Consider the following 67,352-nt stretch of genomic DNA (forward strand, 5'->3'; position numbering starts at 1 on the left):
TTAAAAAAAAAACATTTTTATCTTTTAATTTTGTGTTTTTATATAAACTCCATTTTAAAGATTTTAAATAAAAATAAAATTATGTTTAAAATAGAAATGTAAGAATTAAAAACTTTTTAAAATTTTTACACTTTTTTTTAATTAAATCAATTAATTTTTTTCATATATATATATATTGTTGCATTTTCCATTTTTGGAGCATCCATTGTTTTAAAAAATAATTATGGAAAATAATTTTTTAGAATAGTTTTTAAAAATTATTTTAAAAATTTTGTATAACAAAAGTCCGTTTGAAAATATAAATATTTTTAATATTTTTAAATATGTTTAAAAATAATTTTTATATTTAGTGTTTAATTTTTAATCATTTTACATATTTGTATAATTATTTATTAAAATAGCTTTTATAAAACAAGTGAAAACAATATAAAACATATTATATGAAAACACCATGTTTTCAATTCTTAAAAATAGAAAATAGAAAACAATTTTGGTTATTACACATGTTTTATATGTTTTTTGTTTTGGATAATAAAAAATTATTTTAAAAAATAGTTGCAATCAAACCCTTATATTTTATTTTTAAAAATTACTTTAATATATATTAGTTAGAGTGACAATATATTAGTATGAATTTAACTTAGAAATTATAATTATAATTTTTATGTATTTTAAAATTTTATTTGCCACTAATTAATAGAATTTATTTTGAATTAGTAAGTAGATGTTTGGTAAATCAACTTAATTTAAATCATTTAATAACTTAATTTAAGTCATTAAAAAAACACCATGATTTCTATTACCACTTCATGACTTCAATTGTTACTTGACTTTCTTTACTTTAATTATAATTTATAAATTTGATAATTTAAACTAATTTTTAAGTTAATTTTATTAAATAACCTTTATAGTAAATTTTAAGTCAATAACTTAAATATAATTTAACTTAAAGTCAACTTAAGTCATTATCTAATAAGTATTAAATTTTATCAAACAACCTTAGTATTTGACAAAATTTAGAAAATACTTTCACTTATAGTATTGAAAAATCACTAACATTCCGTGTTCCAATTAAGTAATATTGCTAATAATTCTTATTAACACTTCATAAATGATCATTATATTTTTAATATATTATTAAAAAAAATATTATCAAAATTTCCAGTTTTTTTATATATAAGAACTTGTATGACACTTGAATGATTAGAAATAATTAGAAGTGAGATTAAGAGTCCGTTTGGCGAAAATTTTAGGAAGTGTTTCAAACATTTTTAACACTTAAAAATTTGTATAATTCAAATGTTAGAAAGATTAGAAACGTTTTTTAAAATCACTATCAAATGTATTCTAAAATTGTATGTTTTTTTTTTTTTTTAATAACATTAGGTATTTAGGAATTTGACAAAATTTTAAATTATTTAAAAATATTTAAAGAATCACATATGATTTTGGGATTAGTACTTCATAAAAAAGAAAAAAGAAAAAAGAAAAAAGGAGATTCATACACCCATGAATGCAAATTCAAATTTGAATACGAGATTGTAATGTAGTACACCAAATTGCCAGCCCAAAAATTGAACCCACATTTCACTAAAAAACAAAGAAAGTTTGTTAATTGTTGAATTGGATGAATTTAGTGACTTGAAATTGAACTATTTTGGACACCTCCAATTAAGCCCAAGTTTGAAAATTGTGCTATCCATGTGGTCAATTTTAGTGTGTTGTAGCTATGATGTAACATGTCGAATGTGACTCAGGTGTGATGTGGAATTGGCCCCATTGCCTGCATATTTCTTCCATTACTTGCCACCTTCTCCTACATCTACAGTTTTCGTTCAAGAAACACAACACCCCCCCACCCCCACTTGCCTAACTTTTGGAAGTATGTGGCTTTTCTTTTTATCTTATTGGCCTATGGGCAACTCCTTTGAAAATGACCCAACAAACATCTATACAACTACTTGTCAAAGGAAAATTATTATTTAAAAGAAAAAAAAAATTCTTTTGTTTTTCAAAATCTCTCTTCAATAGTTCAATGAAAGTGATTAGAGATATTTTTTAATATAGTAAAAAAAAAATTTACTATGTTTTATCATTTTATTAATTTTTATGGTCTTAATTTTTCTTTTTTGACAAAATTCTCTTTTAAGAATTAGTTTATAAAACATATTTCACAAAAATTAAAATCAAATATTTTTATTCTTTTTCTATTTGGACATCACTGTGTATGTTGACTCCAAAAATATAAAAAATACCCCCAAAAAAAGGGGAAAACACCATGAGAAACACATTTTCAATAATGAGAAATTAAAGTGTTTTAAGTCATCATTGTGAAACCCTACTTTCTAATTGTTTTAATTTGTTTCATTTGTCAAGTGATTTTCTAAGTTTGTTATATACAACATTCGAGTCAAATAATGTTGGAGGCTCACTGTAGATAATAGAGGTCTAAATCTTCCTTAGTTGTTATTGGTGCATGGCCTCCATTTTTCTTCCTTTTAAGTCCCTTCATCTACTAATTTCACAAGGTGTTCTTCTTCTTCTTCTTTCTTACATGCCTTCCCAACTTCTCCTCCTCCATTTTCCAACAACACCCATGAAGTTTCCCACCCACTCCCAAGAAAAACGTGCACTTTCCCTAGAAAATCAACCTTGGCTCTCCCTTAAGTATGGAACGATATCATGGATAGAGAGAATGTGAGCTTCTTCCAAAATATCTACTCTCTCCCTCTCTTTATTTCTTTCTCTCATCTTGCCTCCTAAGCGTAAGTAATTAGGATGGCTAGGGGAGATTTGTTGATTAGGCTATTTGTTAGCCTTTGCTTAATATTTGGTCATGGAGAAAGCTCGTACTCAGGTGTTGGTAATTATGCTGATCGGATGTTGCAAATGGCTTCTATAAAAACGTCGTTTCTTAAACGTGATGTCATCTCTCCTTCTCGTAGTCATACCATTCAACCGGTAATTACTAAAACTTTGAAAGTTTTAAAAGTTTTTTATCAACTATTATAATTAGAGTTATAATTCAAGCAGATTGAATCGGGTTTATAGTCGATCCGAACCCGATATTATTTAAATATTAAATTAGATTTGGGTTAAACTCGAGCTAAAAAGTTTTATATTTATTGATTTCGTGATGATTAGATTTCATCAAGTTCACGTGAGCATCACGCGACTGACTATGGTGCGGACCCCACTGGAAGATCAGACAGCACAGAAGCCCTCCAGCAAGCCATCTATGAAGCCTTTGGATCCCCCATTGATGGCCACTTGATGCAAGGCATTCCTAATCTGGGAGGCGTGGAGCTTCATCTGGATGGAGGAACTTACATGATCAGCCGTCCATTGCGCTTACCGGACATCAGCGGTGGTAACTTTATGGTACACCCTCCAACATGCTATCCTTAAATTTTTAATCATTGACAGATACATGGTCGGGTGTTCTAATCAAGGAGGTTTGCTATCATTCGACAGATTCACGGCGGATCACTCCGAGCCTCTAGTGATTTCCTAACTGACCGTCATTTGATCGAACTCTGGTCATCATCCAAATCCTTATCGTACGAGTACATCACACTCAAAGACCTCATGTTGGACTCAAATTTTAGGGGAGGTGGCATTGCGATAGTCAATTCAGTAAGAACAACCGTAGATAATTGCTACATTTCGCATTTTACGACCAATGGCATACTCATCCAAGGTGGCCATGAAACCTACGTTAGAAGCTCCTTCATTGGCCAGCATATCACCGTCGGCGGTGACCCTCGAGAGAAGGACTTCTCAGGCATCGGAATCAACATCGTCGGTAATGACAATGCTGTTACCGACGTCGTCGTTTTCTCGGCAGCCATTGGAGTACTGATACAAGGTCAAGCCAATGTGCTCACCGGAGTTCATTGCTACAATAAGGCCACTAGTTTGGGCGGTGTCGGAATTTATCTCAAGTCCCCTGGCTTCACTCAAAACCGAATCCTCAACTGTTACTTAGACTTCACCGGAGTAGCCATGGATGACCCCGTCCAAGTACAAATCAGCAACTCATTTTTTCTAGGGAACGCCTATATATTAATAAGGTCCTTGAAGGGTATCGTCGAAGGTGTAAGCATCGTTCATAATATGTTTTCCGGTGATTATACGGGGGTCCCGATAGTCCAGTTGGACCAATCAAATGAACCTTTCACCTTGATCGATCAAGTCATTGTTGATCACAACAACGTACGGGGTATGAGGCTTAGATCAACGGTGGCTAGGGGTTCCATCTGGGGGAATGGGACAACATGGACCGCTGATTTCTCCAAGGTCCTCTTGTTCCCTAACCTAATTAAGAATGTACAGTACACATTACAAGCCGGGAAATTATTTCCTAAACATGTGTTAAGGAGTTTATCAGGTAATGCTGTGACAGTGGAATCCGATGTTCCTGTATCAGCAACCCTACACGTGGTGGTGGATCAAAGCAGGGATGGGTACATATGATCTGATCGGATGGCTGCGGTTGGCTCATGGAGCAGACAAAGGAGGACTTGGGATTTTGAAATTCTCGGTCCAATATGGTGTGAATTTTTTGTCATTTTCTTAATTCTTCAATGTTGTATAACAGTTGTCCAAAGATGAAATGTTAGTCTTGATTAGAATAATTTCTATTTTTAAAAATTTAATCATAAATAAAATTAAAAATATTTGTTAAATGGGTTTGTTTCAAATTAATGAATAAAATTCAGGATCTTCATAATCTTTTCAAAACAAATTAATGAAAATAATATTTTCAAAACCATTTTTCAAAAATCAATTTTTGACAAAAAAAAAAATCAAATATATATATATATAATGTTCTTAACCTATTCCATATGCTTTTAATAAATTTTCATAAATACCTAAAACATTCCAAAACATTTTAAATATTTTGTAAAAATTTATCCTATTTTCCAAATAAATTCTATAAAAAAATATAATTGAATTACAAATTTGTTAAACTTGTTTTTGAAATTAGAAAAAGATTCTCATTTTTTTTATTTATTACCTTTTTCTAAAAATAATTAAGAGTCTTTGGTAATTGTTTTCAAAAATAGTTTTGAAAAATAAGAGCCTATTTGGTTGCTATTTTTGAAAATTGTTTTGAAAAACATTTTTTTGAACTGTTTTTAAAAACGGTTTTTTGTGTTTTCAAGAAAAAAAATTGTGTTTGGGAATTGAATTTTGGAAAACAATTTTTGTTCTAAAAAAAAGTTTGGTTGAATTAATAAAAAAAAAATTTTATAACAAATAAAACAAAAACATGTTTGAAAGTTGTTTTTTTTAATTAATAAATTTTTTTTAATTAACTTGATATTATAAATATATAAATAATTTTTATATGCATAATTCATTTAAATTAAAAAAAAAATCTCATTTTGAAATTTTTACACCTGTTATAATTTTCTTAAACAAATTATGATTTTATAACTATGTGTAAGTATATTAATTTCAATAATTTAAAGAAAACGAAAGGTCTTGTGGGGTGGGGGTGTAGTTGTTGGGTGGGGCTCACCTTCATGGGAACATAAAAAGCAGTTAAGGAAATACAAAAAGAAGGAAATGAAAACACTAAAAACAATTTATTATTTGAATAATGAAAAAATAATGAAAATATCTTTTTATTGGTCTAAAAAAAATAGTTTTTGAGAACACGGAAAACACAAAAAAAAAAAAAACAAAAATACATCCCCTTTCCCAAATATATTTTTAGTGTTTTTTTGTTTTCAATAACAGAAAACAATTCTTGAAAACAACAATCAAACAAACCCTAATTTTTTAAAACTGTTTTCTAACATTTTTTAAAGCAAAACTCTATTTGATAACCCAAAATATTTTTAACCTATTTTTAATATTTTTAAATACTATTTGAAAATCATTTTTATTTCTAACATTTTATTTTTAATCATTCAACATATTTATATAATCGTTTTTTAAAATAACCACAAGAAAATAATAGAAAATAACTGAAAGATATATTTTTTTTAAACACTTTATTTTCTATTCTTAAGTACAGAAAAACAGAAAATAATTTTTAATTATCAAACATGTTTCTCTGATTTTTTATTTTATTTTATTTTATTATGGAGAACAAAAAACGTTGTAAAAAACAATTCCCGAACAAGCTCAAAGATACTTGATGGTGATGATCTTATTAATTCAACATTAATCTAATGAAAAATCATCATTAAATTTAAAAAAAAATTACCAATGTATTTAATCTCCTAATTAGAAGTATCCATAGCCATACGATATGATACAATATTTGATGTGACCATTTTTTTATATTATACTCCACTCATCACGCCTGCATATACAAACTATCATCTTTTTCTCTTCTGTTGACTGCTATATACTTTGATAATATCTTTTTTTTTTTTTTTACATGAAATTATTTAGTATTCAATTATGAAATTAATTTAATTAAGCATTAAAAATATTTATTCATTTAAATCAATTAAAAATTAGGAGTAAATATTTACTTTATTCAAAAGTCAAATTTATTTTACTTAGAATTATTTTTTATTATTTTCTTGCTTGATTTTTTTCTCTTAACTAAGTCAAATTATAATATCTTTAGAAGTACCAAACTTTCAATTATTATCCATTTTAATTTTTTTTATTTAATTTAAAGATATTTTCCATCCTAAATATACCCTAATAGATGAAGCTTCTTTATCTTAAAGTCTTAGGTGGTGTTTGTTTTTTGGCTGAATAGAAAAAGCCAAATATTTTGGCTTTTTCTATTCAGCTAAAAGTACCTTATTGATACTAACCAACATAATTAAAGTGAACTTATTATCAATAAGTTTAGTTTAATGATGTTGGTTGATTTTTTTTATTATTTTTTATTATTTTCTTGCTTGATTTTTTTCTCTTAACTAAGTCAAATTATAATATCTTTAGAAGTACCCAACTTTCAATTATTATCCATTTTAATTTTTTTTATTTAATTTAAAGATATTTTCCATCCTAAATATACCCTAATAGATGAAGCTTCTTTATCTTAAAGTCTTAGGTGGTGTTTGTTTTTTGGCTGAATAGAAAAAGCCAAATATTTTGGCTTTTTCTATTCAGCTAAAAGTACCTTATTGATACTAACCAACATAATTAAAGTGAACTTATTATCAATAAGTTTAGTTTAATGATGTTGGTTGATGTCAATGAGTTACTTTTAGCTGAATAAAAAAAGTTAAAATATTTGGGCTTTTCTATTAAGCCAAAAAACAAACACAACCCAGTTGTTCTCATGATTAGAAATTTCTTATCATCACAACCAAACACCCTCATATCCATTAATTTTGCTACCCCATATGAGCTTCAAACTTTTCAAAGGGAACTACATTTCTTAGAGGATAAGATCCACAACAAGTGTTAGTTCACTTATCTGTGTTTTGTTATTATTAAAACATATACTTAGGAGAACACTTAGGCTAATAAGATGTCACAACCTTAGTTCTATATGTTAGCAGCGAGGATTAAAATGTCGAAAATCATGAAAACATCGGTGATTGAATTTTTCAAAAATATCAAGGGAAATTCAAATAAAAATATCAATGAAATGAAAATTAACAAAAAAAAAATCTAAAGTTATCGGGAGCAACTTCAAAAGATGATAGAATAAATAAAAATAGCACATATTAAAGTTTTTTTATTAAAAAAAATGTATATGTATAAATTATTGTTACAAAATAACAAAAATAAATAATAAGAAACAATAGACAAGAAAAATCATGGGCAGAGGATAAGAAAATCCACTATATTAAAAATTAATACAATAATTTATATATGAGAGAGTGATAAATTAAGTAGGTTCATACTACAAGGGCAAGCCCTCACACCTCCCAATGGGGTTTGAAGTCCTCACACCTCCCAATGGGGTTTGTGGTAGTAGCGGAGGGATCAAACTAATCTAATAATTATAATAATATTTGTGATATTCAATAACAATATGCATAATTTGACTATTTAATGCAGATCCATATTGTAAGGGCAAGTCCCCGCACCCCCAATGGGGTTTGTGGTGATAGTGGAGGGATCGAATCGATTTAACGATTATAATAATATTTGTGATATTCCTTAACAATATGCATAATTTGAATATTTTAAAAGATATTTACAATTTTATTTATAAATTTAATTATTATACAACAAATGTAAAGAAAGATTCATTAAAAATTATTATGATGGTTTTTATATTTTTAACAATTATTAATTAAATTTTTTATTATATATATATATATATATAGAATAATTTCAAATATAATCAACTTAATTATCTCTCCATGTTAACATCATAATAGATTCAAAGAAAATAATTTAATCTTATGAACTACCCCATCTATCACAAGTCTTCAAACTCCTTTTTAATGTCATAACTTCACCTTCCATTGGACAATTATATACTAACAACACATTATTAAATTTCAATAATTATGGATATTATGATGGAAGGAAGATGGCCATACACCTCTTACTCATCTATACCCACAAGTCACAAAACCTTCTAGAGGAGTTATGAAATGGATGTAAGAAAGCAAAGAGATAACGACAAAGACACATGGTGGCAACTAGAAGAGTTAAGTGGGTAGAGGCCATTTAAAATCTTTGATTCATGTTTCATTATTATTGGATGATGAAAGGGATAATAAATCTCATGCCATTCATAGGTTTTTGGCACTATCTTCCCCTATTCCTATTCTTTCATATCATTATTCCACTATTGAAGTTTTCACATACACAACTAACTAATTATGAAAATTAATAGATTTTATTTTTAGTGAATGGAATTAATTCATTAATTGATAATTTATTTGAAACTCCCATTAGAATTTCGGATTTAGTTACAAGTTGAAGTTGTGAAGTTTTAATTTTTTTTTTCTAAAAAAAACAAATGGGGGTCGGAATTTTTTTATACTTAGATTTCATTTTTTAATATCTCAACTGTACTTGCAACAACTAATATCGAGTAAATTAGGGTATCATCGATAATAAGTTTCGAACTTGAAACTTATAACATTTTTCAATATTTAATACGATTAAAAGTTGACATTACGGAGATAAAATTAACATTATTGATGAACCATAACAAACAAAAAGAAAGAAAATAAAAACGTAAATTAAACTAAATTTAGAATAATCTTAAAGGAAAAATCAAAACAAAAAATGTAAAAAATTTCACAAGGATTATAAGCACATGATCATTGATTTGCAACAGCAAACGCCAGCTGTAAGCAAAAATATGAAGTAAAATAGAGGGAAAACGATAGACTGCAACACATGATCAAAGAAATTGAGAGAATCTACTCAGAGAGACAGTTGAGAGTTGAAACTAAATTGTATAATGTGGAAGCTGAAGGTGGCCGAAGGGGACGATCCCTGGCTCAGGACTTTGAACGGCCACGTCGGCCGGCAGGTCTGGGAGTTCGACCCCCACCTCGGCACCCAAGAGGAGCGCAACCAGGTCGATGAAGCTCGCCGGAGCTTCGCCGACCTCCGGTTCGAGAAGAAGCACAGCTCCGATCTGCTGATGCGGATGCAGGCACGGAATCTTCTATATTTTGTTTTGTTGGTTACTGAATTAACTTTTTTTTTTTTTTTTCTCGGAAAGTGTTTTCCCGAGAAAAAAATCGGGTGCATTGGAAAATTGGTTGTTGAATTGTGACTTTTTTTGGGTCTGTTTTTTGGGGATTCGACCCGGAAAAAGGGCGAGTTTGGAAATAGTAAAAATGGATGGTTTTTTTTCTTTTTTTTTTGGGGAAATATTTAAAATTTGTTTAATAAAGAAATGGAAAATATGTCAAGTTTTGGGATTCTGATCCTATTTGATTGGGTTGGTAACTTGAAGTTTTGTATGACGAATTTTCAGAGAATTTTTCTTTTGAATCATAAAATGTATAGACTGAAACCCTCCACATGGAGTTAATGGTCTAGATATAAGTATATAAATTTAGATAAATTACTAATATGTTCCCAATTTTTTCTCAAACATTTGTGGACTTAGAATTAGAAACTGATTGTATGTATTTCTTTTTCTTTTGTTTTTGGATGTTTTGAAATGAAATGCTGCAAATTTAGATTGAAAGGCTGCAAAAAGATCTCTCCTTATCAGTAGCATAGGTGATGATCTTGTTAGGTGCTTTTTAACATACGTCCTTTTGATTGGTTATAAAGAAAATGGAGGTGATGACACACATAACAAAGTTGCAAGACATTAGGCATAGGAAGAGATTTTGGAATTGTGTTGATCTTGAGATGCAACCAATTATAGGGCTAAAACACCAAAGAGGGTTTGGAGGACGGTGCATTTGTGCTTATTCTTGTGCATTTGGATGGAGAGGAATTGTTTTGATTACTTGGAGAGGTTTAAGTCGGGGTTGAAATATTATATTCTGAAACTTTTGTTTCTTGGTTGAGGGAACCTCTGGGGGATGGGAATTAATCTCTTTTAAGATTTTATTGATAGCTTGGATATGGGCTTGGGATTTTCTTTTCCTAGTTGCTTTGGTTTCTAGGTGTTCCTTGTATCCCTCCTATGTACCGGGGTTGTGCCACCTCCTTTTGCTTTGCATATTTTAATGGGATTGTTTTTATCATTTTTATTTTTTATATATATATATTTGTAACGCTTTTAAAACTAAAAAACAGTGGTTATAAAAATAATTTGGGATTTATAGTAGTTGAAAAAATATTTCCAAATTTGTGGCAACATTCCAATCGGAAGTTGTCTATTGAAGAGACAACTTAATTGTAGTTACATCATATTGAAATTGTCCTTTCAAAAAACAATTTGAATGTAAATTTACAAAGACAAGTTTCTATTTGACTACTCACAAACTGCCATATTGTATTTTTTATATCTTCTTTGCTTATTCAGAAAAAAATGAAAAACCTATGGACAATTTTATGGGTAGAAGATATCTTTAAGGCCTGTATTTGTCAATTTTCTGTTTCATTTTTTAGATTTTAGTATTAAACTAGGAATTGTATTTGCATTATTCTACATCTGACACATTGATGACGCATTAAGAGATGACTTGGCTTTCTAGACTGTTGTTGATCACAATCATTTGTTCCCTTTGCCCCTTGGGTGGGACGCTGTTCATGTGAAGGGTATAAGAACTAAATTTATCTTGTAAGGCATGACTAATATTATTTTACTATTACTTCAACTTTTATTTTCATGCAAGAGTAGTGAAGGATGCTATTGACAGTCACTAGCATCTCTTTGTTAATATATTTACAAGTTGCAAGGTAGTAGGTTGCTTACTGGATATTGAAAACGACAAATATGTTTTTATGTATGTATATATTAGTTCTCTGTATTTTCTTTGGAGTATTTTTATATATTGGTTAGTCATGAGAAAATTTATAGGCAATTGGATGGTAAGAGGTTTTTAGATGGGTGGGAGAAGTTGCAAAGTAGTGGGTTGTGTATGTGGTTTTTGAAAAGGACATCACTATTCCTTTTTGTTTTCATTTCTCTTTCTATTGTTCATGAATATTTGCTACATATAATATGGCTTGGAATTGTAGGAAAATATAGGTGATCAGACTGGGAGAGAAAAATGAGTGCTTCAATTATTTTTTTTTTTATTAATGCAATATAGTAGCTCTAATAAACAGTGGCTGTATATTTGCCCATTCAATCTTGTTTGATTCTAACCTGCCCAAGCTATATTCAATGGTTACTCCACTAATTAATTGCCTAACACATCTAGCACATGTTGGATAGAGTTGGAACAGTTATAGCTAAATTTTGACTGGTATTAGAAGGGGATCTCAGAATCAAAGTCTAGTTTGGCACAGGGTTGGATTAGGTTCAATCTGTCCCAGACCTGCCCTACAGCCATACTACTCTAACTAAATCCTTAATTCTCTGTTTATCACAGTGGATGATAAAACCATTTACTCTGATGACAAATAATTCCCTGGAATATGTTTTCCAGAGACATGATTATTTTTCCAAAGCTTCATAATAAGTTCTCCATCAACATAGATAGAAAATTTAGTACTTGAATTAGAGCTATTTTGATCTTAGTCCATCCTATGTTTATTGTGTGTGTATGTCTTTAATTGGTAGAGAGACTACAATCTTTTCATATTTACAGCCAGAAGCATTCTCTTCAATGATTCTTAGAACTTCAGGAAGAAACAAGAACTGAACCTATTGTTATTTTTTTACTGTTTTTATTGTTATTACCTACTATTATGTCATGATCATGGTCATCAGTATGTTAGGTTTTTAGTTGCTTATAGAACATTCATTTGTTTTGGGGTTTAGAGTGCTTTTGCATTGATGCTAATTAATGGAGATGTCTTTTGCAAAGCTTTCAAATGGGTTTTTGAGTGCATATGATGCTAAATGAGAGATGTCTAAGAAATCAGGTTTGTTTATGATGCTGATCTCCAAATTAACTTGATATGCCAAAATATTCCTGTGCAAGAAATGCTAGATTGTATACTTTGTAAAAAATAGCTCAAAAACTGGAGAGATGTAGACTTCTTTTATTTTCAAAGCAGGGAAACTTTATACTGCATATCATTGCTGAGATTGTGAGAAAATATAGGAAGAGAAATGAAAAATAAGTTGTATGGTTGGTTTTAGAAGTTACCATGTTCAAGTCAAAAACATGTTGGATATTGACAATTCTATGGCAGACCTTGGGCATGCTTTGAACATTCTGTACATGTTTTTCAATATTTTTAAATATTTTGTTTTGAAAATAATTTGAACACTCAGATGACACATGTTGGACAGTGCAGACATGAGGAGCTTCCTGATATGGTTATCCTTTACTTCAAATTAAAGTATAATTGTAAACAAACAAATTATATTATTTTGTAATTCATATATGTATTGTAAAATGGGCCATTTTTGGAGATAGAAGTGAGATATGCTAATGTTATTAGTTGGACAAACCATAAGATATACCATTGTGTTCTCTTTCACTCACTCTCTCCCTCTCTCTCTTTATATATATTGAGATAGAGTTAGATATTTAAAGAATTTGAGGTCTCTGAAGTCTTTTTTCCTTGTCCTTGTCTTATATAAAATAAGATAGAAACTTGTTATATGTATTTTAGGGACAACTTAAAAATGGGAAAAAGGGAAATTATCATTAGACATAGTGAGCTAAGAAAAGAGCCGAAGTTCAACTTTCTGATTTAAAAAAAAAATCAAGGATTTAAGTTTGTAATTTCATTACATTTCTTATTTATATTTGCATGCTGACTTATTATATTTCTAACCTTTTCTTTCTGAAATATAGTTTGCAAGGGAGAACCCATGTGTCGCAAACTTGCCACAAATCAAAGTTCAAGATTTGAAAGAAGTGACGGAGGAGGTGGTAACGACTACCTTACGAAGGGGCTTAAATTTCTATTCAACTATTCAGGCACATGATGGTCATTGGCCAGGGGATTATGGGGGTCCTATGTTTCTACTACCTGGTTTGGTAAGAGCTGACTTTTTGAATGGCACATGTTCCTCCATTTGTCAATTAACCAATGCTATTTGTCAGGGTTGAATCTGGTGAGAACCCTTTTTATTTTTATTTTTTCATCTGATAATCTCATTTCATCTCTATTGAACTTTATGCAAGTCTTATCAGAACCCAATGGAGAAGGCCAAATATAATTTTTTTCTATGTATGATTTATTCATGTGTCTCAATTTCCATTTTATCTAATCCTTATTTCCTCATTGAATAAGTGACAATTGGGTGACAAAATTGCAACAGGTCATTACTTTATATATTACAGGAGCTCTGAATGTTGTCTTATCAATAGAACATCAACGTGAGATGTGCAGATACCTTTTCAATCATCAGGCAAGATTATTTTCCTATATTTTGGCACTCTTAAAGTATTATGGTCTTTTGTTGCTGTTAAACTACCACTTGCACATGAACTTTAGCTTTTGGGTCAAACGATAGTCTAACATAATATTAGAGTTCTGGTTCCATGATCTGATACCATGTTAAGCTTTTGTAGAAGTGTAGTTTAACTGTCACTTCTCTTTCATTTTATAGGATTCGGGACTCTGATGACAGAGATATTAACATAAATTATTGTGTCGTCATAATTTTCTTTTGATATCATTTTGAGACGAGTACTTCCTCAACATTATTCTTCCTACATACTCATGTAAAGTGCTATTATTTTGATGGGAAGCTAAAAAATTCAACCAAATCAAGCCTTTTACCATTTACTTGGCTAGCTTTGGCATTGCTAGTGAAGAAACAAAAGCAATTAAAGGGATAGCACGTTTTGTTGCAGAATGAAGATGGAGGTTGGGGGCTACACATTGAGGGCCCGAGCACCATGTTTGGTACTGTGCTAAGCTATGTTACTCTAAGATTGCTTGGTGAAGGACGTTTTGGTGCAGAAGGAGTAATGGAAAAGGGGCGAAAATGGATCTTGGACCATGGGGGTGCAACTGCAATAACTTCTTGGGGGAAAATGTGGCTTTCTGTATGAATTCAAAACTTTTGGCTTGAGCTAAAATATTAATTGTTTTGCAACTATGAATTGACATTTGATCTGCTTCTGATGGCCACAGGTACTTGGAGCATATGAATGGTCTGGGAATAATCCACTCCCACCAGAAGTGTGGCTATGTCCTTACATTCTTCCAATTCATCCAGGTTTCTCTCTCTCTCATTGTGTGTGTGTGTAAATATAAATATAAATATAAATATAAATATGAATATGAATATAAGTCTCCTGCAAGGAGGTGTAAAGGATCATGGTTAGCTGCAGAAGAAGTTATTAATCATATCAACTTGATGCATAACAAAGATCCTAACCAGTGGGGAAAGTCAAATGGCTAGAAATATAAGTGGAGATGATTGTAACGCATAATGAAGGATTGGAGAATTAAAATTGCTTTTGGACAACTAGGACAAGAATCTTATGTTAGAGGAAAGCTGTAGTATCTAATTTTATTCTTCATGTTAGAGAAATAGAAGCAAACTATGGAGCAAGGAGGTTTCTTTAAATAGAATCCTAGACTTTGAAGGGCTAGTTTAATTATTTTTTTAAAATATTTTCCGCGCATTTGGTAATTTTATTTATAGTTTTGGGGATTTTCCCCTAAAGTGTCCTCTTTATTCCTTAATTCATTACCATCAAAGCTTTAACTGATTGTTTAATTACTTTGCTCGGGTTTTTTTCTCCCCTGTTAACAGAATTGGGTTCTGTTTCCACTTTATTAAAGACTTTAATTTTATTCTCCTTGACAAACAAGTTACCAATAAATTAGGCAGCTTTTCAGGTTGATTTTATCTCTCTGCAAGCAGGATTTTATTTGTCGGTGGTAAACTTTCAAATTTTTATCTATAGGACGGATGTGGTGTCATTGCCGAATGGTGTATTTGCCCATGTCGTACATATATGGAAAGAGGTTTGTTGGTCCAATTACACCCACAATTATTTCTTTGAGAAAGGAGCTGTACATAGTCCCTTATCAAGAAGTAGATTGGAATCAAGCCCGCAATCAATGTGCCAAGGTTGGTTAGCATATTTTCTCCTTCCGAACTCATGCTTTTAACTTTTAACATCCCCTTATGATGCTATTTTAGCTCTTGTACTGTGCTTCTGATCAGTATCCTTGCATATGGATCATCTACAAGTTTATCCCCTGAAAGTTTATCCTATTAGTTGCTGATAGATTTTACGTTAACCATCACTGGGATTTCTACAAGTTTCTCTCCATTCTGAAGCATACTGGTATCTGTAAGAAGATCAAGGAGTATCTTCATTGTGAAGTAATTTTCCCCATGTCTTGATCTCACCTCTCCGATTCCAAGGAGATACATTGATTGGATCTATGTGAGAAAGCTAGTAGATGTTTTTCTGACCTTGAAAATTTTATTTTGTGTTGTCAGCAAGTATGATAGTCACAGAAGTAGTGGTTCTACTATGGGCCTGTGTTGTACTGTCTAACTGAAACTCTATTGCTGAAAGTACAAAAATGCAACACCAAAGTGCTCCAATTGTGCTTTGGTGGATTGCTTTTAGCCCATACCCCATGCATAACTCTCCCTTCACTAAGGATGAAAGGGTGGTGGTGCCATATATATATATATTTTTTTTTGATAGGAAACGACAAAGGGAAAATAACACATATACAAGCAAGAGTTGCTTAGTCATGTTGACATCTTGATCTAATTGTGGAGTTCTTTTTTGTTTTGTTTTGTTTTTTTGTTTTTTGTCATTGTCTATTTTAACTCCATGTGAAGTTCACTACATTCAATCTTATTTTTAAAATTTATTTATTTATTTATTTATTTTTTACTCCAATAGAGATAATATTTTTAGATTGAAGCTTCTATGGTTCCTTGATCAAGTCTCTCTTGTGCAAAAAAATTATTCTTTATGGTGGCTTTGATTAACATGTGTTTGGCCCATTTGAAATGTGTTTGGCATGATCAGACATAGTGGGAATTTTTGTAGTTGTCTACAATGGAGGGAATTTTTGTAGTAATGGATGAGAAAGCCATCTTAATAATGTTTCTCAAATCATTGGGCCTATTATAATAGGTTAGCTTCTAATCCTTTTGTGGCTTTTGGTGATAGGGTTTTCCTAAAATGGAAGATGTTGTGTTGCTGAGAACTTACAACCAAACAAAAACAAAAGGTTGAAGACAATCTTGATAAGATTTGAGATGGATTCATAATTTAAATGCTCTATGTATAAATCAATATACAAGTGACGTCAAGGGCAAGTAATTCAATGCAAGTACTATATAACAATTATTCTGTGTTTAAGCATGGAGTGCCGATGGAAGAAGTATAAAAAATGTTATTTGAAAGAAGTCTTATGCAATAAGAAGTCTTTCTAGAGGATTCAAAAGGAAAATTAAAACTCATTTTGAAGGATCTACAAAAGGAAAAAAATGGAAAAAGAGAAAAGGTAATCACAACATAAATTTGGTTTGTATAATGTTATCAATAACATCTATGAATATTATTGATAATATCAGCATTTTATCAGTATGTAATTCAATGTGTTTATTGGCAGTTTGGTTAGTTAAGTGTAGATGTTAAAATAATATCGATACTTTGCAGATATTAATTAAGATTTCGGACATATTGTTAACACCATGATTTTCATTTGTCATTGAAAAAGATCTCCAAAGTAAGGTTATGTTCCTGCATTTGGGAATTTGATGGAAATTTACAATGCAGCACATATGAATCTTTTTATATATAAATTTAATGTATTTCCTGTTGAGTTGTGGATTGCACTGATACTTTATGAATAATAACTGTAGGGGTTGCTCATCTTTTTCTCTAAGCTTACTGTTGAGTAGCCAAGGGCCTAAGAGAAGGTTTTTGGCCGTTGTGAAAAGTGTTGAAATAATGCCAAAGTTAGGACTTTAATTTAGGAATAAAAAAGGAGAGATCATTTAGGATATTTCCTTATGATTTAGTTTCCTAATTTTAGGAGAGAATTAAGCTAGATTGATTTTTTCTTATTCAGTCATTTGTGTATATATATGTGTATGGTGTGTACCGATAAAAATCAATAAAGGAGTTCAGAAATTCTTCATGGTATCAGAGCCAGTTTTCTGAAACCCTAATCCCTTCTGGCCACCTCTTATTCAGGCCATCACTCATTCCGGCCAAATCTCTCTGGCCATATCTCAATCCGATCATCTCTCTCTCTCTCTCTCTCTCTCTCTCATTCCGGTCATCAGTCCCTGTTCTCAGAGCCAAGGGAGAAAACGCTTTCCGATCAGTCGAATCGTCGTCAGAAAACACTCACCGCCGGCAAAATTTTCCGGCGACGGTTTTTTCTACACCGCAAGGAGCGCCTGGAGGAGATCTCCAATTTGTCCCAAAGCACCGGAACCAGAAACCCATCCACGCGCCGCCCACGCGCGTTTTTCCGGCCGGCGACTGCATCTCACGCGCCGGCGCGTGAGGGCACGTGAGCCACTTTCCGGCGACGCGCTTCCTCCTCCAGGCTCGCCTGACGCCGACCAGCAACCCTTCCTACCTGTTTGTGCAATCCGAGCCCTGCACGTGCCTCTTTTGGGGTTCTTTTGCTTCCGCGGGCCCTCTGATCAGATTTTCCGGCGTCCTCCGGCTATTTTTTCTCAACTCCAGTCCCTGCACGTGCCTTGGGAAGTGTTCTTCTACCTTTCCGGTCCATGACAAAATACGGAATGGCATCATCACAAGTATCCAACGTCACGTCACCAGAATCAGGGGGCAGATCTGAAATTCCAAACCTTGGTGGCAATGATTCCTCTCCTATTCTCATCACAGGACACAAATTAAATGGCCATAACTATTTACAGTGGTCACAATCTGTGTTGCTGTTCATTTGCGGTAAAGGAAAGGATGAGTACCTCACTGGAGAAGCAGTCATGCCAGAAACTACAGAACCGGGTTTCAGGAAGTGGAAGATTGAAAACAGCATGATCATGTCATGGCTTATCAATTCCATGAACAATGACATAGGCGAAAATTTCTTGTTGTTTGGGACTGCAAAGGACATATGGGATGCAGCCAAAGAAACTTACTCAAGTTCTGAAAATACTTCAGAACTGTTTCAGGTTGAATCAGCTCTACATGACTTCCGCCAAGGAGAGCAGTCAGTTACTCAGTATTACAACACACTCACAAGGTATTGGCAGCAACTTGACTTATTTGAGACTCACTCATGGAAATGTTCGGATGATGCAGCAACATACAGGCAAATTGTGGAACAAAAGAGACTGTTCAAGTTCTTTCTAGGACTAAACAGGGAATTGGATGATGTTAGAGGCCGAATCATGGGCATTAAACCCCTGCCAAGTCTCAGGGAGGCTTTTTCAGAGGTTAGGCGTGAAGAAAGTAGAAAGAAAGTGATGATGGGATCAAAAGAGCAACCTGCCCCAACATTGGATGCCTCTGCCCTTGCTGCTCGGTCATTTAATAGTAGTGGTGGAGATCGTCAGAAACGGGATAGGCCTTGGTGTGATTATTGTAAGAAACCAGGCCATTATAAGGAGACTTGCTGGAAGCTTCATGGCAAACCGGCTGATTGGAAACCAAAGCCACGGGTTGACAGAGATGGCAGAGCACACGTGGCTGCCAACTCTGAGAGCACATCTGTTCCCGAGCCGAGTCCATTCAACAAAGAGCAGATGGAGATGCTACAGAAATTATTAAGCCAAGTTGGCAGTGGCAGTACTACCGGTGTAGCCTTCACTGCTAATCGAGGAGGAATGAGGCCGTGGATAGTAGACACAGGTGCTTCTGATCACATGACAGGAGATGCTGCCATTCTTCAAAATTACAAGCCAAGTAATGGTCATTCATCCGTCCATATTGCTGATGGTTCAAAGTCAAAAATTGCCGGGACAGGTTCTATAAAACTTACTAAAGACTTATATCTTGACTCTGTCCTCCATGTTCCAAACTTGGACTGTAATCTTTTGTCCATTAGCAAATTGGCTCGTGATCTCCAATGTGTTACTAAATTCTATCCAAACTTGTGTGTTTTTCAGGACTTGAAATCGGGGAAGATGATTGGCAGTGCTGAACTGTGTTCCGGGCTCTACCTCCTTTCATGTGGCCAATTCTCAAACCAAGTCTCTCAAGCAAGTTGCGTACAGTCTCAGAGTATGTCAGAGTCTTTCAATTCTGTGTCAAATTCTAAGGTCAATAAAGATAGTGAGATTATAATGTTACACTATCGCCTTGGTCATCCTAGCTTTGTTTACCTTGCAAAATTGTTTCCCAAATTATTTATCAATAAAAATCCAGCTTCTTATCACTGTGAAATTTGTCAGTTTGCAAAGCATACTCGAACAGTATATCCTCAAATCCCATACAAACCTTCGACTGTTTTCTCTCTAGTACATAGTGATGTGTGGGGTCCCTCCCGGATAAAAAATATTTCTGGCACTCGATGGTTTGTGACATTCGTTGATGATCATACTCGGGTAACATGGGTTTTCCTTATGAAAGAAAAGTCAGAGGTCGGGCACATTTTTCAAACCTTCAATCTTATGGTTCAAAATCAATTCAATTCCAAAATACAAGTCCTCAAGTCAGATAATGCAAAGGAATACTTTACTAGTAGTCTCAGTACTTATCTTCAAAATCATGGCATTATCCACATAAGTTCTTGCGTTGACACCCCACAACAAAATGGGGTGGCTGAACGCAAGAATAGACATCTCTTGGAGGTTGCCCGGTGCCTTATGTTTTCCTCTAATGTTCCAAACTATTTCTGGGGGGAAGCTATTCTCACAACTACCTATTTGATTAACCGTATGCCATCCAGAGTGCTTACCTTTCAATCCCCACGTCAACTTTTCTTAAAACAGTTTCCTCACACCCATGCCGTCTCTTCTGATTTACCACTCAAAGTATTTGGTTGCACAGCATTCGTTCATGTGTATCCTCAAAATCGTAGCAAATTTGCTCCTCGAGCAAATAAGTGCATTTTTCTAGGGTATTCTCCAACCAAAAAAGGGTACAAATGCTATTCTCCAACCAACAAAAGATTTTACACCACCATGGACGTCTCTTTCTTTGAACATGTCTTTTTCTATCCCAAATCTCATGTTCAGGGGGAGAGCATGAATGAACATCAAGTTTGGGAGTCTTTTCTTGAGGGTGTACCTTCTTTTCACTTAGAGTCACCAAATCCTTCCCAATTCGCGCCCACTGAGTTGTCCACACCCATGCCGCCATCAGTTCAGCCAGCCCAGCACACAAATGTTCCTTCTCCTTCTCCCGTGACCATCCAGTCTCCCATGCCTATTCAACCTATAGCCCCACAACTTGCTAATGAGAACTTACAAGTTTACATCAGGAGGAGGAAAAGACAGGAATTAGAGCACGGATCACAGTCAACATGTGGCCAATATATTGACTCCAATTCAAGTCTTCCTGAAGAGAACATAGGTGAGGATAGGGATGGAGAGGTGTTAATTCCCAGCATTGATGATTCTACTTTGCCAATTGCATTGAGGAAGGGTGTTAGGAGATGTACAGATCATCCAATTGGGAATTATGTTACGTATGAAGGGTTATCACCATCTTACAGAGCATTTGCTACTTCTCTTGATGATACTCAGGTTCCCAACACAATACAAGAGGCATTAAAAATTTCAGAATGGAAGAAGGCAGTATAAGATGAGATTGATGCACTTGAGAAGAATGGGACGTGGACTATCACAGATTTACCGGTTGGGAAGAGGCCTGTGGGGTGCAAGTGGATTTTCACCATAAAATACAAAGCAGATGGATCAGTAGAAAGATTCAAGGCTCGTTTGGTAGCTAGAGGGTTTACACAATCCTATGGGATAGACTATCAGGAAACTTTTGCTCCTGTTGCAAAACTGAACACTATCAGGATCCTTCTCTCATTGGCTGTCAATCAAGATTGGTGCTTGCAACAACTGGACATAAAAAATGCGTTTCTAAATGGGGACCTAGAAGAAGAAGTCTACATGGAAATACCACCTGGTTTCGAAGAAAGTATGGCAAAGAATCAGGTTTGCAAACTCCAAAAATCCTTGTACGGCCTTAAACAATCTCCTCGAGCCTGGTTTGATAGATTCACAAAAGCAGTCCTGAAGCTGGGCTACAAACAAGGTCAGGCTGATCATACTCTATTTGTCAAGAAGTCTCATGCCGGGAAATTGGCCATATTGATAGTCTATGTCGATGATATTATTCTATCTGGGAATGATATGGGGGAGTTACAGAATTTGAAGAAGTATTTGTCAGAAGAGTTTGAAGTTAAAGACCTTGGAAATTTGAAATATTTCCTTGGTATGGAAGTGGCTAGATCAAGGAAGGGAATCGTAGTCTCTCAAAGAAAATACATACTCGATCTTCTTAAGGAGACCGGTATGCTTGGATGCAAACCAATTGATACTCCTATGGATAGTCAGAAGAAACTTGGTATCGAGAAAGAAAGTACACCGGTAGACAGGGGGAGATATCAGCGGCTTGTCGGGCGCTTGATTTATCTCTCACACACTCGGCCAGATATTGGCTTTGCAGTGAGTGCTGTAAGTCAATTCATGCACAGCCCCACTGAGGAACACATGGAAGCAGTCTACAGGATTCTTAGATATTTAAAAATGACACCAGGGAAAGGCCTATTCTTCAGAAAGACAGAGAACCGTGACACTGAAGTATACTCAGATGCGGATTGGGCAGGAAACATCATTGACAGGCGGTCCACTTCCGGATATTGTTCTTTTGTCTGGGGAAATCTTGTTACCTGGAGGAGTAAGAAGCAATCAGTTGTAGCCAGAAGTAGTGCAGAAGCTGAGTACAGAGCTCTTGCACAGGGAATCTGTGAAGGGATTTGGATAAAAAGGGTTCTTAGTGAACTGGGACAAACGAGTTCATCTCCAATTCTGATGATGTGTGATAATCAGGCAGCTATAAGCATAGCAAAGAACCCCGTGCATCATGACAGGACCAAGCATGTTGAGATTGACAGACACTTTATCACAGAGAAGGTGACTAGTGAGACGGTCAAATTGAACTATGTTCCTACCAAGCACCAAACCGCAGACATCCTCACCAAAGCTTTACCTAGGCCTAACTTCGAAGACTTAACTTGCAAGCTGGGATTATATGATATATATTCTCCAGCTTGAGGGGGAGTGTTGAAATAATGCCAAAGTTAGGACTTTAATTTAGGAATAAAAAAGGAGAGATCATTTAGGATATTTCCTTATGATTTAGTTTCCTAATTTTAGGAGAGAATTAAGCTAGATTGATTTTTTCTTATTCAGTCATTTGTGTATATATATGTGTATGGTGTGTACCGATAAAAATCAATAAAGGAGTTCAGAAATTCTTCAAAAAGAAATAGGTTCTCTTGCAAAGATGAGCCAATCTTTTGAAACTAATTCACCTAATGAAGAATGGGAGTCTATTGTATACAATTTACAACTAAATTCTGGTTTTTGATGTGGTTCAACTGTTATATTTCCTTAAAATTCTAAATCAAGTCAACCAGCAATATGCATTTCGATTTTCAATCATTTTTTTTTCCTCAGAATTTATTTGATTTGCAGTTTCATGATGATGACATCATTCTAATAAAGCATTTAAGAAAGAAATTTATGAAGAAGATCAGTTGCATCTTTCTTATGCTTTAGGCTCCCAGTTGATTTTGATATTTGTCTTTACAATTATTGGCAGGAAGATCTATACTATCCACATTCACTGGTTCAGGATATTCTATGGGCATCTCTTCATAAGGTGCTTGAGCCTATTCTGGGGCATTGGCCTGGAAACAAGTTGAGAGAGAAGGCTTTATGCACTGTAATGCAGCATGTACACTATGAAGATGAGAATACACGGTATATATGCATAGGGCCTGTGAACAAGGTACATGTGAAGTATAGAAAGGTCCTTTGAACTGCAATAAATGTAGTGATTACTAAGTTCAATAAATGTACTGATTACTATTAATTAAGAACTAAACCAGTTAGCTTCTTTAGTTCTACCACTCTACTCAGGTGCTCTTGATCTAATTGTCTGTTCTTTTCTGTTCCTTGAAGGTCTTGATTTCCTGTTATCTGATTTGTACAGGTGTTAAATATGCTTTGCTGCTGGATTGAAGATCCAAACTCAGAGGCCTTTAAGTTGCATATTCCCAGAATTTTTGATTATTTGTGGATTGCTGAAGACGGCATGAAAATGCAGGTCCATAAGTAGTATTAGTCTCTTTCTAGTTTATCTCAGAGTGCCATTTCCATTTTATATGTTATGGAGAATTGTGATATTACTATTTCTGGTGGATGTAGCCATTTATAGTGTCTATATCCATTCATAGTGGCGTGTTGTAAAGGCAGATTATGTATTTTATTCCTTGGAAATTATTGAATTTTATTATCCATCTGTTATACATAATAAGTTTACTGCAGGGTTATAATGGAAGTCAATTATGGGATACTTGTTTTGCTGTTCAAGCAATTATTTCAACAAACCTAGGTGGAGAGTATGGTCTGACTTTAAGGAAAGCACACGAATTCATAAAAAATTCTCAGGTTCATGTTGCTATTGAAGTTTGATCTCATAAATCACCTATGTATATTAGCAGTTTTCCATAATGATTTTACTTAACTATTCCTACTTTGTTTTCAAGGTCTTAGAAGATTGTCCTGGAGATCTGAAATTTTGGTATCGTCACATTTCCAAAGGTGCTTGGCCATTCTCAACTGCTGATCATGGATGGCCGATCTCTGATTGTACAGCAGAAGGATTGAAGGTAACAACTGAACTAACTCAAAATGCTTGTTATACGGACATTTTTATTGTTTATTTCTCTTGTGCAGGCTGTTCTATTATTATCTAAACTTTCATTGGAAACAGTTGGGGAACCGTTAGATATGGAGCAATTGTTTGATGCTGTAAATGTTATCCTTTCATTACAGGTATGGACATATTGAGTGGGTACAGGTATGGGTGTTAGAACTGACTTGGAACAATGAGTGTTTTTGCATTTTAAAAATTAGGATTTTTGGAAAGTGCAGAATATGGTCTATATTCGTGGCAGTGGACAAATAAATTTATATGCGTAGTTTGGAGTAAGCAACATTCCATTGATTGAATTACATCCTTTAATTATGGAAAAAAACTTTATAAACCTTCTTGTTCATTTGAATATTTTAAATAGTTACACATTCATACATAGTTCATGTAGAAGACTTAATTGCTGATGCACAAAGTTTATAAACTGATAGTCTTTACTCGTTATAAATCCTTCTGTAAGGATTTTTGGGTAGGGTATCAGTTACTGAGAAATCATTGGTTTTCTCCTATTCCATCTCTCTAGAAATGATTGATGCCATTGAATGATAATCTGATAAAACTCATGGTTGATTATGCATCTGGCTTGTACGTTTAGCTTTGAAATTCTTTAGACTTCATCCCATATATATGCGTTTGTTTGCAAACAAAAAGTGGTTATAATAGAAATGGTATTTTGATCTTTAAGAAAAATTTTTGCTTCCTAGTGGACTGGTTTTAGACAACCAATTCTAAAAGCTTAAGCTTACAAGATTTGGGCCTACAATGTATATTATGCACTTCAACATCCTTCTTCACATGCGGCTCCATACCTGCACCTAGAGAGACACGTAGGCACACACATGCCCACACAGGTCTATAGATTAACAAACTACAAACAACCTCCTTTGAGCTTAATAATAAAGTGGGGACATAGACATGTGGTTAGGTTCGAATATGTGCCCTCTTATCAAACAAGGCTTTGATACCATGTTGGACAATCAATTTTTCTAAAAGCTTAAGTTTGTAGGATTTAGGCTCACAATGTATATCATGCACTCCAAAAGCTAGATTTTAAACATAATGAATTCAGAATCACATACCTAGCTTTCTTTTATTTGCCAAAAGAAATGAAGTTGAAGAGAGAGGATAAGCAGTCCTCACAAAAAGGGTTTCTTTCTTTCTTATTTTTTATTTTTTTGGGTAAGCACATGGTCGATATATATAAAAAGAAGCTACAAAAGAGCCATAACAAGGGTATACCGGAGTATACAGGGAGAATGCAAAGGGAACCAAGCAAAAGATCAGAAAAAAGGGCACTGAACATTCCCTCAATCTATAAAATCCATCATAGACATAGATGCCTCTTCTGTACAAAGCCTTACAAATTCTGAAAAACTGCACATAAAAAAGGATTTGAGCGATTTTCAACTACCTTCCAATTTCACTCCTGCCAAATTGTCAAAAAAAGATGCAAAAGGGCAGCCAACACCCTCTCTTACGTCCCTTTCTGACATAGAGTCCATTCCAACTTAACAACATTGGTGTTATTGAAGAGTGGATCATCCAATCTATCCCAAACCACAAAAGGTATTATTTTGACCTGTTCTTCTCCGTGCATTTTTTTAAAATTTATTAGTGCCTTAAAAGTTCTAGGCCACAAAATTATTCCAAAAAGTACATAACTCTATATCAGACTTTATAATACTTGTATACTGCAAATTTATGCTTGTTGGCTGAGACTTGTTTTTGAATCTTGCAAGCATACCTAGAATGGGATTCTCAACTCAAGTTTTGTGTTGAAGATTTTTACAAGTGTGTGCTTTGGGAACCACTTATAATTCCTTGTTCAGCCTGTTCTCCCGTCTTTTCTGATTATCAATATTTAAGATTCCCTGCTGTCTGACTTCAGGCAAGTGTTGTACTGATTTTATAGATTTTTCCTTGGAGTCTCAACAGAATGCAGATGGTGGTTTTGCAACATACGAATTGACAAGATCTTACCGATGGGTGGAGGTAACTTTGATAAATACTGATGCCATTTTATTATTTTCACCTGAAGTTGCCCCATGAATGTGGCATATACAGTCCATGTCACATTCCCTCCCAATAAGTAGGAAATTGGGTTCCAAAATGAATGTCCACATTAAAAGCATCCATGTGAAACATTTCACTGAGTATGCTAGATTTCTGACTCCCTTTTTGTGATTTCTGGTAATGAATTCAGTGTTCTATAAATTCTGTTTTTTGCTCATTCTCAATCATTCTTCCTTTTAGCAATGAATCTGCTTTTCCATCTTACTGATGACTATTGAACCAGGGTAGAAAAAATTTCACAAACTATGTGGACCTTAAAGATAAAGAAAGTTCCATATACCATAACTAGGGAACAACATTATGTAAACTATTGTGACCTTAGTTCTCATGGAGAAGCCTTCTCCACAGTTGATTCTCTAAATAAAATGAGTTATCATCTAGTTTTATTATTGAAAAGAAGGTGAGATGGGCTTGTTATTGAAATCCAAAGATAGATGGAATAGGATTTTTTTTTTCTTTCCCTCCTTTTCCTATCTTTTTTTCCTTTCTTTCTTCTTTTCTTGAAGGCAAAGTTGCACTTGAAACAACGTCTTGATTTGCTTATTGATTGAGGAAGGTCACAGCTGCTCCATCGCTACTTGATAATATGTGTGGGATTGGAACCATTAAGTGATATGTCATACTCCGGAATCTGCTATAATTTGGACAGACTTGCTTAAGTAAGTTAGGTCCTTTTTGGATTGGTTTTTGGTGAATCAAAAGTTCTTCTTTAAGTCCAGAAAAGAGCTTATATGTGTTTGGATAATTTTAATAAAGCTGCTTCTAACTTTAGGAGCTTAACAGAAAGCAATGGCAATGTCACTTCTTATAAAGCCATTCTTTTAAGCTTATATTGTACGCTATATTTTTTTTGATAAGTAAATAAATTTCATTAAAAAAGAGACGCTAAAATAGCGACTCTAAGTATACAATACCTATACACCCGCCTTCAAAGAGGCCAAAAGACAAAGAGAACCGAATACCACAAACCTACTTAGAACCCAACCAGTCAAAAAATTAGCTATAGTTAGAGGGTAATCGTCTATGAACAACTTAGCCTTAGCCCAGAAAGTAAGAATAAAAGAGTGTTTCAGTCTTTGAATTGACAACGATTCATCCTTGAAAGCCAATCTATTCCTCTTCTTCCAAACCGTCCAAAAAATGTGAAGAGGAGCAACTCTCCACGCTTTCTTGCGATTTTTGCCGAGGAAAAACCATTCCAACTTAGAAGGGTCTTTCTAACTGAAAAAGGCAAAACCCAAGACACCCCAAATAAAGCAAAAAGAAGATCCCATAATGCCTTTGTTCTTGAACAATGAAGAAGAAGATGGTTTATGTTCTCCTCTTTATGAAGACACATAAAGCATCTATTTGCCAAGGCCCATCTCTTTTCTGGACCATATCCAATGTTAAGGCCTTGCCCCACGTAGCCTCCCATGCAAAGAAGCTATTGTACGCTATTTTATTTTTAATGAAACTTTCATGATTCCAAGATTGCCATCTTAAAATCACGGGTTCAGCATCTCGCTAAAGCTAAAGCAAGAAACTATCCCAATGAGGCCTTAGATACTATATGTCATAAGCTTCATTTGAAAAATAGAATGTCTTCTTTCCAATATTGAAGGAGAATGGATAAAGATTATATTTGAACTGCGAATTTACGTTAATTAGAAGCTTGGGAGCTAAATAGCATCTGGCACTCCTAGGAGGGCATCGCAATGAAAGGAGTCCAAAGGAACTAAAGATAAATTGAGATAGAACCTAGGATGGCGTCGCAATAATGAGAGTCCAATGGAACTAAAGATAAAGTGAGATAGAACCCAGGATGACGTCACAAAGACGGAAATCCAAAGGAACTAATTGAGCAATGATCTTGTTGAGGCTTGTGATAGAACTAACCATTTTAGAAAATTGAAAGTGTATGTGAAAACTACAGTTTTCAACTTTTCTTTTTCTTAATTTCTTTGCATGTTTGCACATTTACAATGTTCCGAATATTTGTTATGCTGAAGCTGAAGAACTAAACCTCATGTGGGCATACAGCACCATTATTCTCCTTATTTCCATCAACACATGATCTTATCTTTGCTTGATTAGATAAATTTGTGGCGCTATCAAGGCCCTCCACATCTTAAATTGCAGTTTATTATAATTGTGTTGGGAATAAATTTGAACTATTTGTTCTATCTTTCAGTTAATCAATCCTGCTGAAACTTTTGGTGACATTGTCATTGATTATCCGTAAGATTTTGAGCATTCTTCAGTTTCTGATGTTTATGTATAATTCTAGTTTGTTTCCACCTATCTGGAAAAAAAAAGAAAAAAAGAAAAAAAAAGGAGGTGGGTTGTTGGGGGAAAGGGGTAGGTGGTGTTGTGGGTTGTCTTTTAGTTTGATTTGATGGAGAAAATCTTATATGCTGTTACTGGGTGGCACTGCAGATATGCGGAATGTACCTCAGCTGCAATTCAAGCATTGACATCGTTCAAGAAATTATATCCTGAGCATAGGAGGCATGAAATAGAAAATTGTATTTCTAAGGCTGCAAAGTTCATTGAAGACATACAGGCTCCTGATGGCTCTTGGTTTGTTTTAATTAATTATTTTTGCATCTCTGCACAAGCCCTTGAAATTGTTCTTTTGCTATAGCTGCATGCTCTCGCTATTTTGTTATATCAATCTCTCAGCTTAATGTAAGCAGTATCTAATATTTGTAGGGGTTATTGGGCAGTCATTATGTGTGTGCAATTGATTTTGAGTATTTTTGACAGGTATGGATCGTGGGGAGTCTGTTTCACTTATGGTGGGTGGTTTGGAATAAAGGGATTGATAGCTGCTGGAAACACATACAGTAATTGCCCCTGCATTCGTAAGGCTTGTGATTATCTGTTGTCCAAGGAGCTTGGTTCAGGTGGTTGGGGGGAGAGTTATCTGTCATGCCAGAACAAGGTTTCGATTTCCATTCTGTGTGGAATTTCTTTACTTTATTGTTCTAGTATGCTTCATGATGTTTGTTCTTAATAAATGCTGCTTATAAATCTGCAAAGTTGAGCTTTTATGAAGATTGCTATCTTCTTCGTGGTAGCTCACCATAGAATTTATTGTAGAGCACCGTAGTGCACCTTTTCTTTTGACTTAAGGAGAGTTTTTTCCCATAGACCTTACTTGCGGTTAATAGCACTATGAACCTTGATTTATCATGTAACTTGACACAAGTTCATTAGGTTCATTAAGATGTGTTTGGCTGCATTCTGTACGTCATCTATCTTGATACTATTTATAATAATTCATATCTTTTGCCTTGTATGGTTGATTATTCTAATACCTCTTTAAACAGGTGTACACAAATCTCCCAGGAGATAAGCCACATAATGTCAATACTGCTTGGGCTATGTTGGCTCTCATTGATGCTGGACAGGTAAAGTTGGAGACTGGTGGTGCTATTTGATGCTAATTTCGTGTCCTCAAGGTTTTTTATAATGTGTTGTTAATTAAAACTTCCTATACCATTTTTCTCTGTTTCTCCATATCTGGTATGTTTGTTCTTTGTTGGTGAAAAGAAAAGAATCAATCTATGGTAGGACATTCTAATAAGTTGGGGTTTTAGTTAGGAGTCTGTGGTATTATGATAATTTCAGTGGGAGAGGGCCTAAAATATTTAAATTATTTGATTTAGCTCTTGGGCTATGCTTTAGGGATACCTCCCTGCAAGATCCGATACCTTCCCTATGGTTGCTTAGGTCACCATGGTGTCATTTTTTGAAAAGTCCTATTGGAAAGGATTGTCCTTTGCTTGGTAACCAAATGCTTAAAAATGATTATCAGTGAGGGAACCATAGTTGTCAAAATAATGAATGGAAACAACATCTTGGAAAATTGCAGAGAATTAATTTCTAGATGGACAAAAACAAAATCTCATCAAAGTTTGTTATCTCATACAATGAAATTGTGCTTCTATTGTACTGCCCACATCACAAGTAACAGGTCATTGTTCTGGAGAGGCTTTGTTACCTGCAAAGAAGATTCCTTCCTCTTAAGAGATTGAGGTTGCGTGCTTCCAATAGAGGATTATCTTTAGGAGGAAGTTTCTGGAAAACTGGTGTTTGTTTCTTTCTGAGAGATAGAGATGTGGTTTGTAACCATGGAGCTTATCCATTGATGGCTGAGATTACGAGCAGTGAAGTCTAAAAAGCTGAGATTACGAGCAGTGAAGTCTAAAAAGGGGCTGTAAATGAAAAACCAATACTCAAGAAATATGAAGAATTGAGAAGGAAAAAAAGAAAAGAAAAGAAATAAAAAGAAGGAAAACTACTAGCATCACACTAGTTGTAAGGTTCCAGGAATTGCTCCTAGGGTCTTTGGGCAGCAGATCTAGGGTTAAGATTACATTACAAAATTTTTAAGGTCTACAAGTTGCTGAAATTTTTGTTACATTGACTGCCCTAAGAAAGGGGCTTACAAGCCTAGTTATAGACCATCAACGTGACAAATCCTAGTTGAATAAGTCCTAGAGACCTAATCCCACAAAATTTTAGAACTGAACTGCTGGGTGAGCCCTTGTTTGACCCGTTTATAGAAATAGTGGGGATTAAGGTTGAGGGCCTGGGGTATAACCAGGGTTGAGGCCAACGGTTGATGCTGAATGTTAATTACCTCCAATACATACTAAACACATTATTGGATTTATGCATATTTGCATTTCGCTTAGTGAGTCATCACCTTAAAGTTGTGTTTGGAATATTTATATTTAAAGTTGGCTTCTGCATTTGGTGTTTTGTGCACTGAGGCGGGCATTTGGATTTTTTTTCTTTTTGTTCACTGATACAGATTTTGTTGTGATTTCACCTATAGATGCATACATTTGTTCTGAAGAAATAGTTGCACCAAAAAGAAAGTAGCAGTTATTCTTTCATTAGACATTCTTTGCTCTCTTATGGCCTTATCTCTTTAGTTTCTCTTTCTTTTGCTTGCATGTTCATAGAATGTACCATAATCATCCAGACTAGGTAAGTTCTTTTTCTATTTTTTGTCGCTCTAGATTGTTATCTTGAAGCACTTGTATGTTCTTCCAGATTTACACCATAAACGTTCTTCAATCATTCTAGTGAAACCTGAGATATTGTGAAAGTTCCCATAAATTGATGAAATTCATTTTGTTTATGAGGCAACTGACTGAAAAATGAGTTCCCTATCAGAAGGTACCTTTGGGAGATATGCAAGCATGGGAAATTACCATATTCCATAGGTACCTCCTTTTTTTCAGGAATATGGGGGGTTTCTCCGCCCCCTTTGTTTAGTATGAACAGAGGCATATCCATTACCATATCATATCCATTACCATATCATTAGTGTTTTACTCCAAAATCATTCATATTTTTTTTTTCTGTTTCTTCCAAAAAATCACTTCCATTGCAACAAATCCAGCCTTAGTGCTCTCTCTCTCTATCTATCTATCTAATTTTATTGCTCTGGATCATAAGATAGGTGTAGGAGAAACTTTGATTGGTTGAAATACAAGCTCACATGCACTCATATATACTTTTATGTCAGTGTACGAGTTTAGATATATGTGTGTATTGAATTAATAGCTACCTGAAGCATTTTAATTACTGTTTTATACGTCAATTCTGCTTTTCCATGACTGGACATGGTTTCAGGGCTTTTGTGAATTCTTATTTAGTTGTTTTAACTTTAGATGATTCTTTGCATTGCTTTTTATTTTTTCTTATTCTTTTCCTTTTGAAAGGCTGAGAGAGATGCAAACCCACTACACCGTGCTGCAAGGGTATTAATAAATTCCCAAATGAAGAATGGAGATTTCCCCCAGGAGGTAACTCTTATAACATCTGTTTTTTTTTCTTGTAACTTCTATTTTTTCCCCCTCACCTTATAGAGTCAAACATCCTCTTGAATATGCCTTATTTCAATTTCCATTTTCCCCCCTCCACCATGCCTTATTTATTTTATTTTTAATTTTTTCTTTTGTGTGCAAAAACTACAATTAGGTGGCTGGCTAATCGCTGGTTCCCTCCATAAGAAACCAAAATGATTGAGAACGTGAAAACCAGTATTAGCAGAGACAAATTAGGAAATTAAGGGCTTATTTGTAGTGATTTATGCTCCATGCTTCTTCCCTGATTTTCAAAATTTTCCCTTTATTTTCTGTAATTTATCTGCACACACCAAATGCATTTTCTCTGGCATTCTTTTCTCTTTTTCACGATTTCTACAACAGGAAACAAGGTTATAAAAACTGCATCCAAGCAGGCCTTTGTCATGCTGTTAAAGTTTCTTGGTAAAAGTTAATGGAATAACTTGACGATTGATGGTGGTACTTAAGAGACATTGTTACAGATTATCAGGCTTATGGGCATTTAATTGATCCTTTGTAGCTCTTGAAAACATATACCTTAAAGTTTTCTTTTTGACAATTCTTCTCAAAAGTGAAAGTCTTATTATGAGAATCTTCAGGAAAACCCCAAGAAGCTCCAAAACATTGCTTAGAATTGGAATAAGAAAGTTGATTTGCAACCCAAAAATATTTTAGTAATTTGTTTCAATTATATACATTACATGTCTGGTTAGAAAATGAGCATGCATGCTGATTCCCATTGTAACAACTTTACTGACTCCCATGCCTGAATTGGTTTAATAGCTTGAACATTTCTTCATACAGGAAATCATGGGAGTCTTCAACAAGAACTGTATGATCAGCTATTCTACATATCGGAACATTTTCCCTATATGGGCTCTTGGAGAATACCAGTCTCGGGTACTTCATTCTTCCTGAAAATGTAATTATAACGTTCCAAAGAATGAGATGCTTGTCTACTGAGTGTAGCCCTTGTCATGTTTATAGCGAATAAGGATCCTGGCTGGGACTTTTCTGCTTGTGTTGCTTGAATTTTCTGGGAAAAGAAATATTATTGGGTTTAAGATAATATGTGGCTACAGGGTCCAAGATAATCTCTAAGAAACCTAAGCTTATCTTGATTTTGATCTCCATGGAAAGGCATGTACGCTAGGGAGGCCTTAGCCATTAAAATTTATGTAATGGACAATCGTGTAAAGGGTTGTGTGTGTAGTTTGAGTTAAAAGAATTTCACAGGTCTAGGATGTAAAAATCATAGTTAAAAGGAATTCATTACATCTATGATGATGAAAACTTTTCTTTCCAATCCCCTTCTTGATAGATATTGTCTGTTTTGAATTTTGGATTTGAAAATGTGTTTATATAGTGAAGCGGAATTCCATATATATAGTATCAAAAAGTTCTCTTTCTAGTCAATGTGGGACCTCATATTAAGCAGAATTGAGGGTATTGCTGAGCAATGTTAACATTGATGATAATTCAATGCTTAAAAAATGGGTGTGTATGCAAGTTTTGCATAGGTATAGTGCACCAAGACTTAACATTAGGCCACAAGGCATAGTTGATGGGTAACAAATGAATACTTTCATATTATCCCTTGTCCTTCTTGAGGGATGAAGGAGGTTGTGAGGATAGATTAATTGAAAGATGATTATTATTTTAAAAATAAAAATCAGGCCTACGTTTCAAGGTTAAGAAGAGATAGAAATAAAACATCTCGAGCCGATGCTCAAGTACATTATACTAATGTAACCTTTCTCATACTCTCAAGTAATGCAAAACATTCATGTGGTAAAAGTTAATTTTTTTTTCTAAGTTACAAAAAAAGATGAAAAAAAAAGGCATAAAAACTTTTGGATGTATATTAAAATTAGGGTTTATGAGGAAGAAGGCGAATTACGAGGTTCTGTGCAGGCGAAGGCGTTGGGTCCACTACAATCTTCTCATTTGGAGTGAGCTTCTCCCACTTGAACCTCTTCACCAAATGATGCATGAACACAAGTAATCTCCAAACGACCATACTCTTTTCCAGGGAACATTCGAGGTCCTCCTCCAAACGGTACAAATGTGTATGGTGTAGGCTCTCTCCCTTACAAACCTTGATGGATTGAACTTTTTGGGGTTTGGGAAGTATTTAAGTTATGTTTGGTTCCAAGAAGTACTAAGAAAATAAAAAAATAATAAGAAAAATGATTTTCTCATATTTGGTTTCATTATGAAAAATATGAAAGAAAATAAAATATAATTACAATTAATTAAAAATTTTATATAAAAAATAATTTATTAACTTTATAAGTATTTTTTATTTTTCTTCACTTTTTTTTTTCTTTACACTTTTCTTTTATATTTTCTTTCTCTTATATTTTCCCTTACTTGGGAACCAAATATGATAAAGAAGTAAACGTGGGAATAAACAAATAGCAAGACTCAACCACAACTCATTTGATATCATATTAAGTTGTTGATTAATATTTAGGTTATGTTTGGTTCAAAAGTATTGAGGAAAAAAAATGTTACGAAAAATGATTTTCTAAAAATTGAGAGAATTGTTTTCAGATGAGATGGACTTAAAAATTGGCCCAATATCTTATATCACTTACATTTAAGCCTAAGACCTAAGTAAATTGTGAAAATTGAGTGAATGATATTATCTTTCAATAATATCTAAAATGCCTTTAACCTATTTCTTTTTATTTTCTCTTTCCTTTTCTATTTCCAGTACTCTGTTTTCATTTCCTTTTCTTTTCTTCCAATCTACATTTTTATTTTATGCCCATCTCTCATAATTATACTCCCATTTTCATTCCATTATTATATCATTAACAACCGTTCTAATTGTTATTAATTTTTGCTAAAATCATTAAGTTCAAATCAAGAAACTTAAGATAAATCAAGTAACTCTCCTTATTCATCAAAAACTTATTAAAACTATAAATATTTCATATGATTTTATATTTTCCTTTCCAATTGTCACTTCCTAGATTCAAGCTCTTCTTCCAATTTCATTTAAGAATTATAAGTGACTATTTGTTTTCCTCTTCTATTCCCCTTTAAATAAAAGCAATAATGTTTATTTATTTATTTATTTTTTTAAGATATTGAATCCTCTTACTTTTATTATAAGCAAGGATAAAAATTTTGGAATCGATAAATCGACGATTAAATTTTGGAAAAAAACACTTGATACCACTTGAAAAACTACTAAACGTCTAATAGGGAAAAGGGCATGAATGAGTGATTTAAAAATTTAAATAAAAATTTATATATTATATCAAACTTTATCTCAAGATATATCAAGATGTCCCAAATGGATGAAAATAATATAATTGTTAATATCCAAAATATACCATAAAGGAAATTGGTTATAGGTATAAGAATCATACCCTCCAAGATAACCGACCTAGCAACCTCAATAATCAACTAACCAACCAATAAAATTTTTATCAATATCATCAACCAGGATATAAGTAGTAATAAAAAGATATGCAGTAAAGTATAAGATTTTTACATGGAAAACTTCCACAAATTGTGGAAATAAAAAACCACGAGATTTAAAACCTACCAATCTAAATCCACTATTCGAAATCAAATTACATGGATTTATTTGACCACTTTACCTTAAAAACTTACTTTTTAGCACCTACAACTTGATCCACATCCCTGACCAACGACTCCTTGTTGCTCCTTAGTAAATCTTTCGACCACTTTGAAGGGATTAAGGTCTTCAACTAAATAGTCAAAGAATTGTTTGTCCCCTAAAGGTATATACAGAGTGATCCATTGAGGAGCTATCCACATCTACAAGGTAATATGCCTCATTTCATCAAGTTTTGCTTACCTCTACAAAGGGTTCCAAACAATTGGTACGAGGTTGATCTACGTGCTACCATCTGGATCGAATTCACTTGCAAGTTTCGGAGGATCTTGGTGCATGGCTCTATTCATCAGCACTATAAAAATGCAACAACTTTAGCGATGACACCTTTTCCTACAGCCAAGAAAATTGAAAATAAGGATTCATATTCCTGATTTTTGTCATCACTTGAAAAAATGCAAGTTGTCAAACAGATATCTTGCAACCTGAACGGTTTCTCCAGACTGGGAAGGGAAATCGAAACCCGTTGAGCAATGCTTCAGCTCTTCAGGATTTTTCATCCAAGCTCGGTGTGCATCGCTCACTTTTATTTTATATTTGAACATCTGATAAAATGATAAAGATGGAAAATGATACAGAAAAGTGTATAAATAGGAAAATCTTAATGAAGGAAAAAAAAAAGAGGATAAACTAATGCTATGAAGAATAAATTAAACAAACAAATGAAAGAGAAAGTGTTCTTCAGGGGACAAACCTCATAAAGCGGGATGTTTGGTATCTCCAATTCTTTGGGGCAAACCAGATATGGTTTTGAACTTTAGGATGTCAGGAATCCAGTGCTTTAAATTGATTTCAATTCAGAGTTGAAACTAGGGAGATATGGTTAATTGAAGCAAAACTACGCAAAGGGCATATAATTACGAGATTAAGTTCAGACCAAATTGTTTTTGGTTATTTGAGCTTAATTTTTGGGCCTCTTTTTGATCTCTATAGTTTATATCCTTCCTATCAATAATATTATCTGTGGAAGGATGTTAAATGAATTTCCGATTTTAAAATAAGTTTATGATTCAAAAATAAAATTTAAAATTTATAATTTTAAATTAAGATTATGATTTTGATTAAAATTTATGATTTGAAACTAATTTTCCATTTTTTAAATAATTTTATGATTTTAAAATAAAATTTTGATTTTAAAATAATATATAAATTATTATTTTAATTTTTGTAACTATTTTTAATTTTAATAATATATTATTTATATAATTATGACATCATCAATTCGATTATAGTTTGACTGTCAGTCTGATGAATAAACCATGAATTGATAACTTTTATAATTCAACGATCGGTGAAAGTATTGGTGTTAAGGGACATAACAACTTTGAAGGGTACGTTGGTCTCTCTAAAGTTTATATCCTTCTTATCAATTGACAATTATATGATTTTGAAGGATGTTTGACCCATTATGAACAAGTGGACTCCCTTAAGCACAATTCTCCTCCAAAAAAAATCTAGCGTTGCCGTCTACTCCATGTTCATATCTCCTTAGAACAACCGTAGAAAAATGAACACCCATCATAACTGGTGGCAACAATCATAGCATTGCCGTCAATTATTTCCTTTTTTTTTTCTTCGCAAAACTGGAATTTTATGACTTGTCCACCATCTAAATTAATTTTTTTTTGCTTTGATTGCGACTTTAATTTAATTTTTTTTGCTTTGATTGCGACTTTAATTGGACGTACGTGTTGGGAAAAATTGGTGAAAAGTCACTTAAACATGACTACACACCATGCGTTAGTCAATACAATTTAAATGCTATATAACTAATTGATGTATCTATCAGGGACCGTCCCTGGACTCCCAAAATAATTTTCTAAAAATGTATAAATTTATGTTACAAGATTCATAATTGAATTTAGAAATCAATTTATATATATAGAGATTGACTTGGTGATTGACTTGGTGTTGTGCTTCTATATGAATGAGCGATTCCCTCCTGGAACTCGCCATTCCAAGTTTCTGAAGTTTCTCTCTTCTCTGCCCACCCAGCACCCATCTCTCTGTCCTTGGTCTGTATCATTTTAACTTAATTTTACTGCAAAGAAAAGCTTGTCTTACCTTTCTGGTGATTGCATGATCAGCAGGTGTTTTCGGAAGGGAGACACATATTTGTAAACTTAGAGATATATCTCGTCAGTTTGGTGAGTTAGAAAATGTGGAGGCTGAAGGTTGCAGATGGAGGCAATGATCCCTACATGTACAGCACCAACAACTTCGTGGGAAGACAGATATGGGAGTTTGATCCTGATTATGGAACCCCAGAAGAGCGAGCTGAGGTCGAAGCAGCTCGTGAAAATTTCCGGAAAAATCGGTTTCCTGTTAAGCCCAGCAGTGATCTTCTCTGGCGAATGCAGGTGATCCCATCTGTGTCAAAATATGCACTAGATGAGTTATCCTACTTCTTTAATTAGTTAATTTAATACACTGAAGAATAACATAATGAGAAAGGGCCAAGTGGGCATAGGGTGAACACCTTGAGCTTAGATTAATTACTTAGTCTTGTTCTAGCTTACGTCTTCAACTTCTTATACGTACTAGATGAGTGCATATATATAAACAACATGTGAAATGAAGTAGTATATGGAAAAATTGAGAAAGGAAATTGAAAAGATAGATGTTAAAGTCTTTTAATAGATGGAAAGAGAGAAGGAAAACATGAATTTTGGAGTTATGCTTTGTGCAGAGGGTTTGGGTTAACTTCATGCTGTACCCTAAACCCAAATCCAGCCCAGCCCAACTGAATTGGACAGATCTAAAGCCCATTGGGCAGAGAGGGCTTCTGTGACAACCCATATATATAGAAAATTTAGTACTTGAATTAGAGCTGTTTTGATCTTAGTCCATCCTATATTTATTGTGCGTGTATGTCTTTAATTGGTAGAGAGACTACAATCTTTTCATATTTAAAGCCAGAAGCATTCTCTTCAATGATTCTTCGAACTTCAGGAAGAAACAAGAACCGAACCTATTGTTGTTTTTTTACTGTTTTTATTGTTATTACCTACTATTATGTCATGATCATGGTCATCAGTATGTTAGGTTTTTAGTTGCTTATAGAACATTCATTTGTTTTGAGGTTTGGAGTGCTTTTGCATTGATGCTAATTAATGAAGATGTCTTTTGCAAAGCTTTCAAATGGGTTTCTGAGTGCATATGATGCTAAAAGAGAGATGTTTTAGAAATCGAGCTTAGTTATGATGCTAATCTCCAAATTAACTTGATATGCCAAAATATTCTTGTGCAAGAAATGCTAGATTGTATACTTTGAAAAAAATAGCTCACAAACTTGAGAGATATAGACTTCTTTTATGTTGAGGTTTTATCCAAGTTCCTCAATAAAATGAGATCAAACACCAATTTAAGCAAACAAAGAAAAAAATTCTAGAAATAAGAAAAATAGAGCAAGACAAGCAGAATTTATGTGGTTCGGATCCAAAATTGGAATCCTACATCTACGAATCAAGATCACCTCCAAAAATTCACTAAGAATGAACCATTTTACACCCTCTGGAATCTCTGAGAATTTTCAAGCTCTACATAGTACAACGAAGAAGATTCAAACTATGAAATCCTCTCACACTTGTTCTGTAAATTAGAAAACTCACACCTCTGTTCTGTTTTTTTTTTCTACTTCCTTCACCCTTTTATACAAGTACATGGAAAAACTAAACGAAACAGGTATGCTTTCAATTAGTTAATCAGCTAACTTTGCTTACGTGGCCAATCAATTTTTGGACCACCAAATTCCACATTTTATTTTTCAAAGCAGGAAGAGAAATGAAAAATAAGTTGTATGGTTGGTTTTAGAAGTTTTCATGTTCAAGTAAAAAACATGTTGGATATTGACACTTCTCTAGCAGACCTTGGGCATGCTTTGAACACACTGTACATGTGTTTCAAGGATTTAAGTTTGTAATTTCATTGCATTTCTTATTTATGTTTGCATTTTGACTTATTTATATTTCTAACCTTTTCTTTCTGAAATATAGTTTGCAAGGGAGAACCCATGTGCCTCAAACTTGCCACAAATCAAAGTTCAAGATTTGGAAGAAGTGACGGAGGAGGTGGTGACGACTACCTTACGAAGGGGCTTAAATTTCTATTCAACTATGCAGGCACACGATGGTCATTGGCCAGGGGATTATGGGGGTCCTATGTTTCTACTACCCGGATTGGTAAGAGCTGACTTTTTGAATGGCACATGTTCCTCCATTTGTCAATTAACTAATGCTATTTGTCAGGGTTGAATATGGTGAGAACCCTTTTTATTTTTTCATCTGATAATCTCATTTCATCTCTATTGAACTTTATGCAAGTCTTTTCAGAACCCAATGGAGAAGGCCAAATATAATTTTTTTTATTTCTATATATGATTTATTCATGTGTCTCAATTTCCATTTTATCTAATCCTTATTTCCTCATTGAATATGTGACAATTGGGTGACAAAATTGCAACAGGTCATTACTTTATATATTACAGGAGCTCTGAATGTTGTCTTATCAATAGAACATCAACGTGAGATGTGCAAATACCTTTTCAATCATCAGGCAAGATTGTTTTCCTATATTTTGGCACTCTTAAAGTATTACGGTCTTTCGTTGTTGTTAAACTACCACTTGCACAAGAACTTTAGCTTTTGGGTTAAACGGTAGTCTAACATAATATTAGAGTTCTGGTTCCATGATCTGATACGATGTTAAGCTTTTCTACAAGTGTAGTTTAATTGTCACTTCTCTTTCATTTTACAGGATTCAGGAATCTGATGACAGAGATATTAAAATAAATTATTGTGTTGTCATAATTTTCTTTTGATATCATTTTGAGACTAGTACTTTCTCAACATTATTATTTCTACATACTCATGTCAAGTGCTATTGTTTTGATGGGAAGCTACAAAATTCAACCAAATGAAGCCTTTTACCATTTACTTGGCTAGCTCTGGCATTGCTAGTGAAGAAACAAAAGCAATTAAAGGGATAACACATTTTGTTGCAGAACAAAGATGGAGGTTGGGGGCTACACATTGAGGGCCCGAGCACCATGTTTGGTACTGTGCTAAGCTATGTTACTCTAAGATTGCTTGGTGAAGGAGGTTTTGGTGTAGAAGGAGCAATGGAAAAAGGGCGAAAATGGATCTTGGACCATGGGGGTGCAACTGCAATAACTTCTTGGGGGAAAATGTGGCTTTCTGTATGAACTCAAATTTTTTTGGCTTGAGCTAAAATATTAATTGTTTTGTAATTGTGAGTTGACATTTGATATGCTTCTGATGGCCATAGGTACTTGGAGCATATGAATGGTCTGGGAATAATCCACTCCCACCAGAAGTGTGGCTATGTCCTTACATTCTTCCAATTCATCCAGGTCTCTCTCTCTCACTCTGTGTGTGTGTGTGTGTAAATATAAATAAGAAGTTATTAATCATACCAACTTGATGCATAACAAAGATCCTAACTAGTGGGGAAAGTCAAATGGCTAGAAAATATAAGTGGAGATGATTGTAACACATAATGAAGGATTAGAGAATTAAATTTGCTTTTGGACTACTAGGACAAGAATCTTATGTTAGAGAAAAGTTGTAGTATCTAATTTTATTCTTCATGTTAGAGAATAGAAGCAAACTATGGAGCAGGGAGATTTCTTTAAATAGAATCATAGCCTTTGAAAGGGCTAGTTTAATTATTATTTTTTAAATATTTTCCGCTCATATGGGTTTTTGCTAATTTTATTTATATTTTTGGGGATTTTCCCCTAAAGTGTCGTCTTTATTCCTTAATTCATTACCATCAAAGCTTTAACTGATTGTTTAATTACTTTGCTCATGTTTTTTTCTCCTCTGTTAACAGAACTGCGTTCTGTTTCCACTATATTAAAGATTTTAATTTTATTCTCCTTGACAAACAAGTTACCAATAAATTAGGCAGCTTTTCAGGTTGATTTTATCTTGCTGCAAGCAGGATTTTATTTGTTGGTGGTAAACTTTTAAATTTTTATCTATAGGACGAATGTGGTGTCATTGCAGAATGGTGTATTTGCCCATGTCGTACATATATGGGAAGAGGTTTGTTGGTCCAATTACACCTACAATTATTTATTTGAGAAAGGAGCTGTACATAGTCCCTTATCAAGAAGTAGATTGGAATAAAGCCCGCAATCAATGTGCCAAGGTTGGTTAGCATATTTTCTCTTTCCGAACTCATGCTTTGAACTTTTGCCATCCCCTTATGATGCTATTTTAGCTCTTGTACTCTGCTTCTGATCAACATCCTTGCATATTTGGATGATCTACAAGTTTATTCCCTGAAAGTTTATCCTATTAGTTGCTGATAGATTTTATGTTAACTATCACTGAGATGTCTATAAGTTTCTCTCCATTTTGAAGCATACTTGTATCTATTAGAAGATCAAGGACAATATCTATTAGAAGTAATTTTCCCCATGTCTTGATCTCATCTCTCCTGTTCCAAGGAGATATTGTAACAACCCGTACCTAATCATGTAGATATTGTCTGCTCTGGGCCCAAAGGGGTCCTCACGACTTTAAAACATGTTTACCAAGTTAAGAGGAGCCTCTAGATATATATCATCAGGTACTTTCTCCCTGTTCGATGTGGGATATCACAAACACCTCCCATGCAGACATAATGTCCTCGTTGTGGGGCTAAACAGACAAATACTCTATGCGGGGCCAAAAAAATCCCCACACCAGGGTTGGGGATTGACTCTGATACCATTTGTAACAACCCGCTCCCAATCGTGTAGATATTGTTTGCTCTGGGTGTAAAGAGGTTCTCATGACTTTAAAACACGTCTACAAGGTTAAAATGAGCCTCTACATATATAGCACCATAAACTTTCTCCCCTATGTAGACACAACGTCTTCATTGTGTTCCATAGGAGTGCGGGACCTAATAGACTAACACCCTCCTATGAGGCCAAACAAACCTCCACACTAGGGTTAAGGATTGACTTTGATACCATTTGTAATGACCCACACCCAATTGTATAGATATTGTTTGCTCTGGCCCAAAGGGGCCTTCACGACTTTAAAACACGTCTATAGGGTTAAGAGAAGCCTTTACATAGATAGCACTAAGAACTTTATCCCATATTCGATGTGGGACATCACAAACACCCCCCATGCAGACACAACATCCTCATTGTGGGGCCAAATAGATAAATACCCCCTATGGGGCCAAACAAATCCCCACGTTGGGGTCGAGGATTGACTCTAATACAATTTATAACGACATGCTCCAAATCGTGTAGATATTTTTTACTCTAAATCCAAAATGATCCTCATGGTTTTAAAACACGTCTACATGGTTAAGAGGAACCTATACATATATAGCACTAGGAACTTTTTCCTCTATTTGATGTGGGACATCACAAACACCCCCCATGCAGACAGAACACCCTCGTTATGGGGCCAAATAGACAAATACCCCTTTGGACCCAGAGTAGACTATTTCTACATGCTTGGGAACGAGTAATTACAAATGGTATCAAAGCTGATCCTTGACCCTGGTGTGGGGATTTGTTTGGTCCCGTAGAGGGTATTTGTTTATGATGTTGTGTTTATATGGGGGGTGTTTGTGATGTCCCACATCGGATAATGAAGAAAGTTCCTGGTGCTATATATGTAGAGGCTCCTCTTAACCCTATTGACGAGTTTTAAATTCGTGAGAGCCCCTTTAGGTTCAGAGTAAACAATATCTACATGGTTGGGTGCAGGTCATGACAATTGGTATCAGAGTTGATTTTTGACCCTAGTGTGGAGTTCTTTTTTTTTTTTTTTTTTGTTTTTTTTGTCATTGTCTATTTTAACTCCATGTGAAGTTTACTATATTCAACATTTTAAAAAAAATTATTTATTTATTTATTTTTTATTCCAATAGAGATAATATTTTTAGACTAAAGCTTCTAAGGTTCCTTGATCAATTCTTTCTTCTGCAAAAATAAAAATAAAAATAATTATTCTTTATGGTGGCTTTGATTACATGTGTATGACCCATTTTAAAATATAATATAAGCATTTTATCAATATGTAATTCAATGTGTTTATTGGCAGTTTGGCTAGTTAGGTGTAGATGTTAAAATAATATCAATACTTTGCAGATATTAATTAGGATGTCTAACATATTATGAACACCATGATTTTCATTTGTCATTGAAAAAGATCTCGAAAGTAAGGTTATGTTCCTGAATTTGGGAATTTAATGGAAATTTACAATGCAGCACATGAATCTTTTTATATATAAATTTCATGTATTTCCTATTGAGTTGTGGATTGCACTGGTACTTTATGAATAATAACTATAGGGGTTGGTTATTTTTTTTTCTAAGCATATTGTTGAGTAGCCAAGGGTCTAAGAGAAGTTTTTTGGTTGTTGTGAAAAGAAATAGGTTCTCTTGTAAAGATGAGCCAATCTTTTGAAACTTGTTGAGAATCTCAATCAGATCGTTTTTTTATTATTTGGTTGTTACCTATTTTTTAGGGATAATTTGTTGTATTTTTTTAGGGCTAAGTTGTATATTTTAAATTTATTTTATTCCTAAAAATCTGGGTGTACAATTGTAGATTTAGTTTTATTTGTTGTAGCTTATCTATAAAAGGAAACATGTTTCCTTTCCTTATTCAATTAATATACGATTTTTTTTTACCCTATTCTAGATGGTATTAGAGATAGGTTAATTGGTTATTCCCTTTCTTTTTGCTCTTATTATTTTTTAGTTCTATTCTTCTTCCCTTTCCTTTTCTATTTCTATCACTTTACCATGTCAGAAATTTACGAATCTACTCATTCCATTACTACTAGTTCCAATTCCTCAAAATTACCCACATCCAATTCTCATTCCCACTCTGCCCAAATCACCACATTAGCCTTAATGAGACCAATTTTCTCAGATGGTCACAATATGTTTGGATGTACATAAGGGGTCGAGGTAAAATTGGTTATTTGACTTGTGACACCAAAGAACCAACAAATACCGATTGTAGCTTTGCCACTTAGGATGCAGAAAACTCCATGATCATGGCATGACTGGTAAATTCCATGAAAGAGAAGATTAGCTCGAGTTATATGTGTTATCCTACTACCAAAGCTCTTTGGGACAACATTATTTAGATGTATTCAGACATTGGAAATCAGTCCTAAATCTATGAGTTACAACTTAAACCGGGCAATATTCGTCAAGGTGAGAATTTGGTTACCAAATATTTTAATGTGCTTAGGGGTTTATGGTAGGGTCTTGACTAATTCGATGACTATGAGTGGAAAAATCCGGTTGATTTTAACTATTTTAAGAAGATGGTAGAAAGTTCACAGATATTCAAATTTTTAGTTAGACTTAATGTTGGGTTTGATGAAGTTTGAGGTAGAATCATTGGTCGACAATCTCTCACTTCTCTAGGTGAAGTGTTCTCTGAAGTGCGTTGAGAGGAAATTCAGAGGAATGTTATGCTTGGGAAGAAGCTCTTTGGACCTATGGAAAACTCAAGCTTATTTGGCATTGCAACATGGGCTTCTTGCAATCCTAATAACCAATGTTGTTCAGATTACAAGCTAAAAGTTTGGTGTGATCATTGTAATCAACCAAGACACACTTGTGAAACCTGTTGGAAATTACATGGGAAGCCAACTGGTTGGATGCCGGTTGAATGGAAGACTAATAAGCAAGGTGACCCTACTTGTTTCCCTACTGAGACACCCTCATTGAGCAAAAAACAATTAGATTAACTCCTACAACTATTGAAACCTGCTCCGCCGAATCTTGGTACTTCTATAGCATCTCTAACTTAATCAGATAGCCTTTCATGTGCATACTCTTTCATTATTTGCACCTTGGATCATAGATTTAGGTGCCTTTGACCATATAACTAATTTATCTCATTTGTTTATCTCTTATACACCTTGTTTTGGAAATAAAAAAAGTATTTATTACAGATGGAAGCTTATCTTCTATTGCTAGGCAAGGCTCTATTCGTTTGTCTAATAAGATTATTTTACAATCCGTTTTATATGTCCCAAGACTCTCTTGTAATCTTTTATCCGTAAGTCGCTTATTTAAGGATTCTAATTGTCATGTTGTTTTTTGTGCCTCTTTTTTATGAATTCTAGGATTTGAACTCAGGGATGATGATTAGTAGTGCTAGGTTGATCAACAATCTCTACTATTTTGATGACAACTAGTTTGAGAATAAACAAGCTCAGGGTTTTATTGGTAGTGTTTGTTCAATCCCTATGCTTGATCAAATAATGCTATGGTATAACATATTAGGACGTCCTAGTTTTTTTTATTCAAAACATTTGTTTCCAGGTTTATTTAAAGGATTGGATTGTACTTATTTTGATTGTGAAACTTGTTTTTTTGGCCAAAAGCCATCACATTTCTTATAAAATAAAACTGTATTGTGCCTCAAAGCCTTTTTCTTTGATACATAGTGATGTTTGGGGTCCTTCTAGGATTGCTACTTTAATAGGGAAAAAAATGGTTTGTGACTTTTATTGATGATCACAAATGCCTATGCTGGCTTTATCTAATGAACTCTAAATTTGAGGTTGCAAAACTTTTTCAGGATTTTTATTTTATGGTTGAAAACCAATTTCAAACCAAAATAAGTATTCTTCGGAGTGACAATGGAATAGAATTTTATAATGATTGTTTAGGTGATTTTTTTTTATTTATAGAGAAAGGTATTTTACATCAATCAACTTGTAAGAACACTCCTCAACAAAATGGAATTGTAGAACGTAAAAACAGATATTTAATTGAAGTAGGTAGAGTTCTTATGTTTCATATGAATGTTCCCACACACCTTTGGGGAATGCAATTTTAACAAGTTGTTTTTTGATTAATAAAATGCCTAAAAGGGTTCTAAACTATGCAACACCTTTACAAACTCTTAAGAATACTTTTCCAAACACACACCTCACTTCAAATTTACCCTTCAAATTTTTGGCTGTATAGTGTTCGTCCATGTGCTAACTCATTTCGGATCTAAATTTGATCCAAGAAACCAAAAAATGTATTTTTCTAGGTTATTCTCCTAATAAAAAAAGGTATAAGTGTTTTAATCCTACCACTAGGAAAATTCATGTTAGTATGGATGTCAACTTTATTGAAAATATATATATATATATATATATATATATATAACAAAACTACTCTTCAGGGGGAAAGCTCTAATGAAGATTAGTTTTGACAACAAGAACAACCAAAACCTAGTATTTTTGTTCCTAACATATAAAAAAAAGATGTTTTAATTAGTGAAAAAGAGGGAAATACTAATTTATTTATGCCAAATAAAATTGCATCACAAATAGAGGGAGAAACTCTACAACCTATCTTCATTGAGTTTCATGTTTATACTAGGCATAGGTTTAATTCTAATACTAAGAATAATGAAGTCAATCTTGAGCATAGTCAATCATCATCTCCTAGTTCTCAAAATCTAGGTAATCTTCCTATGGACTTCACTCTTTTACCTCTTTCTGATCTTGATATCCCTATTGCAATCTGAAAAGGAGTTGGGAATTGTACTAACTATCCCATTGCCAAATATCTGTCTTATTAAAGACTCTCAAAAAAATATAGAGCTTTCACTTCAAATATTTCACTTATTCATTCCTAGAACTATACAGGAAGCACTAGGACACTCGAAGTGGAGGTTAGTAGTTCAAGAAGAAATGAATGCTCTTTTGAAAAATAGAACACGGGAAATTATTGATTTACCTAAGAAGAAGAAGAAAATGGGATGCAAGTGGGTTTTCACAATCAAGTGTAAGCCCGATGGTAGCATTGAAAGATATAAAGCAAGGTTAGTAGCCAAAGGTTTCACAGAAACCTATGGAATTGATTACCAAGAGACCTTTGCCCTTGTTGCAAAGATTAATTCCATTCAGTTTTTACTTTCTCTTACAGTACATTTTAATTGCCCTTTACACCAATTAGATGTGAAGAACACTTTCTTAAATGGTGATTTGGAGGAAGAAGTGTTTATAGATTTACCACCGGGTTTTGAAGAAAAGTTAGGAAAATAAAAGTTTTACAAATTAAAGAAGTCCTTGTATGGTCTTAAGTAGTCTCTTAGGGCTTGGTTTGAGAGATTTGGAAAGGTAATCAAGCTTCAAGGATATATTCAAAGTCAAGCCGACCTTACAATGTTTTATAAACACTTAAGAGAAGGAAAGATTGTTGTGTTGATAGTTTATGTGGATGAAATTACACTAACTAGTGATGACAGTCTAGAACTTGAGAGATTGAAGAAAGCTTTAACTCATTAATTTAAGATAAAAGATTGAGGTCCCCTGAAATACTTTCTTGGTATGGAGTTTGCTAGATCCAAGAAAGGTATTTTCATTTCTCAAAGAAAATATATACTTAACTTATTAAGTGAAATGGGTTTACTTGGATGTAAGGTTGTAAAAACTCCTATAGCACCAAATTTGAAACTCCAACCAGCAAGTCCAATAGAGGTGATTGACAAAGAGAAATATCAATGCCTAGTTGGGAGACTTATTTATCTCTCATACTCGTCCTGATATTGCATTTTCGGTAAGCATGGTGAGTCAATTCATGCACTCACCAAATTAGGAACACTTTGATGTTGTGTACAGAATTTTAAGGTACTTACAAGGGACTCTAGGAAAAGGACTTCTATAGGAGAACCGAGGACATCTCCAAGTGGATGTGTTTATTGATGTAGATTGGGCAAGAAGTATAATTGATAGGAGATCAATTTTGGTGTATTGTACTTTTATTGGAGACAGTCTTGTGACTTGGCAGAGTAAAAAGCAGAGTGTTGTGGCTAGAAGTAGTGCTAAAGCTGAGTTTAGAGCTATAGCTCATGACATTTGTGAAGTTTTGTGGATTAAACAATTACTTGAAGAACTTAAGGCTGCTAGCCCTTTACCTATGAAGGTCTTTTGTGATAATAAAGCTGTCATTGCCGTTGCACATGATCCAATACTCCATGATAGAACTAAACATGTCGAGGTTGACAAACATTTTATCAAGGAGAAACTGGAAAATGGACTGATTATTATACCTTATATGCCTACGGTTGAACAAGTTGCAGATATACTCACTAAGGGATTGCCAAAGAAGCAGTTTGATGATTTAGTAAGTTGCCATGAATGACATCTTCAAACCAACTTGAGGGGGAGTGTTAAGAATCTTAATTAGATCATAATTTTTTTGATTTGGTTGTTACCTATTTTGTAGGGATAATCTGTTTGTTACCTATTTTGTAGGAATAATCTGGTTGTTACCTATTTTTTAGGGATAATTTGTTGTTGTTTTTTAAGGAAAAGTTATTTTTGTTTTTTAGGGATAACTTGTATGTTTTAAATTTATTTTGTTCCTAGAAATCTGGGTGTACAACTATAGATTTAGTTTGATTTGTTGTAGCTTATAGCTTATCTATAAAAGGAAGCATGTTTCCCTTCCTTATTCAATTAATATAAGACATTTTTTTCTCTCCCTATTTTAGAAAACTAATTCACCTAATGAAGAATGGGAGTCTATTGTATGTAACTTACAACTAAATTCTGGTTTTTGTTGTGGTTCAACTGTTATATTTCCTTAAAATTCTAAATCAAGTCAACCAGAAATATACATTTCAATTAATTTGTATCATTTTTCTCCTTGGAGTTTATTTGATTTGCAGTTTCATGATGATGACATCATTTTAATAAGCATTTAAGAAGGAAATTTATGAAGAAGATCAATTGCATCTTTCTTATGCTTTTGGCTCCCAGTTGATTTTGATATTTGTCTTTACAATTATTGCCAGGAAGATCTATACTATCCACATCCACTGGTTCAGGATATTCTATGGGCATCTCTTCACAAGGTGCTTGAGCCTATTCTGGGGCATTGGCCCGGAAACAAGTTGAGGGAGAAGGCTTTATGCACTGTAATGCAGCATGTACACTATGAAGATGAGAATACACGGTATATATGCATAGGGCCTGTGAACAAGGTACATGTGAAGTATAGAAAGGTCCTTTGAACTGCAATAAATGTGCTGATTACTAAGTTCTATAAATGTACCGATTACTATTAATTAAGAACTAAACCAGTTAGCTTCTTTGATTCTACCACTCTACTCAGGTGCTCTTGATCTAATTGTCTGTTCTTTTCTGTTCCATGAAGCTCTTGATTTCCTATTATCTGATTTGTACAGGTGTTAAATATGCTTTGCTGCTGGATTGAAGATCCAAACTCAGAGGCCTTTAAGTTGCATATTCCAAGAATTTTTGATTATTTGTGGATTGCTGAAGACGGCATGAAAATGCAGGTCTGTAAGTAGTATTAGTCTCTTTCTAGTTTATCTCAGCGTGCCATTTCCATTTTATATGTTACAGAGAATTGTGATATTACTTTTTCTGGTGGATGTAGCCATTTATAGTGGCTGTATCCATTCATAGTGGCGTGTTGTAAAGGCAGATTTTGTATTTTATTCCTTGGAAATTATTGAATTTTATTATCTATCTGTTTACTGCAGGGTTATAATGGAAGTCAATTATGGGATACTTGTTTTGCTGTTCAAGCAATTATTTCAACAAACCTAGGTGAAGAGTATGGTCTGACTTTAAGGAAGGCACACCAATTCATAAAAAATTCTCAGGTTCATGTTGCTATTGAAGTTTGATCTCATAAATCACCTACATATGTTAGCAGTTGTCCATAATGATTTTACTCAACTATTCCTACTTTGTTTTCAAGGTCTTAGAAGATTGTCCTGGAGATCTCAAATTTTGGTATCGTCACATTTCCAAAGGTGCTTGGCCATTCTCAACTGCTGATAATGGATGGCCCACCTCTGATTGTACAGCAGAAGGATTGAAGGTAACAACTGAACTAACTCAAAATACTTGTTATACGGACATTTTTATTGTTTATTTCTCTTGTGCAGGTTGTTCTATTATTATGTAAACTTCCATTGGAAACAGTTGGGGAACCGTTAGATATGGAGCAGTTGTTTGATGCTGTAAATGTTGTCCTTTCATTACAGGTATGGACATATTGAGTGGGTATAGTTATGGGTGTTGGAACTATGAGTGTTGTTGCATTTTATAATTAGGATTTTCGAAAGTGCAGAATATAGTCTATATTCACGGCAGTGGTCAAATAACTTTGTATGCGTGGTTTGGAGTAACTTTATAGACATAGATTCCTCTTCTATACAAAGCTTTACACATTCTGAAAAGCTGCACGTAAAAAGGGATTTGAGCGATTTTCAAATATCTTCCAATTTCTCTCCTGCCAAATTGTCAAAAAAAGATTTTACAATACTTGTATACTGCAAATTTATTCCAAAAAGTATATAACTTCATATCAGATTTTACAATACTTGTATACTGCAAATTTATGCTTGTTGGTTGAAACTTGTTTTTGAATCTTGCTAGCATACCTAAAATGGGATTCTCAACTCAAGTTTTGTGTTGAAGGTTTTTACAAGTGTGTGCTTTGGGAACCAGTTATAATTCCTTGTTCAGCCTGTTCTCCCGTCTTTTCTGATTATCAATATTTAAGATTCCCTGCTGTCTGACTTCAGGTGAGTGTAGTACTGATTTTATAGCTTTTTCCTTGGAATCTCAACAGAATGCAGATGGTGGTTTTGCAACATACGAATTGACAAGATCTTACCGATGGTTTGAGGTAACTTTGATAAATGCTAATGCCATTTTATTAGTTTCACCTGAAGTTGCCCCATGAATGTAGCATATACAGTCCAAGACACATTTCCTGTCAATAAGTAGGAAATTGGGTTCCAAATGAATGTCCACATTAAAAGCATCCATGTGAAAAGTTTCACTGAGTATTCTAGATTTCTGGCTCTCTTTTTGTGATTTTTGGTAATGAATTCAGTGTTCTATAAATTCTGTTTTTTTTTGGTCATTCTAAATCATTCTTCCTTTTAGCAATTAATCCTTGTGCTTTTCCATCTTATTGATGATTATTGAACCAGGGTAGAAAAAATTTCACAAACTATGTGGACCTTAAAGATAAAGAAAGTTCCATATACCATAACTAGGGAACAAGATGATGTAAACTATTGTGACCTTACTTCCCATGGAGAAGCCTGCTCCACAGTTGATTCTCTAAATAAAATGAGTTGTCATCTAGTTTTATGAGTGAAAGGAAGGTGAGATGGGCTTGTTATTGAAATCCAAAGATAGATGGAATCGGATTTTTTTTTCTTTCCCTCTTTTTTCTTTCTTTCTTTTTTTCTTCAAGGCAAAGTTGCACTTGAAACAACACCTTGATTTGCTTATTGATTGAGGAAGGTCATATTACATACAACAACTCCATTGCTACTTGATAATATGTGTGGGATTGGAACCATTAAGTGGTATGTCATACTCCGGAATCTGCTATAATTTGGAAAGACTTGCTTAAGTCACTTAGGTCATTTTTGGATTGGTTTTTTGTGAGTCAAAAGTTCTTCTTTAAGTCTAGAAAAGAGCTTATATGTGTTTGGATAATTTTAGAAAAGCTGCTTCTAAGTTTAGAAGCTTAACAAAAAGCAATGGCAATGTCACTTCTTATAAAGCCATTCTTTTAAGCTTGTATTGTACGTTATTTTATTTTTAATGAAACTTTCATGATTCCAAGATTGCCATTTTAAAATCATGGGTTCAGCATCTTGCTAAAGCAAGAAACTATCCCAACGAGACCTTAGATAGATACTATATGTCATAAGCTTCATTTGAATAATAGAATGTCTTCTTTCCAATATTTTTTTTTTTGGATAAGTGAGCACAAATTAAATTAAAGGGCAAGAAGTCACAAAGCATACAGGGAGTATACAACGCAGCCAAATCCAAAAACAAAAGAAACAAGCAGCCTCACTGGCCTTTAAGTAGCCGCTGGCCACTCCAAAAAGACTAAAAGCGAAGAGGACTCCTCTCCCATGTACACTCTAGCCCAACTCCACAAGTTACAAACAAAATAATTTTTGAGTTTCTGTATATCCAAAGAACCCCCCTAAAGGCTAATCTATTTCTTTCCTTCCATACCGTCCAAAAAATACACAACAGGATGGAATACCGGATTTTTTTCCTCTTTCTCTCCACAAAGGGGCCCCTCTAACTAAGTAACACCTCTTTGGTTGTCTCTGGGAACACCCAATGAACCCCAAATAAGGCAAGGACAATTTCCTAGAGGACCCTGACCACTATACAGTGTAAAAGAATGTGATTTACATTTTCCTCTTCACAACCACATAAAAAACAGCAATTAGGAAACTGCCACTCTCGTTTTTGAAGCCTATCCAAGGTGAGGATCTTCCCCCACATAGCCTCCCAAGCAAAAAAGACAGCTTTAGTTGGGACCTTGTCCACCCAAATTCATCTAACCGGGAAGGCAAGGGTATTGGGAGTAACCAGCAGATTGTAAGCATGTCTGACTCCAAAGGTGCCTTGACCCCCACCTTTCCATACCATTGAGTCCTCTACTTGGGAAATCTTGAAGTCCCTCAGCATATTAAACAAAGCTCCTATTAAATCCAACTCCCAATCATTAGAATCTCTAGCAAATCTGAGATTCCAGCCCCCTTGACCAAGGCTAGAGTCCCACACCTCATTAACCGTTGCATTCCTATGCACCGCCAAGGCAAATAACTAAGGAAAAATTCTGGACAACGCCTCGTTACCACACCAGTGATCAATCCAGGATGGTGTCACAAAGACGGAAATCCAAAGGAAATAATTGAGCAATGATCTTGTTGAGGCTTGTGATAGAACTAAACATTTTAGAAAATTGAAAGTGTATGTGAAAACTACAGTTTTCAACTTTTCCTTTTCTTAATTTCTTTACATGTTTTGCACATTTACAACGTTCCGAATATTTGTTATGCTGAAGCTGAAGACTAAACCTCATGTGGGCATACAACACCATTATTTTCCTTATTTCCATCAACACATGATCTTATCTTTGCTTGATTAGATAAATTTGTGGTGCTATCAATGCCCTCCACATCTTAAATTGCAGTTTATTTTAATTGTGTTGGGAATCAATTCAAACTATTTGTTCTTTTTGTTCTTTCTTTCAGTTAATCAATCCTGCTGAAACTTTTGGGGACATTGTCATTGATTATCCGTAAGATTTTAAGCACTCTTCAGTTTCTAATGTTTACGCATAATTCTAGTTTGTTTTCACCCATCTGGAAAAAAAAAAAAAAAGAAAAAAAAAGGAAAAAAAAGAATAAAAAAAGAGGTAGGTTGTTGGGGGAAAGGGGTGGGTAGGGTTGTGCGTTGTCTTGTAGTTTGATTTGATGGAGAAAATCTTATATGCTGTTACCTGGGTGGCACTGCAGATATGTGGAATGTACCTCAGCTGCAATTCAAGCATTGACATCGTTCAAGAAATTATATCCTGAGCATAGAAGGCACGAAATAGAAAATTGTATTTCTAAGGCTGCAAAGTTCATTGAAGACAGACAGGCTCCTGATGGCTCTTGGTTTGTTTTAATTTATTTAATTAATTTTTTTTGCATCTCTGCACAAGCCCTTGAAATTGTTCTTTTGCTATAGCTGCATGCTCTTGCTATTTTGTTATATCAATCTCTCAGCTTAATGTAAGCAGTATCTAATATTTGTAGGGGTTATTGGGCAGTCATTATGTGTGTGCAATTGATTTTGAGTATTTTTGACAGGTATGGATCGTGGGGAGTCTGTTTCACTTATGGTGGGTGGTTTGGAATAAAGGGATTGATAGCTGCTGGAAACACATACAGTAATTGCCCCTGCATTCGTAAGGCTTGTGATTATCTGTTGTCCAAGGAGCTTGGTTCAGGTGGTTGGGGGGAGAGTTATCTGTCATGCCAGAACAAGGTTTTGATTTCCAGTCTCTGTGGAATTTCTTTCCTTTATAGTTCTAGTGTTTCTCATGATGTTTGTTCTTAATAAATGCTCCTTATAAATCTGCAAAGTCAAGCTTTTATGAAGATTGCTATCATCTTTGTGGTAGCTCACCATAGAATTTATTGCAGAGCACCAATAGTGCACCTTTTCTTTGGAATTAAGTAGAGTTTTTTTCCCATAGATCTTACTTGCATTGAACAACAATAAGAACCTTGATTTATCATGTAACTTGACACAAGTTAATGAACTTCAGTAAGATGTGTTTGGCTGCATTCTAACCAATTTTAGGAATAGCCTAATCCAATTCACATTCATTTATTATCTCTGTTCGTCATCTATCTTGGTACTATTTATAATAATTCATATCTACTGCCTTGTATGGTTGATTATTCTAATGCCTCTTTAAACAGGTGTACACAAATCTCCCTGAAGATAAGCCACATAATGTCAATACTGCTTGGGCTATGTTGGCTCTCATTGATGCTGGACAGGTAAAATTGGAGACTAGTGGTGCTGTTTGATGCTAATTTAGCGTCCTCGATGTTTTTTATAATGTGTTGTTAATTAAAACTTCCTATACCATTTTTCTCTGTTTCTCCATATTTGGTATGTTTGTTCTTTGTTGGTGAAAAGAAAATAATCAATCTATGGTAGGACATTCTAATAAGTTGGGGTTTTAGTTAGAAGTCTGGGGTATTATGATAATTTCAGTGGGAGAGGGTCTAAAATATCTAAATTATTGTATTTAGCTCTTGGGCTATGCTGTAGGGATACCTCATTACAAGACTTCCCTCTTTCTAATAATTTGGTTCCCTATCACAAGTTACCTCCTTTGTTTCAGGGATATGGGGGATTTCTCCGCTCCCTTTGTTTATATGTCAATTCTGCATGCTTTTCTGCTTTTCCATGACTGGATATGGTTCGAGGGCTTTTGTGAATTCTTAGTTGTTTTTAACTTTAGACAATTCGTTGCATTACTTTCTATTTTTTGTTGTTCTTTTCCTTTTGAAAGGCTGGGAGAGATCCAAACCCACTACACCGTGCTGCAAGGATATTAATAAATTCCCAAATGAAGAATGGAGATTTTCCTCAGGAGGTAACTCTTATAAATTCATTGCATTATTTTTAATTTTCTCTGTTGTATGCAAAAACTACAATTAGGTGGTCACCTAATGGCTGGTTCCCCCTGTGAGAAATCGAAATTATTAAGAATAGGAAGTTAAGGGCTTATCTGTAGTTATTCATGCCCCATGCTTCTTCCCTGATTTTCAAAATTTTTTCCCTTTATTTTCTGTAATTTATCTGCACACACCAAATGCCTTTTCTCTGGCATTCTTTTTTCTTTTTCCTTTTTCATGAACAGGAAACAAGGTTCTAAAAACTGCATCCAAAGAGGCCTTTGTCATTCTGTTAAAGTTGCTTGGTAAAAGTTAATGGAATAATTTGACGATTGAGGGTAATACTTCAAAGACATTGTAACAGTATCAGGCTTATGAGCATTTAATTGATCCTTTGTAGCTCTTGAAAACGTGTACCAAATGTGAAACTTGTCATGAGAATCATTAGGAAAACCCCAGGAAGCTCGAAAACAAATGCTAGGAATTTGGATAAGAAAGTTGATCTGCAACCCCATAAATATTTTAGTAATTTGTTTCAATTATATAGATTACATGTCTGGTTAGAAAATGAGTATGCATGCTGATTCCCATTGGAACAACTTTGCTGACTCCCATGCCTGAATAGGTTTAATAGCTTCAACATTTCTTCATACAGGAAATCATGGGAGTCTTCAACAAGAACTGTATGATCAGCTATTCTGCATATCGGAACATTTTTCCTATATGGGCACTTGGAGAATACCGATATCGGGTGCTTCATTCTTCCTGAAAATGTAATTATAACGTTCCAAAGAATGAGATGTATGCTTGTCTATTGAGTGTAGCCCTTGTCATGTTTATAGCGAATAAGGGTCCCCGCTGGGACTTTCCTGTTTTGTGTTGCTTGAATTTTCTAGGAAATTAAAGAAACATTATTGGGTTTAAGATAATATTTGGCTATAGGGTCTAAGAAAATCTGTAAGAAACCTAAGCTTATCTTGATTTTGATCCATGGAAAGGCATGTACGTTGGGGAGGCCCTTGCCATGAAAATTTATGTAATTGACAATTGTGGAAAGGGTTGTGTGTGTAGTTTGAGTCAAAAGAATTTTACAGGTCTAGAATGTAAAAATCATGCATAGTTTAAAGGAATTCATTACATCTATGATGTTAGGAACTTTTCTTCCCAATCCACTTCTTGATAGATATTGTCTGTTTTGAATTGGGATTTTAAAATGTATTTGTAAAGGGGAATTCCATATATATAGTATCAAAAATTTCTATTTCTAGTTAATGTGGGATTTCATATTAAGCAGAATTGAGGGTATTGCTAAGTAATGATAACATTGATGGTAGTTCAATGCTTAAAAAATGAGTGTATGCTAGTTTTGGATAGGGATAGTGCTCCAAGGCTTAACACTATTAGGCCATAAGGCATAGTTGATGGGTAAGAAATGAATACTTTCTTATTACCCTTTGTTCCTCCTGAGGGATGAAGGAGGTTAGATTAATCGGAAGATGGTTATTATTTTAAAAATAAAAGTTAGGCCTATGTTTCAAGGTTGAGAAGAGATAAAAATAAAATATCTAAAGTTGATGCTCAAGTACAGAATACTAATATAACCTTTGACATACTCTCAAGTAATGCAAATTATTCATGTGATAAAATTTTTTTTTTTTCTAAGGTACAAAAAAAGATATAAAAAAAAGGCATAAAACTTTTGGACGTATATTAAAATTAGGGTTTATGAGGAAGAAGGCGAATTGGGAGGTTCTGTGCAGGCAAAGGCATTGGATCCACTACAATCTTCTCATTTGGATTGAGCTTCTCCCACTTGAACCTCTTCACCAAATGATGCATGAGCACAAGTAATCTCCAAACGATTGTACTCTTTTCTATGGTACATCCGAGGTCCTCCTCCAAATGGTACAAATGTGTATGGTGCAAGCCTTCTCCCTTACAAACCTAGGTGGGTTGAACTTTTTGGGGTTTGGGAAGTATTTAGGTTATGTTTGGTTCCAAGAAGTACTAAGAAAAGAAAAAATAATAAGAAAAATGATTTTCTCATGTTTGGTTTCATTATGTAAAATATGAAAGAAAATAAATATAATTAAAATTTATATAAAAAATAAGTTATTGACTTTAGATTTTTTTTTTTTTTTTTTACACTTTTCCTTTCTATTTTGTTTTTCTTACATTTTCCCTTAGAATAAATATGATAAAGAAATAAACACGGGAATAAACAAATAGCAAGACTCAACTACAACTCGTTTGATACTATATTAAGTTGTTGATTAGCATTTAGGTTATGTTTGATTCATGAAAAGTATTGAGGAAAAAAACTATTAAGAAAAAGGATTTTCTAAAAATTGCTAGAATTGTTTTTAGGTTAGTTGGACTTGAAATGCCCAATATCCTTATATCACTTACATTTAAGCCTAAGACCTAAGTAAAATGTGAAAATTGAGTGAATGATATTATCCTTCAATAATCTCTAAAATGCCCTTGACCTATTTCTTTGTATTTTTTTTTTCTATTTCCATTAACCATATTTTCATTTTCTTTTATTTCCTTTTCTTATAATCTACATTTATATTTTACGCCCATCTCTCACAATTATATTCCCATTTTTATTCCATTATTATATCATTAACAATCGTACTAATTGCTATTAATTTTTGCTAAAATCATTAAGTTCAAATCAAGAAACTTAAGATAAACAATCAGTAGCCCTCTTTATTCGTCAAAAACTTATTAAAACTATAAATATTTCATATGATTTTATATTTTCCTCTTCCAATTTCAATTAAGAATTGTAAGTGGCTATGTGTTTTCCTCTTCTATTCCCCTTTAAATAAAAGCAATAATGTTTATTTATTTATTTATTTATTTATTTTTTAAGATATTGAATCCCCTTACTTTTATTATATGCAAGAATAAAAATTTTGGGATTTTCATCCAAATATTTTTTACCTTTTCATATTTATCTTTTAGTTTAATTTTCATTTTTTATTTTAAATTTACATTACCCCTTTTATTTATATTTATATTTTATTTTTAATTATTTTCTATATTTATCACATTAACCATATTTTAAAAAAAATTTAAAAAATTGACTCACTTCACTTTTAATTTATATATATATATATATATATATATATATATATATATATATATATATATATATATATATATATATATATATATATATATATATATATATATATATTTATCCTTTTAGTTTTTAAATTTTAAACTTTTTTTTTAAATTTTTTAAAAGATAAATTTATTCATGAAAAAATAACTAAAATGTGAAGTTCTAATATTATATTAATAATATTTCTTATCTAAATAAACTAATGTAAAGTATTTTAACTAATAGAAAGAAAATTGTCACCACAATTTTTTAATGAGATTTTAGAAATTAAATTTCAAATAGAATATGTTATATAAAATCTTATTTAAAAATTATTGACGGTGGTATTTATTTTTTATTGACTTTCAAACTTATTTAATTTTTTACTTGAAAGGTAATAAAATATGTTTAAATAAAATTAGTTTTTCATTTTTTAAATAAAAGAGTATAGATATATTAAAAGAATTTAAGATAATCTTAGTAAAAAAATTGATAAATATGATTATAATTTTAAATTAGATTTTTAAATAAAGATTCATTTGGATAAAATCTTACAAAAAAGTGGATGGAAGACTTAAATAACATGGTTAATCCTCCTTCATATGGAATGAAAATGTGCCAAGAAAGAATATTGATTAAACTACAAAAACAAAATATGGAGTTATAAAATTTGGAGGATGAAATTTTAAAATAAGAGTTGAAACAATCATTGGGTGAGAGAATTTGAATGAGGAAATTGTGCAATCCTTGGGTAAAAAGAAAAAAGATGGAGAGTTTTTCAAAATAACTTCAAATCTTTAACAAATGGCAACTTTGTACACTTCTTGTACAATTAGTACAGTTACCTTGTACAATTAGTATAACACTCTTATACGGTAGTGCAAATTTCATCCACATGCATAAATAATGTGTCCACATAAGATGGGTTAACCATTTTTCGAATGATTTGGTTAAGAAAATGATGGAAGACATAAAAACTAAATTTTTCCTCGAACATTATTAGTGAGGTAAGTATTTGAATTCTCATATGTGAGTTAAATAAAGTGTATATAATGAATATGTGATGGATGAATGTGTAACATAAAAGTGTATAGTCCTTGGTTGATAAGAAAAAAAAAATAGTTATTCAAAATCGATTGAAATCCTTCACAAAAAGTAGTCTTGTACACTTTTTGTATTGTTAATATATTTTCCTTATACAGTTAGTGTAACACTTTTGTACAATGATGCAAATTCCATCTACATGCAATGTTTTAAAAACCGGACCGGTCATTGAACCGGAAAAGTTACCGGTTCACGGTTCACTGGTCGGATAGCCGGTCGAACCGCTATCGAACCGGTGACGTCATAAATATATATTTTATTATTTTATATAATATAAAAAATTAACAAATTAATAAATTCTATGTAAATTTTGACAGCATCTACTTTGTTTATTGAGTAACTTGAGTTTTGTCACAAAATTTTTTACCTGTAGAAGTCATCAATTATCATATATGATATTTATAACACAATATAAGATGTTATACATTCATAATGTCAATAAACTCAATATTTATCAAATAATCAAACCATTACTATCCTATAATAACCAAATTATCAAAGAGTTGTTAACTTAACACATTGTCCACACCAAATAATACAAATGTCAACCATAGGTCCACAACACTTAAATAATTACTCAAAATAAAAACATAACATGTCAATGTTTGAATATTCATGAAGATTTTTGCATACTAATAAATATAAAATTCATGTCTTTATTCATTTGGGAAATTGGAATATGGAGATTGAAAATGAGCATTTGGAAAACCAAAATTCTCCACATCAAGCCCTTCTCTAGCCATGTCACCACCATCCTCATCATCTACAAAAATATTGAATATATATCAACAAGAAATCATTTTTGAAGAAAAAATATAATTATTGAACTTTTATAAGTTTAAATATTTTACTAACCAATGTGAGAACTTGAACCTTCCACTTCATTTATTGGAATTGACCCTTCTTCATATAGAAGATTTTCCAATTCTTCAACATCTAGCTCTGCTGGTTGATCGTCATCAACTACCCAAAAATCGGTCTCATCAATGCATGCATAGTCAATGGGATCATAGATTCTTTTCTTGTTATAAAACCTAAAAAAGAAAAGCATATAATTATTCATAATTGTGAATAGAAGAATTTGAAATCAAAACAACTAAGAAAACATTTATAATTTTATATCGATTTTTTAGCCGCAAATTGTAATGAACGTATACAAGATCATTAAGCATTTGATGTTCCAATCTATTCCTTCTTTTGGTATGTATACGTTCAAAGACACTCCAATTCCTCTCACATCCAGAAGATGATGCGGTTTGGCTCAATATTTGAATGGCCAACTTTTGTAAATGTGGTGCATTGTATCCATGTAGCCTCCACCATTCATCTAGTTACCATTTCACATTAAAAATAAGAAAAAAATAAAACACATTAGCAAGTTTAAAATATTAAATAGTAAGTAGGTAACTAATAAAAAAGAACAAACACACTAATAAATGAAAATAATATTTTACCAGGTTGAAGTACTTCACGTGAAGAATAAGCAAGGTCTCTTCCAAAACTTCCCAATCGATCATGAAATAACCTCATTTCATTCATTGTTTCAATCTTGCCTTTCAGAACTTTTTGATCAATAACATCCATAACACCTCCAATAACATTTGGCTTATTACAAAAGTTTTCCTGATCATATTGGAAACATGGATTCAACCAATAAGCTGCTGAATGAATGCTTTTCTTTAGTTGTTGATCCCAACATTGCTTTATGATCTCTATATAAGGCTTGTATAGTCTTTTGCTGTAATTAAACAATTTCTTAATGCCCAAACGAACCCTATACATGCCTTCATACACATATCCCATCGAAGGCCTCTCATCACAATCAACAATACGCAATAAACGCATTAGTGGAGACATAAGATTCACAACAATCAAACAATCATTCCAAAATCTATTATCCAAGATGATGGAAACTGCAACTTGGCTTTTATAATCCTTTGAATATCTAGAGTCCACAAAGAACTTACTAGTCACCAAAGCTTGCAAGTCATGTTTATGATCATGAAGACTCTTGAGTGCAATGAAAGTAGTAGCAAAGTGAGTTGCACCAGGTCGCAGAATCTCTGTCCATCCTTCCCTTTTTCTCAACCAACTTAACAAAGCAACATGATTATACACAAAAATTGTCACCTTTGATGCACGTCTTACAAGTTCAGCAACATGGTCTATCTTACCAATATCCTTAAAGATCAAATTAAGACAATGAGCTGCACAAGGTGACCAATTAATGTGTTTATGCTTATGAGAAATCAATCTCCCCGCGGCCACATACTTTGCTGCATTATCAGTCACTACATGAACTACATTGAGTGGACCCACCCATTCAATCACCTCATCAAATAACTGAAACAAATTAGTTGCATCCTTGACAATGTCCGAAGCATCAACAGATTTCACAAACGATATTCCTTCAGGACAATATACAAGGAAGTTGATGAGTGTTCTTTGTCTGTTATCTGTCCAACCATCACCCATTATTGTACACCCAACTTTTGCCCAAATTGCACGATAAGAGTCCACAAGTAACTGAACTTCCTTCTTAGCATCCTTTAAAAGATTAATCCGCAACTGATAGTAATTTGGACCCTTATATCCAGGACCAATTGCAGATATAGCATCCAACATTGACTTGAAGTAGAAGGAATTCACAGCATTAGTAGGAATGCATGCATCCTAAAAGAATCTCCCAACCGCCATATCCGCTTTCCAAGTAGCTTCTTTCCCAGCTAGCACACTCCTCATGGAAGGTTGAGCTCCTTGTGTATTTCTTGGTGCAAAATACTTATCCACTGTTGATTTTTTCCTTTTTCCACTACTAGCTGCCATAGGACTTTGCATTTCTTGAACCTCTTCTTCACCTTCTGCCATATCCCCTTCAAATTGTGACACATTAGGACCATAAGGATTTCTATATTCATCTGCTTCTTTGGTTGCTTTCTTAGCATTCACAAACTCTTGCAAAGAATTTTCCATGCGAAATCTGACATCAGGTGGAACCGATTTACATGGACCAATATCTCCTTTCACTCCAGCAAGATGTAGTTTCATTCTATGAATACCTCCACCTTTTGTAATCTTTTTACAATACAAACAAATAAGAGCTCTCCTTCCATTTCCATATCTTTATTCAGAAACATGCTCCCATGCAGGATCAGTCTTACTTCTACTTGATTGAGAATGGGTAGTTGAATCTTGACCAGAGGATGGAGTCAAGTTTGATGCCATTTTTTATTTCCCTATCAAATTAAAAACAAAAATCCCACATCAATCTAGAGAATGAAGGTCATCAACAATTTAATGATTTATAATCAAGTCATCAACAATTTACAATCACATATCACATATTAATGATAGTAAAAAATACACTTTTTCACCTATGATTCCTTAGATAATCAAACATCAAATCATTATCATATTTTAGGCACATGAATCTATGGTTGAGTTGCAATCTAATATCATAATGCACAAATTGTTGTATAATGGAAACAAACCGAGAATTCTTGAACTACATGTGCATGTGTGTATTTTTTATTTTTTTATTAATTGGGGAAAGAATTCAAAGCTGGTGGGCTTGTGGTGATTTTGAATCTTGATAGATGCATTTTTTAACTTGTGTGTTTTTATTAGTATCATTTTTTGTAAAAGAAAAATAACATTTTGATAAAAAAAAAGATGAATATTTAAATATAAATTAGAAAAATATTTTTGATAATACTAAATAATAAAAAATTCTTTTAGAAGAAATTGTCAAAATTCATTAACATCATGTCAAAATTCATAAGGTGGTCCATAAATTGTTTAATTTTAATATCCATCATTCCATCAATACAATTAATAATTTGAATTTCTCAAAGTTCTCTAACTAAATAATAAAAAATTCCTCAAAGTCCTCTGATTACCAGAAAATAGAAATCAATTCCAAACCATTATAAAATATTAAAATCCCTCAAATTGCAAACCATTATAAAATATTAAAATCCCTTCCACAAACTCCACTATCCTTCCAGCAAAAGCTCAGCAAATTTCTGGGAAGCCAACCTGCTGAAACAAAAGTAGAAATACACACTATATTTGGAAATTCACAATCCAAATTTAGCCAACGAACTAAACGCTAACCGCCAAACCCAATTCAGTTCTAAATCCAAAGCCCCAATAGACCCCTTTCTTCTTCCCAACTTTTGTCAACAACCGAACATGTTACTGACAAAGTTTAAGAAGATCCCTTTTTTACTTATTCATAACCAGACAGATAGGCAAAGAAAAATCATAGCCATTACACTAGATTCGGAAATTTATAATCCAAATTGATCCGAGGAGATAATTGCTAAACCTATTAATTTGAAGTATTACAGTAACCCAATAAACTCCTTTCTTTCTCTCTACCTAATCTCAACATCCAAAAGACATGTTCCTAACAAAGTTAAAATCGTATAATGGAAAGTGGACTGTTGGAAGTTGGAACTCGGAAACAAACCGAGAATGACGAGAAGCAGGCGGGCTGCCGGCTGGCTGTTGTGCGTCGCGAGGCTCTGGCGGTGCTGATGTGGCCCTATCGGCGTCGTGAGCTGCAGCGGGGCTGCTGTGGGGGTCGCGGCTACCGTCGCGGTTGCCGTGGGCGTCGCGAGGCTCCGACGATGCTGCTGTGGCCCTGTCGGCGTCGTGAGCTGCAGCGGGGCTGCTGTGGGGGTCGCGGCTGTCGTCGCGGTTGCCGTGGGCGTCGTGGCTGCCGGGGAACCTATCTTGTGGGTGTCGCAGCTGACGGTGGCCCGAGGAGGAAGGGTTGGAAGCTGCTGGGTTTAATTTTGCTTATATAAGCACCAAAAAACGACGTCGTTTGATGCTTTAAAAAAAAAAAATTAAATTCATTGAACCGACTGGTTCCCTCAGAACCGGCCGGTTCGTCCGGTTCATCGGTTCAAGCGGTCCAATCCCGGTTTGGTCTCCATCCAGTCTAGTGACTGGACCGAACCGGAACTGTGACCAGCCGGCGGTCCAACTGGTCGGACCGGCCGGTCTGGTCCGGTTTTTAAAACCATGTCTACATGTATACATTATGTGCTCACATAGGATGTGTGAACCATATTTCATGATTTGGTATAGAAAAGGGTGTACGAATGTAAAAACAAAAATTTTCACTGAACATCATAGTATTTGAATTACTATATGTGAGTTTAATAAATTGCATAGGATAAGTGTGTGATGGAGGAATATGTGGCAAGAGAGTGCAATCACTTGATGACAAGAAAAAAATTTGTTCAAAATCAATTGAAATCCTCCACAAAGGGTTGTCTTGTACACTCCTTGTACAATTAGTATATTTGCTTTGTATAGTTAGTGACCCTTATATAGTACCAAAAATTTCATACAAATGCATAAATAATGTGTCCACATAAATGTGTGAACCATATTTCCAATGGCTCGGTTTGGAAGAAGGTGAAAGACTTAAAAATAATTTTTTTTCCCAAATATCGTTAGTGGGGTAAGTATTCGAATTTTCATGTGTGAGTTAAATAAAGTGCATGAGATAGTGTGTAATGAAGGAATGTGTGGTATGAGAGTGTGCAATCATTAGGTGACAAGGGAAAAAAAGTAGTTTAGAATTTATTGAAATCCTACATAAAGGGTAACCTGTACACCCTTTGTACAATTAGTACGTTTATTTTGTATAGTTAGTGTAATACTCTTGTATAGTGGTGCAAATTTTATACACAAGCCCTTGTCAACCTTGTACAATTAGTTCAACTATCTTGTATAGTTAGTACGAATGTCTTGTACATTGATGAAAATATAAATAAGTACTATATGAAATGTTTACTAATATGTGTAAGTAGTAATTCATGTGATTTGGTGTGAGAAAAAAAGGGAAATGAAAAAAACCACGAAAACCAGTAAAAACATTCTGTGACTTATGGGCACACATGTTTGAAAAATGATAAAGCTCTTGATACCACTTGAAAAACTATTGAAAATCTAATAGGGCACATGCAAAGAGGTGAGTGGGTGATTTAAAAATTTAAATAAAAAATTTAAATGTTATATCAAAACTTTATCTCAAGAGATATCAAGATGTCCCAAATAAATAAATGGTTATGTCTAGAATCTTTAAGTATATAAAAAGATAATTTTTAACTTTTAGGGATACCTTCAATGAGTTAGGGATAAAAATAATATAATTGTTAATATCCAAAATATACCATAGGGACATTAAGGAAAACAATAATTGGTTATAGGTATAAGAACCATATCCTCCAACATAACCAACCTAGCAACCTCAATAACCAACTAACCAATCAATTAAAAAGTTTATCATCAACCAAGATATAAGCAGTAATAAAAAGATATGCAATGAAGTATAAGATTTTTACATGGAAATCCTCCACAAAATATGGAGATAAAAAACCACGAGGTCTAAAACCTACAAATCTAAATCCACTATTCGAAATCAAGTAACATGGATTTATTTGACCACCTTACCTGAAAGACTTACTTTTCAGCATTTACAACTTGATTCACTTCCACAACCAACAACTCCTTGTTGCTTCCTAGTACATCTTTCGACCACTTTGAAGGGATTAAGGTCTTCAACTAAATAGTCAAAGAATTGAATTCTTGAATGAGAGATCGAGAATGGTGTGACAATTAAGCTTTCTCACAAGGAGTCCCTCTCTCAAGAAAGAGAGGTCTTTAATATCTAAGATCTCGATAATCTACAGTCTCTTCAATCTCTAATGAGGTATTTATAGACAAAAATAAAAAGAGCATCGGTTTCTTAAGTTTCCAAATAGAGTTTGAGTGAATCCTTCATACAATAAAATCAAAATTATAAAATATCTATTTTAATTGATTTATAAAATTCACATTTATTAAATTTATTTTAATAATTTTATAACTTTTTTTATTTCATATTTATCCATTTTATAAAATAAAGATTTTTGTCATTAAATAATTTTACTGTGAAATTTATGTTTTTAAATTAGTTTTTTTTTATCCTTAGTTCTTTCATTTAATAAATAAATATTTTAAATAAAAAAATCTATTTTAATTTATTTATGAGAATTACACTAAAGCAAAATGTAGTTTTAATTGACTTATATTGAAATTAATTTTTTTTAGTTATCTAATAGAATACCATTAGAATTCAAAAATAAACTCAACTTCCTTAATTTATAAGAATTAATTTTTTATTAAATGATTGATAAAAAAAAACTAAAAATTATTATTCTGTATTTTTAAATAACATTGATATAAAAT

General features: G+C 33.6%; 4 protein-coding genes and 1 long non-coding RNA gene across 6 annotated transcripts; 3 read left to right on the forward strand and 2 right to left on the reverse strand.

Moving 5' to 3' along the window:
- The first annotated feature begins 2,531 nt into the window (after window positions 1–2,531).
- On the forward strand, window positions 2,532–4,634 carry LOC100256410 (polygalacturonase QRT3). The gene is made up of 3 exons (XM_002267930.4): window positions 2,532–2,961; window positions 3,145–3,381; window positions 3,475–4,634. Exons 1-3 carry the CDS (start codon window positions 2,779–2,781, stop codon window positions 4,474–4,476), a joined length of 1,422 nt encoding a protein of 473 aa, XP_002267966.1. The 5' UTR covers window positions 2,532–2,778; the 3' UTR covers window positions 4,477–4,634.
- A 4,597-nt stretch (window positions 4,635–9,231) lies between these two features.
- LOC100258153 (cycloartenol synthase) lies at window positions 9,232–33,296 on the forward strand. Its single transcript, XM_002269813.4, has 18 exons — window positions 9,232–9,553; window positions 13,284–13,469; window positions 13,754–13,843; window positions 14,292–14,486; window positions 14,575–14,659; window positions 15,357–15,523; window positions 23,190–23,378; window positions 23,583–23,696; window positions 23,918–24,040; window positions 24,139–24,261; window positions 24,329–24,427; window positions 26,241–26,297; window positions 28,552–28,598; window positions 28,797–28,940; window positions 29,127–29,304; window positions 29,693–29,773; window positions 32,102–32,185; window positions 33,032–33,296. The coding sequence occupies exons 1-18, from the start codon at window positions 9,356–9,358 to the stop codon at window positions 33,143–33,145; spliced, it is 2,274 nt and encodes a 757-aa protein (XP_002269849.1). The 5' UTR covers window positions 9,232–9,355; the 3' UTR covers window positions 33,146–33,296.
- A 2,734-nt stretch (window positions 33,297–36,030) lies between these two features.
- LOC132254378 (uncharacterized) lies at window positions 36,031–36,637 on the reverse strand. The gene is made up of 3 exons (XR_009466658.1): window positions 36,577–36,637; window positions 36,308–36,427; window positions 36,031–36,215 (listed from the first exon to the last, which is right to left on the reverse strand). It is a non-coding gene; the product is annotated as an uncharacterized LOC132254378 (long non-coding RNA).
- Window positions 36,638–37,785: 1,148 nt separating this feature from the next.
- On the forward strand, window positions 37,786–56,811 carry LOC100253021 (cycloartenol Synthase). Of its 2 annotated transcripts, none has more exons than XM_010656953.3 (19): window positions 37,786–37,897; window positions 37,970–38,242; window positions 39,878–40,063; window positions 40,347–40,436; window positions 40,885–41,079; window positions 41,169–41,253; window positions 41,890–42,056; window positions 49,688–49,876; window positions 50,081–50,194; window positions 50,402–50,524; window positions 50,623–50,745; window positions 50,813–50,911; window positions 51,502–51,558; window positions 53,954–54,000; window positions 54,218–54,361; window positions 54,557–54,734; window positions 55,175–55,255; window positions 55,777–55,860; window positions 56,538–56,811. In XM_010656953.3, exons 2-19 carry the CDS (start codon window positions 38,042–38,044, stop codon window positions 56,649–56,651), a joined length of 2,277 nt encoding a protein of 758 aa, XP_010655255.1. In that variant the 5' UTR covers window positions 37,786–37,897; window positions 37,970–38,041; the 3' UTR covers window positions 56,652–56,811. The 2 variants fall into 2 exon arrangements, with proteins under 2 accessions (XP_010655255.1, XP_010655254.1); XM_010656952.3 differs by having other exon boundaries at window positions 37,973–38,242.
- A 3,946-nt stretch (window positions 56,812–60,757) lies between these two features.
- LOC132254303 (uncharacterized) lies at window positions 60,758–63,149 on the reverse strand. The gene is made up of 3 exons (XM_059739613.1): window positions 62,793–63,149; window positions 61,556–62,729; window positions 60,758–60,864 (listed from the first exon to the last, which is right to left on the reverse strand). The coding sequence occupies exons 1-3, from the start codon at window positions 63,147–63,149 to the stop codon at window positions 60,758–60,760; spliced, it is 1,638 nt and encodes a 545-aa protein (XP_059595596.1).
- Between the last annotated feature and the right edge of the window lie 4,203 nt (window positions 63,150–67,352).

This window comes from Vitis vinifera, chromosome 9 (genome assembly GCF_030704535.1).
Source record: "Vitis vinifera cultivar Pinot Noir 40024 chromosome 9, ASM3070453v1".
Taxonomy (NCBI): domain Eukaryota; kingdom Viridiplantae; phylum Streptophyta; class Magnoliopsida; order Vitales; family Vitaceae; genus Vitis; species Vitis vinifera.

Bases quoted from the DNA above. Each gene is read 5' to 3' on its own strand.
- LOC132254303 (XM_059739613.1), bottom strand. From the start codon at position 63,149: ATGAAACTACATCTTGCTGGAGTGAAAGGAGATATTGGTCCATGTAAA. The intron at 62,730-62,792 runs GTTGGGAGATTC...TTCTACTTCAAG, and splicing joins CTTGGAAAGCGGATATGGCG to TCAATGTTGGATGCTATATC. The intron at 60,865-61,555 runs GTAAAATATTAT...ATATTTTTGTAG, and splicing joins ACGTGAAGTACTTCAACCTG to ATGATGAGGATGGTGGTGAC.
- LOC100253021 (XM_010656953.3), top strand. From the start codon at position 38,042: ATGTGGAGGCTGAAGGTTGCAGATGGAGGCAATGATCCCTACATGTAC. The intron at 40,064-40,346 runs GTAAGAGCTGAC...AAATTGCAACAG, and splicing joins TGTTTCTACTACCCGGATTG to GTCATTACTTTATATATTAC. The intron at 41,080-41,168 runs GTATGAACTCAA...TGATGGCCATAG, and splicing joins GGGGGAAAATGTGGCTTTCT to GTACTTGGAGCATATGAATG.
- LOC100258153 (XM_002269813.4), top strand. From the start codon at position 9,356: ATGTGGAAGCTGAAGGTGGCCGAAGGGGACGATCCCTGGCTCAGGACT. The intron at 9,554-13,283 runs GCACGGAATCTT...TCTGAAATATAG, and splicing joins ATCTGCTGATGCGGATGCAG to TTTGCAAGGGAGAACCCATG. The intron at 14,487-14,574 runs GTATGAATTCAA...TGATGGCCACAG, and splicing joins GGGGGAAAATGTGGCTTTCT to GTACTTGGAGCATATGAATG.
- LOC100256410 (XM_002267930.4), top strand. From the start codon at position 2,779: ATGGCTAGGGGAGATTTGTTGATTAGGCTATTTGTTAGCCTTTGCTTA. The intron at 2,962-3,144 runs GTAATTACTAAA...CGTGATGATTAG, and splicing joins GTAGTCATACCATTCAACCG to ATTTCATCAAGTTCACGTGA. The intron at 3,382-3,474 runs GTACACCCTCCA...ATCATTCGACAG, and splicing joins TCAGCGGTGGTAACTTTATG to ATTCACGGCGGATCACTCCG.